The 71,426-nt window shown below is 40.6% G+C and overlaps 6 protein-coding genes across 16 annotated transcripts in view; 2 read left to right on the forward strand and 4 right to left on the reverse strand.

The window, feature by feature from the left end:
* LOC306924035 (patatin-like phospholipase domain-containing protein 2) overlaps positions 1–9,260 on the reverse strand; it is a gene marked incomplete at both ends in the record, with an annotated part of 128,566 nt that extends 119,306 nt beyond the window's left edge. Inside the window, 2 exons of the mRNA XM_079502378.1 lie at positions 2,688–2,920; positions 9,074–9,260. Coding sequence (XP_079358504.1) covers positions 2,688–2,920; positions 9,074–9,260 — 420 coding nt within the window. The remainder of the gene's footprint in view (positions 1–2,687; positions 2,921–9,073) is intronic.
* A 1,566-nt stretch (positions 9,261–10,826) lies between these two features.
* LOC306923411 (patatin-like phospholipase domain-containing protein 2) lies at positions 10,827–50,454 on the reverse strand. Of its 5 annotated transcripts, none has more exons than XM_079501481.1 (9): positions 21,423–21,570; positions 19,400–19,632; positions 18,496–18,561; positions 17,640–17,849; positions 16,668–16,728; positions 15,885–16,064; positions 12,697–12,817; positions 11,768–11,875; positions 10,827–11,370 (listed from the first exon to the last, which is right to left on the reverse strand). In XM_079501481.1, the coding sequence occupies exons 1-9, from the start codon at positions 21,424–21,426 to the stop codon at positions 11,082–11,084; spliced, it is 1,272 nt and encodes a 423-aa protein (XP_079357607.1). In that variant the 5' UTR covers positions 21,427–21,570; the 3' UTR covers positions 10,827–11,081. The 5 variants fall into 5 exon arrangements, with proteins under 5 accessions (XP_079357607.1, XP_079357606.1, XP_079357609.1 ...); XM_079501480.1 differs by lacking the exon at positions 21,423–21,570 and adding an exon at positions 20,941–21,160; XM_079501483.1 differs by lacking the exon at positions 21,423–21,570 and adding an exon at positions 50,376–50,454 and having other exon boundaries at positions 10,828–11,370.
* LOC306923414 (uncharacterized protein) lies at positions 29,467–36,700 on the forward strand. Of its 2 annotated transcripts, none has more exons than XM_079501490.1 (7): positions 29,467–29,598; positions 32,702–32,826; positions 33,203–33,269; positions 33,579–33,723; positions 34,215–34,360; positions 34,931–35,041; positions 36,055–36,700. In XM_079501490.1, the coding sequence occupies exons 2-7, from the start codon at positions 32,714–32,716 to the stop codon at positions 36,232–36,234; spliced, it is 762 nt and encodes a 253-aa protein (XP_079357616.1). In that variant the 5' UTR covers positions 29,467–29,598; positions 32,702–32,713; the 3' UTR covers positions 36,235–36,700. The 2 variants fall into 2 exon arrangements, with proteins under 2 accessions (XP_079357616.1, XP_079357615.1); XM_079501489.1 differs by lacking the exon at positions 29,467–29,598 and adding an exon at positions 30,180–30,453.
* Positions 38,118–49,962, reverse strand: LOC306923412 (patatin-like phospholipase domain-containing protein 2). Of its 2 annotated transcripts, XM_079501486.1 has the most exons (10): positions 49,566–49,962; positions 46,976–47,208; positions 45,526–45,591; positions 44,648–44,857; positions 43,691–43,751; positions 42,618–42,797; positions 40,867–40,978; positions 39,943–40,050; positions 38,452–38,754; positions 38,118–38,368 (listed from the first exon to the last, which is right to left on the reverse strand). In XM_079501486.1, the coding sequence occupies exons 1-9, from the start codon at positions 49,750–49,752 to the stop codon at positions 38,466–38,468; spliced, it is 1,446 nt and encodes a 481-aa protein (XP_079357612.1). In that variant the 5' UTR covers positions 49,753–49,962; the 3' UTR covers positions 38,118–38,368; positions 38,452–38,465. The 2 variants fall into 2 exon arrangements, with proteins under 2 accessions (XP_079357612.1, XP_079357611.1); XM_079501485.1 differs by having other exon boundaries at positions 38,118–38,754.
* LOC306923413 (uncharacterized protein) lies at positions 50,386–60,198 on the forward strand. Of its 2 annotated transcripts, XM_079501487.1 has the most exons (7): positions 50,386–50,655; positions 55,661–55,785; positions 56,140–56,206; positions 56,665–56,809; positions 57,249–57,394; positions 58,100–58,210; positions 59,797–60,195. In XM_079501487.1, the coding sequence occupies exons 1-7, from the start codon at positions 50,503–50,505 to the stop codon at positions 59,974–59,976; spliced, it is 927 nt and encodes a 308-aa protein (XP_079357613.1). In that variant the 5' UTR covers positions 50,386–50,502; the 3' UTR covers positions 59,977–60,195. The 2 variants fall into 2 exon arrangements, with proteins under 2 accessions (XP_079357613.1, XP_079357614.1); XM_079501488.1 differs by lacking the exon at positions 58,100–58,210 and having other exon boundaries at positions 59,797–60,198.
* A 6,898-nt stretch (positions 60,199–67,096) lies between these two features.
* Positions 67,097–71,426, reverse strand: part of LOC306923720 (nucleobindin-2-like) — a 25,437-nt gene continuing 21,107 nt past the window's right edge. For all 4 annotated transcript variants that reach the window (XM_079501990.1, XM_079501992.1, XM_079501991.1 and 1 more), the window contains 2 exons: positions 70,082–70,130; positions 67,097–69,243 (listed from right to left, as the gene is read on the reverse strand). In XM_079501990.1, the coding sequence (XP_079358116.1) occupies positions 69,140–69,243; positions 70,082–70,130 (153 nt within the window). In that variant the 3' untranslated portion in view covers positions 67,097–69,139. The remainder of the gene's footprint in view (positions 69,244–70,081; positions 70,131–71,426) is intronic.

Consider the following 71,426-nt stretch of genomic DNA (forward strand, 5'->3'; position numbering starts at 1 on the left):
TTTCTGTGGAGACACATGCTGGAACTTTTTACTTTGAAATGTTTTGTAGTTTCTGAGTTATTTAAGTTAAACGCCCAATGCATTCCCAATGGCAATAGCACAAACTTTGGCATGCTACTAGTCCTACATACTTACACCTAGAAACCCCATTCAAACCTATTTAGGTTCATCTTACAGTGGACATGTTTGCCTGAAAAGGAATCTTTGAAATGTTTCATCGTTTTAGAAATATAGTGCTTTCAAATTTGAGACATTTACAATGGGGCTCAATGGCAGATATTGGCACGTCAAAAAAGCACTTTCACCTAGAAACTCCATTCACACTTTTTATAATTCAGCTTTCTGTGGAGACACATGCTGGAACTTTTTACTTTGAAATGTTTTGTAGTTTCTGAGTTATTTAAGTTAAACGCCCAATGCATTCCCAATGGCAATAGCACAAACTTTGGCATGCTACTAGTCCTACATACTTACACCTAGAAACCCCATTCAAACCTATTTAGGTTCATCTTACGGTGGACATGTTTGCCTGAAAAGGAATCTTTGAAATGTTTCATAGTTTTAGAAATATAGTGCTTTTAAATTTGAGAAATTCAGAATGGGGGTCAATGGCAGATTTTGGCAAGTAAAGATTTGAGTGGGGTTTGAACCCACAATCTCCAGATCATGAAGCCAGTGTGCTAAGTCACTGATGTACTTGCTACCTGCCACAATGCAGTCTGCTGTTCCCTTTGAGTACAACATTGATACAAAAATAAAATAAAAAAAATAAAATAACAGGAGATTTGTCTATTGTTTATTTTGCTGTTGTTTATCTCTAGACGTTCGAATGTTTATGAACCACAATGGAAACCTTGAGGTTCATATCTATATCTATCTATTCTGTCATTATCTATTCGGCCTTTTAAGAACCGCATGCACAGTGGTTCACTGGGTACAGACCCTGCCTGGGAATCAGGAGGCAGCAGGTTCATGTCCTGGCTCTGACATAGTGTCCCGCAAATATTACATAATATATTATGCCATCACAAACCATGGACTATAGTATGTCGTTTTTTCATGATTTTCATATTTTTTTCAGATCCTCAAAAATCACGAAAAACGACATGCTATAGTATGCCGTCCGACTTTTTTTTTAAACTTTGGCATGCTACTAGTCCTCCATACTTACACCTAGAATCCCCATTCAAACCTATTTAGGTTCATCTTACGGTGGACATGTTTGCCTGAAAAGGAATCTTTGAAATGTTTCATAGTTTTAGAAATATAGTGCTTTAAATTTGAGAAATGTATAATGGCAGATAGTGGCACGTCAAAAAAATCACTTTCACCTAGAAACTCCATGCACACTTTTTATAATTCAGCGTACTGTGGAGACACATGCTGGAACGTTTTACTTTGAAATGTTTTGTAGTTTCTGAATTATTTAACTTAAACGCCCAATGCATTTAGGTTCATCTTACGGTGGACATGTTTGCCTGAAAATAAATCTTTGAAATTTTTCAGTTTTAGAAATATAGTACTTTCAAATTCATAATGGGGGTCAATGACAGATTTTGGCACATCAAATAATCACACTAATAATGTTCATACATCGATGTTTTTTTTACAAACCCAACACATTGTTTGAACCGTCAAGGTTCGCCATTGGTACCAGTCAATTCATGCTGCTTTTTTTTTTTTGTTCTTCTAGAAATTGGTATTGAAAGTAAAGGCATGAGTAGGGTTTGAACACACAACCTCCAGATCATGTAGCCAATGACCTAACTCACTGAGCTATGTGCTACCTCCAATAGTACAGTCTTCCTTTGCCTTTGAGAAACAACATTGGTAGTAATTAAACAAAGTAACAGCTTTGTCTATCGATTGTTGTGCTGTTGTTTACCTAGACGTTCAAATGTTTATGAATCACAATGGAAACAAGCCTCTGGCTTTTCTGTCATTATCTATTTGGCTTTTTGTACACAAACAGCACATTGCCTCACTGGGTAAAGAGCCTGCCTGGGAATCTGGAGGCCACAGGTTCAAGTCCCATCTTTGATGATGGAACTTTTTACTTTGAAATGTTTTTTAGTTTCTGAGTTATTTAACTTAAACACCCAAGGCATTCTCAATGGCAATAGCACAAACTTTGGCATGCTACTAGTCCTACATACTTACACCTAGAAACCCCATTCAAACCGATTTAGGTTCATCTTACAATGGACATGTTTGCATGAAAAGGAATATTTGAAATGCTTCATATAGTTTTAGAAATATAGTGCTTTCAAATTTGAGAAATCTATAATGGGGCTCATTGGCAGATTTTGGCACATCAAAAAAGCACTTTCACCTAGAAACTCCATTCACACTTTTTATAATTCAGCTTACTGTGGACACACATGCTGGAACTTTGAAATGTTGAAATGTTTTGTAGTTTCCTGAGTTAGTTAACTTAAACGCCCAATGCATTCTCAATGGCAATAGCACAAACTTTGGCGTGCTACTTTTGTAGTTTCTGAGTTGTTTACAGTAGCAAGTGTGATTTTTAGGTACAGTAGGTATAGCTCTACGTGGCAGGGATGGGTGGAAGAGTTATACATTTTCCCTTTGGCAGATATCCCAGCATTCTACCCTAACCGTATCGAAGACATTGAGCAAATATAACTCAAAGTATAATTTAAGACCATAATATACAAGGACAGTACCTGGATTAGTTCCTCTCTGGTGTCAAACTGTGACACTAGAACATTCTCCCCATTAGACATTCTGGTCAGAGACACACACAGCCTCCCAGAGGCTCGCACATGGCCGTCATCCGGAAGGTTCTCCTCCAAGAAGTCCCGAGCGCTCTTCAGGAGGTTAAAGGTCGGGTGGAAAACCCCCAGGGTGTGTCTTCTGGCCTCAATAGCTGTAGACATGACATCAGCGATGCATTTCTCTGCACGGAGGACAGCAATGTCGATTGATTACTTTATTAGTCAGATTAGACAGTATAGGTACAGTAGGGGTGTCGCGATTCCCGTTATGAACGATTCAAAATCGATTCATAATTTCCAAAAATCGAACTAGTTACAGTTATAGGAGTTTTCACTACATGGTGTTTGTGATATGAAATGTAAGCTTACCCTAATCACAGTAAACATCATGTCTTCAGTCATTCTCAAGTTACTGTAGTCACTTCAGTTCAAGACTGGAGTAGATTGTGATGAAATCCTTGAATCAAGAATCATTTTGAATAGAGAATCATTTGAATCTGGAAAAAAATGCTTTTGAATTGAAAAATCGTTTTTGGATTGAGAATAGAGTTGAATCGAAAATCGATTTTGAATCGAATCGTGACCCCAAGAATCGGAATCGAATCGAATCGTGGGACACCCAAAGATTCACAGCCCTAACAGTAAGACATTCAGGTTAAAAGGATAACACAAAAAGGTCCTGGGGACTTTTTTCCATTGTGGTCCTATATGTTCAATTATATTAATCAACATAGCATATTAACACATTAATGTCATCAACAAATAACTATACGCACAAAGGAGAAAAGGGAAAAACAGTGGCAGTGAATGACTCCTCAAGTTTTATGTTTATTAAATGGATAAATAAATGACCACTTTTCAACCTATCTTCATATAATAGGTCCTATAATAATCATGATAAAATGGCACCATTTTTTTCTACTCAGTCTGCTTCTCATAGGAGGGCTGTGGGCAGTTCAGAAACCCGTCCACCAGTAACATCATCGATGGGGAATCCAAGCTAATAGAAACTGCAGGCTTTCTAGTCCTGAAAAGTTGCAATGCGAATCGTTCTCACGATGATAAAAATCTAAACATTTTTGTAAATAAATCTTGTTTAAAAGAAATCTGCCTAACGACGATGTCACTGGTGGACGGGTTTCTGAACTGCCCACAGCCCTCCTATGAGAAGCAGACTGAGTAGAAAAGAATGGTGCCATTGTATCATGATTATTAGTGATGACCTATTATATGAAGATAGGTTGAAAAGTGGTGAAGTGGTCCTTTAAGTAAAGTGAATAGTCTTCAGGGAGTGCAGTAAGAAGGCAACTGCCGAAACATTGGTTTTATGTGTTCTTGCTCATATTCAGATGGAGGCTTTGCCTAGGCTTTACCTATAGAAATCTCTTTCTATATACAGAAGATAAACTCTCCGGAGTCCAGGGGGAGGGACATCCAAACACACACCTCCTCCTGTTATTTACACTCATAGTGATCTGTTTGCTCTGTAGATCAAAAGTCATGGCACCCAACAGAGTCCAGGAACACTGGGCCAGCTCTGCTGCCCATTTCTTACGAGGAGAGAGAGTGCCTATTGGAGCTGGTGGTAGTGGGTGGTGTTTGTGATACCCCATGGTAAATTGTTATGATTCATCATTCATGTTGCCAACAGGAGTGTGCAAGAGAGATATACTAGATGTTTTTCTCATTCATGTTGTTGCTCTGGTTTGAACTCTGTGACGGATGGAATTTGCTCCTACTGCTGTGTAGAGGTACCGTAGGTGTGTCAATGAACTTGAAAGTTATTGTTGCCCTCGTGCTACCACAGGTTAAACCAATCACGTCATATTATGTCATGTTCATTTTAGTAGTCTGTTTTAGTGGCAGCTTCATTGCCATTAAAGCATTGGATTGAATGATTGCATATGCAGCACTAACATCATTTACTACTGATTGTTGGGTCTCAAAGGTATCAAGGGGGTGATATAAACTAAAGGATGAACATTTTGTCTTTTTATGTGAGAAAAGAACATCAGCGGTTTGCTGTAGTAACATAGTTTACTTGTGAAGTGGCAATATTCGGTCCCTTCAACAAATTTGCATTCTTCGGGCAGTACTTTAAAAAATACTTTTCTAAAATAAATAAAAATGTGTTTCTTATACAATGTGGTCAGGAAAAAGACTACAGCAATCAAATACAAAGCATTACATTGGCTCATTCTTAATACAGCTATTGCACACTGCACATGGAATTCTTAAAGGGATTGTGACGTTAAAAAAAAGTTTTTGTAATTTTCCTTAATTCTTTTTAGGTTTTCTGAGCTCAGTTGCACCCAGAAAACCTGAACTTTAAACATTCAGTAGATCTTTTGTGGTCTAGGGTTTTCTCAGATTTTCCTGCTGTTTGTGATGTCACAGCCTGCAAATCCCAAATATGCCAATGGGATTTGCCAGCAGATGTCACTGTTTTGCCTGTTTTCATTGCAGCTCAAAAGGCTTCCAAACCCCAGAGAAAACTCCAGACCACAGAAAATTCACTGAATGTTTAAAGTTCAGGTTTTTTGGGTGTAATTGAGGTCATTAACTTTATGAAAAAAATAAAAAATAAATGAAAAGTAATGTCATGAAACCTTTAATAAGGCTCTTACAACTTGTCACTTAGTTACTTCTTCAATCTTCTTCAATCAAACCCAGGCCAATACACATGATCCAGGATGACAGCAATGTTTTTTGAGTTTGTAGACAATCGAGCTATACTATTGGCTGTAAAAGATCTAGCCTGTGGCCTTTACACCAGCCCAGAGGTCGTCCTGCCCCGCATGCATGCACTTCCAAGATCGCCAAGGACAGATAAGGTAAGATAAGATAAGATAAGGTGGCAGCTAGATTCCCCACTATTTGCTTTGGAAGCAGTCAATTAGGCTACTACGCATAGCCTACAGTAACAGGGTCGTCCAAAATAAACATAGGCGTTGTGGTTTGAGTGTCGATCTGCTTACAGAGTGAGACGTCAGGTCTAGGTCCAGTCATACCAAAGATAATTTTAAAAATGGTGGTAACCAATGCATGCCAATCTCTTATGGGTTTGGATTGTGTAAAGGCCAGTCCACACCAATGCAACTCCTTGCAACATTGCAACTACTTGCAAACGTTATCCCAAATGGCAGTTGCAAGGAGTTGCGTTGGCACACTGGTTTTAAAACAGTTTTATTGATTGCGACTAGTTGCATTGGTGCGGTCTGGACTTAAAGGCCTGACCGCAACTGAGTCGCAGCTTCTTTCAACAAATGCGTTTTAAGGCCAGTGATTCCACACCAATGCAACTCCTTGCAACATGCAACTACTTGCAACCATTATCCCCAATGGCAGTTGCAAGGAGTTGCTGTGGACTGGCCTTGCAGGGTCCCTATGACATACTATATCACAGCCAGGCGGTGTATTCATTGTACTTGGACATTAAGCTGCCTCACACTAAAACAGGATTTGGCTTTATGACCTTATGGCACAGGAACCATTAAGCCAAATTCCACTACCCAAAATCTCTGCCACTCGCTCAAATTGGTGACCTTCTGAAATGTGACAATCGTATAGACCATTGGTCCCAAAAAGGTTTTTGGCCGTGCACCGAAAATATATTTTTTTAATGATTATGGCAAATCACAGAATTTCACTGCACTAAGAGACATGCAGCTGCTGTATACTTTTGCCGTTTGTGCTAAACGCACCCTATTTTAATCTCTGCCCGGGGCAGCTGCATAGCACCTAGCTTTGGTAGTGTATCCTGCCGCAGTGCCGCGGCGCGGCAGCACTATGGTGTTCTATGCGGCGCAGTGATACTGAACACAAAGAAAATAGTACCATGTGACAGAGGGGTCAAAGTTGAACGAAGGTTGGTCTATAATGGTAGATATAGGTCAACAATACGAATGACGCTAGTTTTGTAGATTGGTTTATTTATAATGCGTGGCCCCCAGTGACCCTGGGAACTACTTGATATTCCTCCAAACAGGAGCAGCACTCCCAGCACAGGACTCGGCCAGTCAATTAATACCTTTGCAACCGCGATATTTATGGTAAGCATTTCATACAGCTTTATGTCCAAAAATCCGAACCAACCCTTTAATGTGCTATTACACTATTACACTTATTGCACTTATTACACTATTACACTTATTACACTATTACACATATTCCACTATTCCACTATTCCACGTATTACACTATTACACTATTACACTATTACACTATTACCTTATTACACTATTACACTATTACCTTATTACACTATTACCTTATTACCTTATTACACTATTACCTTATTACCTTATTAAACTATTACATTATTACACTATTACCTTATTACACGATTACCTTATTACACTATTTCTTTTTTCACACCCCTTTCTTTTTTTTTACCACCTAAAACAAATCTACCCACATGTCCCCTTAGGGGCACTATTTCAAAGTCGACGCAGAGACAGTGACGCAGAGACAGTGGCGCAGAGACAGTGATGCAGAGACAGTGACGCAGAGACAGTGACGCAGAGACAGTGACGCAGAGAGAGTGACGCAGAGACAGTGACGCAGAGAGAGTGACGCAGAGACAGTGACGCAGAGAGAGTGACGCAGAGAGAGTGACGCAGAGAGAGTGACGCAGAGAGAGTGACGCAGAGACAGTGACGCAGAGAGAGTGACGCAGAGACAGTGACGCAGAGAGAGTGACGCAGAGAGAGTGACGCAGAGACAGTGATGCAGAGAGAGTGACGCAGAGAGAGTGACGCAGAGAAAGAGAGAGAGAGAGACGGCATACTATAGCATGCCGTTTTTTCATCATTTTTGTATGACTGTACTGTACTGTACTGTACTGTACTGTACTGTACTGTACTGTACTGTACTGTACTGTACTGCACTGTGCCCCACTGTACTGTACTCCACTGTACTGTACTGTACTCCACTGTACTGTACTGTACTCCACTGTACTGTACTCCACTGTACTGTACTGTACTGTACTGTACTGTGCCCCACTGTACTGTACTGTACTCCACTGTACTGTACTGTACTGTACTCCACTGTACTGTACTGTACTGTACTGTACTGTACTGTACCGTACTGTACTGTGCTTTACTCCACTGTACTGTACTGTACTGTACTGTACTGTACTGTACTGTACTGTACTGTACTGTACTGTACTGTACTGTACTGTACCGTACTCCACTGTATTGTGCTGTACTCCACTGTACTGTACTGTACTGTATTCCACTGTACACAATAACCGCCATTACCCTTTTCATGTCACGCACCCCAGGTTTAGAGAGTGTTTGCGCACCACAAGGGGTGCACGCGCACCTACTTGCTTACTATACATAACATGGGGTCACTGGGGTGACCTCTATAATGGGGGTGACCCCGTAGCTGAGTGCTTAGGGCATGTATCACATGGCTGACAGCGAGGCCTCTCCAAACTGACAGCGAGGCCCTTTGCTGCATGTCACTTGCATAATATTTTCTCCATGTTTCCCATCTCTCTATTGAACATATTGAATAAAGGGCCAGAAAAGCCAGCTCCATTAGCCACTCTCTCTCCTCGTAAAATAAACAAACTTGGGAAAAACTGCTTTAAAGTGTTGTGCTCCCCATACTATAGGCTCTTACAATTTACAGGGTCTGCTTGTATAACTCCCTTTTTCCTCTGGGACATTTTCAATCTCACATATCAACTTTGGTTAATTTGAATTGCACCTGTTTTAATTGATGTAGCCTACTGATGTTGATGATTAGGACCTAATGATTAGGTGATGATATTTCTTTTAAAAAGGTAGGGTAAGCGATTCTTTTTTTGGTTAGAACAAAACGTTTTTTGTTTAAAAGCTTAAAGTATATGTTGATGACAGTACCGGTAATCATTGCTATAGTGTTTGTTCATTAACAGGAGTCTTCCTGTCTCTCCAGCTCTTTGATAAGCATTTTTATCAATTCAATTTTATCAGCTTACATGTTTGTGTTCCAGTTCCAATTTTGTCTGCTCATTTATTTGTCATCACTTCCAATTTCACTTGTTTAATCTGTATCCTGACTGAGTTCTCTATCCTGATTGGATAAAATTCCTGACCTGAAAATGAACATTACTGAACAAACACTCTAGCAATGAGTATAGTGATCAGAATAGAGCTGTTTTTAAATGGTAGACAATGATACACAACATAGTGCCCATGAGCTGCATTCAATGCATGACTATTATTTATATAAAAAAAACTATTATTAGTATAGGTCTATTATAAGTACGAGGCTTCTTTTGACATACTGAACAGAGATCATCAACATAATTGAAAACATTGTTGATCCATTTACCTACATACCTAAGGGGATTCCAGTGACTAGGCTTGCTGCCACTAGGCACCCCGATGACGCTCCACTGATCTTAGATGCTCCTTGGACCAAACGTGGGACACGTTCAAGAATACAACTCAATGCTCCCATGTAATAAACACTTCTAAATCCACAACCGGCAAAGGCGATATTCCATTCTTCCCCTACGCAAAACATTGTCCCTGGCATTCCAGTTGGTCACACTAAATTCACAGTCAAACCATCAAAAAAAAAAGACTGTAGACCATACATATCAGCCTTTAAATGTTTTAATTGTCTTTGATTTTTGAAGCTTGCCCTAACCCACAAGAACACTGTCCTTATCTCCATTACAGAGATAAACAATAAAGTGACCATAATATAGGCTACTTGAGTTGGCCAGAATGTTGAATAACTTACTAGGCTCAAACGTCATATGGAAGGGGAGTGGTTGGCTCATTCACTGAAAGAAAACAAGCCAAAAGGTCAACCATGTGCTTCTTTCCTAACTGTAGCAATGAAATTCCAGAACAAGAGACACAGTCGTTTGAACAGTTTTGTTGTATCATGATGAGTAATTCATGACATTTGTTTTCAAGTCAAGTCACATTTATTTATATGAAGCACATTTGACCAAAGTGCTGCACAAAGCAGGGCGAGAGGCTTCCTAATTGTAACATTTTGCGCTCTTTTCTTCAATGATCTTTTTACCCACATACTGTACTGTATGACATGACGACATCGTGATGGCATTGACCAATCAAGAGACAGCGTGCACGTTACAACCTCTTTACAAATAGGACGGCTCTCCCCTATCAATATTACAAATACAGAAATCATCAATGTGGACGACTGGACATTATGCCATGTATTTCTACTGTATGAGGTACATAATTTGTATTTTATACGTTTGACATATATAAAACAAAATCACACTCGTATGAACTTATGTAAGGGGCACTCTTATCATACATCACATTCCGTGCTCAGCCAATCAAATCATCACATTCCGTGGTACAAACACACACAAAGCTGTGCATAGGGAATAAAGGCCCTCAAAAATCATGAAAAACATACTATAAAAAATATCACACTTGTGTAAAATGAGGCACCCTCTTATCATCATACATCATCCTACATCAAATTCCGTGCTCAGCCAATCAAATCATCATAAATGTCATTCCGGCCAATCACTTTTGGTGTCTTCACTTTTCTGCCCTCACTTCTATCCTCATGTACTTTGCTCAGCCAATCAAATCATCACTATGGGGTGATCAGCCAATCATCAGCCAATGTTTGTGCTCACCCAAACCCTCAAAGCTGGGCATAGGAGGGGCTCAAAAACGATGAAAACCATACATACGACATGCAACATATATTGCATGTCGTTTTTATTATGGTTTTGATCATTTCTCTCATCTTGAGCATCGCTCTTATGCACAGCTTTGTGTGTCTGTATGAGCACGGAATGCTGATTGGCTGAGCACAGAATGTTAGGTATGATTTATGATGTATGATGATTTTTTTTATCATTGATGACCATGAAAAACTACATAAAAAAAATCGTGTTAGGTATCATCTCAAACAACATACTATGTCGTTTGTCATGGTTTATCATTTAAAAAAATTTTTATCGTCAAAAACCATGAAAACCGATATACTATAGAATGTAATTTTATATGATTTCAAGCATAATTTTGTATCGTCGAAAACCATGAATAACGACATACTATAGTATTTGATTTCATTAAATAAAACAGACAATGCATTTCATATTATTTTATTTCATAAAATTATGAACAATGCAAAAAACATTTATATGATTATCGTTTTTTTTATCGTCGAAATCCATGAAAAACGACATACTATAGTATGTCATGGTTCATCATTTCTCTAATCATTTTTTTTATCGTCAAACAATAAAAACCGACATACTATATGATATAAATATGATGGATGGTATGATGTTTTTCATGATTTTTTATCATCGAATACCTTGATTATGTCGTACATTATGAATTAATTCATAGATGCCAGCAGGTAAGTAGGCTCAGGGCCCGAAGCTTGACATTTCACATCCTCCACACACCCAAACTCTGGATTGGTGGTAGGTGTTGGGGGCGGTGTCAGTGGTAGGAAATCAGGGTTCGTATTAGTATCCAAGTAGAAGCTGTCGCTCGAGGTCGGTGGGGGTGTCAAGCTCAGGGGTGGTATTTGTACCTGCTCTGTTTCTTCTCTTGCGCTACACACATCCAAGTGTGAGGGCAGGCTTGCACATCTGCGCAGTGGGGTGTAGCCGGGTGATGACCTGGGTGTTACAGAAAAGGGGGGAAAAAGAAAAAAGTCAAAGGCCTATATATAGTTTGAGGGAGGTAACAATGTCTGTTCAACATTGCCACCTAGTGTTAAGAACTGCACAGCAGACAGTGTGTTCAGCAGAGTTGATAACTAATGTAGGCAGGCTGTATGGTGTTGCCTTGCTGCCCTCTATCCAGCCTGACTGATAATGTACGCTCCTTGTAAATACCAGAAGCAGGGTTCACCTCCCGGCCGGTGCTACATTGGTGGCAGCGGTTATGAAGGGAATGAAGGCGCTATAGGTCTCTGTGAGCACCTGCCTGGTCATGGAGGTCCTTCCCAGTTGATCTTGGTCTGCTCCATTGTGGTTTCTGTATTTTATAAATGTATTTATATATTTATTTTACCCTTCGTGTGCCAATGGCTCGTCCGTCCAGGCTTGTTTGTAGAGCTCTCCGGCCTTGCGGTACAGCCAGGTCACATCCGGGGTTACACCAGGCAGCCAGCCCACCAGTCTAAAAAGTCAGTTTATTTATATAGCACACATTTCACACGACAAGCGAGGACTCAATGTGCTTCAATGAAATACAATACATAAGAATAAGAAAATACAAAAAACAATAATTATACAAAAATGAAGACGACGACATATGATTAAAATAGTTATTTAAAAATGAAAATAACTACAATTCAATTCAACATCGATTGGTAGAGAATTCGACAAAGTAGGACCATAATGACCAGTGGTGGCAAAAGTACTCAGTTGTTTTACTTAAGTAAAAGTACCAATACTGCAATTTAGAACTACTTCGTTACAAGTAAAAGTACGTAATTGAAAATGTACTTGAGTAAAAGTACAAAAGTATCGGCATCAAAATGTACTTAAAGTACTAAAAGTAAAAAGTACTCATATTGCAGTCCCATTTCACAAGTTCAAAATGTGTGCAAAATCTTTTGAAAATAGCCGATCTACAAGCTCACAATGCGTCACGTTGCGAGGCATTGTGAGCTTGTAGATCGGCTATTTTCAAATGGCCAAAATGTATAGGGTTGAAGTGGTTAATGTATGTTTTCTAATGAAAATCACTAAAGTAACTAGTAACTAAAGTTTTAAAATAATTGTAGTGAAGTAAAAGTACACATTTTGGCTCTGAGATGTAGTGGAGTAGAAGTAAAAGTACTGGAAATTGGAAATACTCAAGTAAAGTACAAATACCTCAAAATTGTACTCTTAGTTACTTTCCACCACTGATGATGACTAAAAGCACCATGACCTGATTTAGACATTGATGTCAAAGGTTGTGATTGGCTCATAATAGTAATGCCGAGTCCTCACCTCCGGCCCAGAGACCAGATTGAGCCCACAGGCAGGAGGTAGGAGGCGGCCACTATCACTGTAGAGGCCTTGGTCAATGCACTGCCTCCTTCATGTTCCTCCCTGCATGCCTCACACAACACTGTGCACAAACATAAACACACATTTATGGTTAGCATGGAGCAAAAGTAATCACATTACCACCTGCTGAATTGAATAACTCAGCAGGTGTATTAAATAGAGCTGGGACTCGATTACAAATTTTAATCTAATTAATTAGAAGCTTTGTGATTAATTAATCTTGATTAATCACATTTTAATCGCATATCAATATTCAACCCGAGAACAGTGATAAACCTTTTTTTCAAATGTTTTTGGTATCCCAGTGAATCAATGAATAGTGACTACAGGATACCACTCATTTTCAAAATTTTCATTAATATACCTTAGAGCTGTTAATAATAATAAATAATAAAAAAGTCACCCCATTCTGTGTTGCCTAGAACTGGAGGTCTGAAAAAAAATCAGTGACAGTAACAAGTACATCTCAGTGACATCACAAAGCTGTACTTCATATTGTTACTGTTTTTTGTCAGACCTCCAGTTCTAGGCAACACAAAATGAGGTGACTTTTTATTATTTCCAGTTTTCCACACAACTCCATAGATTTTTTTTGAAAATGAGTGGTATTCCCCTTTAAGCAATACAACTTTTTTTTCAACAGATAAACAAGTGCAGCAAGTGCCTATATAAAGTGTCTATGAATACTCAAATGTGCTTTGCATGGTGGGGCATTATTAGGGGGGAAACACTTAAGGAATAAAATAAAAAACGGTGGAATGAACTAGCTGGGGAGTGCATTTCACATGGGGTTGGGGCAGACCATTGTCTGACCACGGACTTTCACACTTGCTGCTTCAGTATGTTTCGCATCGAGGACAGCTTGACAGCTTCGTGCTGTGGTGAAATCTCCGCGAGCCTCTGCAAGCCTCTACTCAGTGCGAGACATGCTAAGCTGAAGCAGCTAGCATGGAGCTAACATTGGTCATATGGCTTATGGATCCTTTCCCTCTGATATTGCACACAACCATGCTGCTATCCACGCGTCCATCCGATAGCTTTTAAATCTAAATGCCCCATCCACGGAGCAAAAGCGATATAAGCGGCTTCATTCGATTCGTTTCTCGTTTGGGTGGTGTTGTTGTCTGACGGAGCTGTAGTGTAGAGTGGACTGCTGCTGCTGGAAGGGGGGGGGGGGGGGGGCTGCTCCTCCCCCCCCCTGCAAGCAGTGCAAGGCATGCAGAGCCTATTCAGTAGGCTACTAGAAATGCGGCCAGTGAGAAACGTTCCGCCGTGGAAAGAAAAGGTGCGATTAAATGCGTTAATTTTTTTAACCGTTACATTTTCTGTAGTTAATTAATCTCAATTAACGCGTTAAAGTCCCGGCCCTAGTATTAAATTAATTGGATGTAATGCACACTGCACAGTACTGTACATATTGTACAATTACAGTATGTCACCTCCATTTCCAGTACTATTGGAAACCAGCGTTTCATATTATTGACAGTAATAGACAGTATTTAAGAGCACTTGAGTGACGACACAATAAAGCAGGGTACTGTAGTTCGATCTTCACCCGTTGTGCTTAATGTCATAAAAGTTATTTATCTATGGAGAAATTAATAGTTTCAAACATGAATGTAACCAGCAGATGGTGTAAGTTTGCAATTTTCCCTTAACTCAGACCACATGATACTTGAGAATGGTCACCATGATGACAGGTTTGGACAATAGGCATCATGAGTTGTTTTTCACCATTTTCCACAAAACACAAAAAAATCATTGTCTTTGTCAGTGTTCATAACACAGCACAATGCTGCAATAGTCTCACATAGCGAAACAAACGGAGATCTCCGCCCACTGATACGTCTTGTGACATCTAAATTCAATGTAAGGTCATGAACTGGGCAGAAACAATATTTAAAAACAAACTACATTGCTGAACCAATGCAAAGACTTTAGGGCGGTCCTTCATATTGAGACGTATCAGTATTGTTGTCTCCACCAGGCCGAAGGCATGGGGAGAGAGTATGTTTTGCACTCCGTCCGTGTGTCCGTCCATCTGTGTACAGCTAATCTCCGGGAACGTTAACCCGGTCGATGCCAAACTTTGCACACACACACTCCCTAGATGCCAACGATGAACCTCTGTCCCAAATTTTTCAGAACGGCCTGTTATAGCGCCACCAGGATGCCGACTTTTGTAAAACACATTTGATATTATTCCTCTATATTTTGTTTCAAACATCCCGCAAATCGTTACACAGTATCTCTATAGTCATGTGTTCAAGACGGATCTGTCCGATATTTCATATTCCATCCTGATTGGCTAACATTGGCTTTCAAAATTTGCAGGATTGGCCCGTTTTGAACAAAAAGCCTCAAATCATGAACACAGCGTCCAATTATCTTAGCGTACGTGAAATCTTTCACAGATGTTCCTACTAGGCTGAGGAATATATCCCCCCCTTTTCACATTGGCCTGTTATAGCGCCACCAACAGGTGGATTTTTGTAAAACACATTTTTGGAACAAAATGCCTCAAATCATCCAATTGCCATCCAAGGCATAAGAAGAAATGGCACCCTTTTCACATTGGCTTATTATAGCACCACCCGGAGGCCACAACCTGACCTGCCCTGGTGGAGACCTGTGCCCAGAGGGGCACTTTTTCTATTTATTTATTTTTAAACAGTGGGCGTAGGTATTAGTGTTGGTTTGCTACGCTGTTCAAGGCAGGCACTAGCTTTGAATTTAGATCTTCCCAGGTGATTGTTGTTGGTAGGCAGAGATCTCAGATCGGCCATGCAATCGACCATACGTCTGCACTGACATTCATGTCAAACTTGAGCTGACATAAGCCTTGCGTAGTGATACTAATATCACTGTGTGGATATTAGTCTCGTCCCTCTCAGTGTTAGTTTTTTCCCCCGCAATGTCCCGCCCCATATTTGAATGCTGGGCCCTGGTTGGTTATAGCCTGCTTCCAGACGCATTCTTTACGCCAACTTTGGGGTCCTCTATGTCATTTATACATATAGATTCAATGTAGCAATGTGAATAATACATACAGTACCATGCTTTTCTACTTTTTAAAAACAACTCTAGATATTCATGGTGCCCTCCTGGTAACATTGCATTGTTCTTACCCTTTTTAATACCGACAGGGAGGTTGTGTATGTCTGTATGGTCCAGCCACCAGTGTGCATTTTTAGGAGGCTTCTCTTTGGTCTGCTCTGCTACCAGCTCAGAGCAGGGAGGCGTGGGCTCTGCTACCAGCTCACAGCAGGGAGGTGTGGGCTCAAGGGGAAACTCAACATCGATGAGGCCTGTGGTAGATATTTTTTAACATAGACAGAATTAAGCATGGCAATCTAAAGTGTAGATTGTTTTTTGTTTTGTGACATTTTGCAGTTTTGATCCTAAATTGAATTATGGACAAAAATAAAAGTGAACTACTATTGCAAATAATGATGGATATCATGTACAGTGGTACTTTCAATTGTATTTCACACAATCCAGGTCATAATGACTGTTTTACATGTGAAATATACAGTAGGTAAGGATTTCCCCCAATGTATACATTTCTTAGTTTTTAGGCTTTTTCTGCTTTTATTGATAGTTTGAAAGTAATTTGACAGGAAATTGGGAGAGAGATGGGGGGGGGAGACACACGGCAAAGGCCGTCGGGATCGGGAGTCGAACCCGCGGCACACCAGCTTTGTGGGTGTTCGCAGTTTCCCTTTCCGTGATGCGATGGACCGATTACACAGCGCCCACAGCCCCACACAACCTGCCCAGCACGGAAAATGCACGGTTTGTGTGTGTGTCTCACTCAGATCGCACTGCCACGACGCGGCGTTAGGCGTGAGTGCGCAAGCTTCTAGTATTATACAATTAGGAATAAGTCCCATTAGCAGAGAAGAGCTTACAGTTCTCTTGAAGGAAGCGAAGAGCATCCATATAGCCATTATGGCAGATTCCACCAACAATCTGTAACAAAACAAATGCATTTGATTTAATGATGCCCACTGCTGAACACGGAGTCAGTGTTATTCTGCAGCCCCCAGCAGGTTTATTTACTGAGGGTTAATTTTTATGATTCAAAGTTTTATTGCTTTTTCAGTTTAGGCGCACAGGAATGACTGAGAATGTACATAAAAGAATCATACAAACAATTAAGACAACAAATGAAACAAAACTAGACAAGAAAAAAAAATACAATACACTACACTACAGGAAATAAAGCGTCTGGGTTTCCGAGGCTATACACTACCAAACCTTTACAGAAAAGATAATACAATACAGACAATACAATACAATAAAATACAGTACAATATAATAAAAAAAGAAAGAGAAAAATGAATTGAAGACAATGCCATTGAACCTGGGTAATATTAATTTACACTGTATCCAAGGAAAAAGAAAAGACAGAAAAAAAGGATGTTGCGCTCACACCATAATGGGATCTCTGACAGCAACATGCATCCTCCCCATTTACGAATATATTTATCCAGTCTGTCGGACCTCCTATATGCCATTTCTTCGTATGCTGCAACCCTGCCTATTACTGAGGTTTTTTAACTGCTGGTCCGTGTGGTCGCTGACCATGCATTCAGTAATGTAGGAAAGTGATATATTGTGTGTGTGTGTGTGTGTGTGTGTGTGTGTGTGTGTGTGTGTGTTAATATATAGCCATTGTAATGCGTGAGGGGCTATGATTTTTATTTATTTTTTAAATAAAAAAACATTTCCCCCTAAAATAATACATGAAATTTTAAACCCCCTCATGCATTAGATTAGAAGGACAATATCATTCACCAGAACAAGGACGGGTGTTTTCGATGAATCCATCATGGTTAAAATGGAGTTTGAGGTTACTTACAATGTCTCGATGGTCTCACCTTAGGCTCAGGAGGGAAGAAGGTGCTGGCGACTCGGTACGCGTTTTCTGAGTTGACCTGGATGCTGACGTTATTAAAGTTGAACGCATGGAAGTAGCGGGTTCCGTCACGTGGGCATATGTCGCTTTTCCCGGCATAGGCTGAGATGGTGAGCGTGTTCCTCAGCTGGCAAAGGGGCAGGTTATTGCTGATGGCACCATCCATGTAGTGCTTTGAAAGACACATGGACATACTGTAGATCAGGTGGTCTGTGGACCACTGGTGGTCCCTGGAAGTATTGCATGTGGTCCCTGACCATTCATTCAGTAATGTAGGATTTGTTAATTTTGAAAAATGTCATTCCACTAGTTGAGAAACAGTGAACTGAATGACCAGGTGACCTATGATGACTGTCCATGTAGTTATTTACCGACAAATTGGGGGAAGTGCAGCGGATTGTCTGGTTGAGTCATTATTATTAGGAGATTATTAGTAGTCAGTGGACAATTGGTTGAGAAACAGTGGAATGTATACACATGGGATGCATAGCAAGTGCATAACAAAAGCATTAATCTTAGCCCATATCCCCACCCAACGCAACAGTGGTCCCCAGGTTGATTCTAAGTCAGGGTGGTGGTCCTTGGTTCACAATCAGTTGAAACCCCCTGCTGTAGATGGGTCTAAGATTAGTTAAAAGGTTTAATTGTGCAGATGAGCACATACAGTATAAAAAAGGTTATTATTGGTGAATAAATATGTACATTATAAGTGGTTTAAAATAACTGAGACTTGGTGACAGCTTGGGAGGACAATCCTGTGAGACGTCCTAAACCCTGACAACCTGTGAATTATGGTCAATGTGTAATGGTCCACTCACCACTCCTCGATAGGTTGGTGGAATCACACCACAGTATATAGGGATGAAACAGCTGCATAAGAGAGCCTGGGGAATTACAACAGTAGACAACTCACTGCACAGAATCATGAACATCTTGTATATTTTATGCTTGTACTTTCATAATATATTTTCATAGTCTGTAGTATTTTGTAACCCGACTCCGCCAGATGGGGCAGCAGAGAGTACACTGGGTTCCCCCTCCTGCTCCCATCTGGGAACTCTCAGGCAGACTTGATGCCCGGCCACAAAACGGCCTGGCCAATCAGCGGCAGCTAGAGGCGGGATCAAGGCATACACAGTGCTGCCTTGATCCCGCCTCTAGCCGCTGCTGATTGGGGGAACCCAGTGTACTCTCTGCTGCCCCATCTGGCGGAGTCAGGTTAAGTATTTTGTGTTAATGCTGCGATTACGTACTACCCCACCGGGATAGATCAAGTTTCTATGTAATTTAGAATAGCTAAGCAGACACAGTATACAGCACACAATGTACTACTAACACTATGCACTCACATGCAGGAGACTGCAAAAACACACACCTCCATCATCATACCCTGTCACAGTGTAAACACACACCTCCATCATCATACCCTGTCACAGTGTAAACACACACCTCCATCATCATACCCTGTCACAGTGTAAACACACACCTCCATCATCATACCCTGTCACAGTGTAAACACACACCTCCATCATCATACCCTGTCACAGTGTAAACACACACCTCCATCATCATACCCTGTCACAGTGTAAACACACACCTCCATCATCATACCTTGTCACAGTGTAAACACACACCTCCATCATCATACCCTGTCACAGTGTAAACACACACCTCCATCATCATACCCTGTCACAGTGTCACATAATATACATAGCTCAGTACCTGGACGAGTTCCTCTCTGGTGTCAAACTCAGACACCAGAAAGTTCTTTCCATCACGTACTCTGGAAACTGAAATACTGAGTTTCCCGGAGGCTCGGACATGGGCGTCTTCTGGAAGGACCCTCAGCACGCATTCCTTCACGATCTGCAGCAGGTTGAATGCAGGGCTCAGTGGTCCTAGTTTGTGCTTCCTCGCCTGTTTGCTCATGGACATCAAATCAGCGCAGATTTCTTCTACATGGACATGAGCACAAACGTTTTAAGCACTTAAGACACTTTTCACCAGGGCAGTTTAATAATGAGTGAACCAGAAGTGATTCAGATAATATGTTTATAATGCATTAAAGATATGGGCTTCATAGAGTGTTACCATTCCATTATGTTCAATATTAAACTTACATAATTGGAAAGACCACAAATAGCAGCCGACAATGCCACCCCATTGTCCATCTGTCTAATTCATCACCTATGGGGATTCTGATTGCTGCCATAAGAGCACCTATGGTGCAAGAGTTATACAGTAGGTCAAAGCAAAATGGCCTGGTATAGCGCCACCATGAGGCTGATTTGAAAAATGCGGAGTAGTGTTTTCCTTGGCCTATTGAGTGTCCAAAACACACTGACTGACTGACTGAGTGACTAACTGACGGGCAGTCGGACGGACGGACGCACGCATAGAGGCAAAAACAAAATAATTATGCTAAATGATTTGTATTTGTGTTACTTTGTATAGCCTACTCAAAATGTTGTCATATAGTCCTCTGCAATCTAACTTTTGAGTCCAGTTTAATCCGAAGTCCTTTGAAGCAATGTACTTTGAATTGTGAGGCATGGAACAAAGTTCAGCAGACCTGCACCTGATTGATGTAATAAATAAAAGTTCAACAAGGCTACCTAATCAAGTGTCACACTCACACCTATCTGCTGTTTTTGTGCACTTTATTCCTTGTGTACATATTTCAGTGTATAGATTTCAGGAGCATTGGCCCAGCATGGCTGCCTCTTCTAACTTATCCTGGACACCATCCCAGACCAACTGGTCTGTCTAAACATTTTAGCTATTTAATTTGTCCTGGCAGTGGTAGCCCACAAACAATACCCTCACTGAATGACTGTCTGATGACTGTCTGCTCTCTCTCTCTCTCTCTCTCTCCTCAATAAACAAGTGCAATAAAGAATAGATTACAGTATTTATTGTAGGGTACATCTCAAGTACCATAAGTACAAATTGAATATTCATATTTATGCCATTTTACAACCTCCAGATTTCAATCCAATCTAATTACTTATTTTGTATATGTAGGCTTATAAGGCTATATTTCGAGGGACAAGTGAAATTCCCTGTATGCAAATAGGCCTATCAATAGCCTACTGTACTTAATTATGTCACACGTACAGTTGGCTATAGCCTACCTGATTCTGGTCATACAGAAATGAATGCAAAACGTGAATTTGGGAAAACATAACTTTGATAACTAAATAAATTCCACACAAAATCCCACATACTCAAATGCTCAAATCTCTTTTTATATTTATTCTCACCCATGGGGATTCCGACTGTGAGTGCAGCTGCGATTAGAGCACCTGCCGAGGCGCCGTATATTTTAGAGGCTTTTTCGATGAGCACAGGAAAACGCTCCAGGACGCAACTTGCGGCTCCGATATAATAAATCCCCATGAACCCACAACCAGCAAAAGAAACACTCCATTCCTTTTCCAGGTCAAACATCCTGCACAGGTGTGATAATTTGACAGATTGCCTGGCCCAGGCCCACGCTGAATACAGTCAGTAACAATATGTCGATCAATGCATCTCCTGATTTCATGCACAATTCACATCAGATCTAAAGGTCAAGCAGTTATGTAATGGCAATACATGGTTGCGTTTAGCCCTAGAATGGCTCTGTTGTTACATACAGTACATACAGTATTTCACATACAGAGCCATAGAACGGTCGCGGTTACTTTCATGTCGGACGTTAACTGGGCGGCCTTAATGTGATAAATGCTCTGTTTGTACTCACCCATTAAATAATTCCAAAGACGTGGAATGAAATATGGTCCTCTAGTTTTATATCCATGTGAAAGTTCTGGTACAAAACGTGTATTTAGTCAATTATCTCCACTTTTTCAAGAGATGCACACGGACGTCTTTCTCTCCGGCGAGACCGAACCGGAATGATCGATGAACTGATTGTAGATACTTCCTGTTGTTTACCAAAGACGTCATCACAAATTGACAGGTGCGCTGACATTTGCTCCCACCAACCAGGACGCGCGTCTGTGCATGCCGAGTTAATAAAACAAGCACCTCCATTCTCTGACAGCCTCTCAGAGTCACACCCCAAACTGACGGCGTCTTTGAGAACGAGAAGGTTTGATCGAGTGAACAGATTAGAAACTTACTATATTAGATTGAAAGAACGAACAATATACATATATTATTATTATTATTATTACCCTTATTATTATTATTATATTTTCTGTGTGCTTTAGGCCAATTGGGCTACTTTTCACCTCCAGTATTGGAGGTGTAGCCTACACCTGTGTTATACACAAGGTGTATACACAGTATAGCTTTATTTAAAATGAATTGGAATGCACCTGCCTGTTGCAATTGCAACCAACCATTTCCAAAGAAAAGCAAGGGTTACAAAAGGACTGATATAGAATTGCTTGCCAGTCCAAGGACTGTAGGGCTCACATTCCCAGACTTGGAACCAGAGAGCCACACCTTTATTTGTAATTCTTGTGTGTGTGTGCTGAGGAGCAAAACGGTTCCAAGTGGGAAAAAAAGAACTTTTCCATCCTCTGAGACCTCTGCCAGTGCCCTTAGGAGAGCGACAAAGTTGAGGACAATAAAAACATCTCCCATTGACCAAGCAATAAAACATTTAAAGAATTGTCAATATATGAAAGCTGTGAGGATTCTTTTTAGCACAGACAAGGCCAGGAAGCCCATGTTGGAGGTTGTTTGCAAGGCACTCACCCAAGAGGTAACTAACCCTATATTTCCTTTTTTTTAACCAATAAATCTGTTTTGGGTCACATGATTATCTCGCTCATATATTAATAAATGGACACACACACATATATATATATATCAGTGGTGTATTCTTATTTTCTATTTTGTTTGGTTTTCAGAGAAAAGCAATGGTCCAGGACAAGAATAGTCCCCTGCAAAAAAAACCCACTTTGGAGAACATTCAAATGTTTTCCTGGGGAGAGACGATGAAATGGCTTGCCATAAAGGCACCTGTCACAGACTGTTGCCTAAAGTCTATGTTTCCTTCCCCGGAAAGCATCAGGACCCACAGATCTGTTGGACGTCTTAGATGTAGACGGTATACAACATATTATACATGTAGCCACATAGTAATTAAAATCAAAATCTAATTACTACCATAAAATGAATATTTCCAAAATGTAGAACCCCTGTGCTATTTCCGACTTTTCCACTGATGTTGGGAATGTGCTTTAGGGTGAAACAAAATCTGAAGCATCCCTTTAATTCTAGACATTTCAATTCTTTCAGTATTCAAACAGAGGAAGAAGCTGAGGAACATGTGAATAAAAGAAAAGGCATGACAATTGCAATCATGCAAAACACTGCATCCACAGCCAAAGTGAATTTTATTCAGGGTTGCATAGCCATCTCCATGTGGAAACAAGGGTGCCCAGGCAACATTTTCCAAACACTCAACTCCCTGGGTGTCTGTCAGTCGAAAGTAACATCCAGGCGCCTCATTGATGGGATGAGAAAGGGACTTGTAAAAACATTGAATATCTGGAAGGACAAAATAGAGGTGAGAGGCTTACTCTGAAGTTGAATATGGCACTGATAATGGGGTAGTAACCATAGTATTAATAGCAAACTGTACTTATATTATTAACTTATTCCATAGTGCTTCTATATTATGAAGATCAATAGCAGCACAATGTATATTAGTTTCTAACCTGGGGCGAGAGAGATGATTGTACCATGTTCAGGTTTGGAATTATATTTCCACTTTCAGACACAAGAACCATCGCCTGGAAAGGAGATGACATTTTCTTTGACTTGGGACAATGTTCAGGTGAATTATAGTTTTGTCGGTCATATGAGATTGTAAATTAAATTATGAGTTTGATGGTTGGTGTCAAACTTCCTGCCCCAATATGCAGAGTTACACTATGACTACCAACAATTTCATCCTGTTCTCATGAAAAGCATTATTCTTCATTAGGTATAGTGCTGCATCATAAGACAATATAAATATCCACCAAGAAATTACTATAATAATAGAATTCATTTCAGATATATGTGCAAGAAAATCATCATGCAAGGAACAGCCCAGGCAATCAAGTTCTGCTATGGGCACTTTCATTCGCCCACCTCAACAAGGTGTCCTTCAGCCACCTCACTGGATCTGGAATGAAGGCAATGGAAGTGTCCCCTTACCACATCTTACCATCCACAGAGGTAGATAGCCTGTTACAGTTCTAGGAATAAGTAATATATTTGAACAGGAACATATGTTGAATACAAATCTAAATCATTCCATTGTTACTATCTCATGTGAATTTGAGTCTGCTGATATGCTGTTGCTTGTAGGATTACAGTGCCATCAAGCATCGGATGACCATTTTGGTCATGCGGGTGCTGGCAGACAACTTGACAGCCTTGCAACCTGTCAAAAACACCGTTATCCGTCATATTGACCATCTGTATCATGATGAGATGTCCCAAAAAAGTGAACTAGTAAGCAACGTAACTCACATTATTCACTATAATTTGGAAGGTAAAAGACCATTCTTTGAATAATATTTGTTGAAATGTTGTTCCATAAATTCCACCTAGGTGAACTTGGGTGTCATTGACACAAACCCCAGTTCTCTTTCTGGTGTCATTGAAATTATGGATGCCTTACACAAGCATGTCCCCATTGTGGATGGCAAGCCATTCCCTGTGTTGTGTTGTGGGGATGGCTTGAGCATTGAGAGAATGACAGACGCCCACCACACAAGGGTCACCCATGACACCCCAGAAGAGAGACTTGAGGGGCTTGTTGAAGCTCCTCAAGACTTTCATAAAGAGATGCTCCTTCTGCAGGTATACCAAATGCAATTTGGCATACAATTTGTATACAATCCATGTTATCACATCTGGTTTGCATCACATGTATACTATGCTTCTATGTTCTACACTACAGGATGACTTTAATCTTCTCTACCATGAGAAAAGCATGGCAGCACGTGGCACTCTTGGCCAGATGAAGATCGCGTTTGGCCACAGGTCCCTGAAAAAGGAGGTGAAGAAGAACTTCCAACATGCTGCAGACATGATGGTGGTAAGATGACAGATCTTTATACAAAATAACAAACTTTATACTGTATTATTATATCAGCTGGTTTTAGTAATTCATAACTCTTTAATTTTCAGTTTAGTTGTTCAGCATACATCACTGCCTGTGCAGCCAACTTCTTGGGCATTGCTAGGGCAGATGATGATGTCACCGATTTCAACCTGGCTGCTGACAAACTGCAGTGGCTCTATGACCTTGCAGAGAGAGTCGTTGAATTCTCTTGGTTGGCTCCTAAACGAGAGGAAATTGACATGGTGGCCACAATTGCCCAACAAGATGATGGCAGCCAAAAGAAATATCCTTTCTGTCATTGCAAGGAAGGTAAAGAAATGTTAACACCAAAAGTGCAATTGTGGGTGGTCAAATCATTGTTCAATAAACTGCACAGTGTACCATTTGGAGACTATTTTACATTGTTGTTGAAGCAGTAGTTGCACTTTGTTGTACATTTACATAGCTCACACATGGTGAAGATAAAGGCTAATACTAAATAGTATACTAAAGACGCAACTTCAGATGGGAGACAAGTTGTTTGTGATTCACCAAGCCTGTTATGTTTCCTCAACAGAAAAAGGTGGAGAAATGCTATTGTGCTCAAACTACGACTGTCCTCAGATGTGGACCCACTTGGCCTGTACCGAGCTTCCATCTGCGCCAAAAGGGGATTGGTACTGTAGTCCCATCTGTGAGGACAGTTGTAGCTACATATATTGCACATGCCATCACAGAAAAGGAGGCAAAATGGTGCAGTGTCATCTTAAAGCTCAATGCCTCCACAATGAGTGGTACCACATCCAATGTTTGAGGCCTGTGGAGCGTAAAAAAACTCGAGGTATAATTTACTGTGCGTCTATTGCTTGACCTCTATAGAAGTTAATAATCAATGAAACCATTTAATGACATTATGATCTTATCAAAAACGCATCATGTCATCATGTCTTACTTAAGAGTAATCTTTTGCATTTCCACTAAAAGGTGAATGGTACTGCTCACCAGAGTGCTCTCAGGATCAGAGTCAGGACAGGGTCCTGAACTATACCAAGGCACTCATGTGGAGAGGCCTTTGTCACATGGCTAGGCAGGACTGTGTCAGAGAGGGTGATGGCCCAGGGTTAATGCAGTTCTGGAAACATGACCTTGTGTCCTTTTGGCAAGGCAACCATCACAAGTACTTCATACTTGGCAACAAAATGCTAATTGGTTGGTATATAGTATGGTGGTAACAATTTGATTACAGTATGATGCCATTTACATCTATAGTGGTTTGTGTCTTTTAGATTTGTTAAGCCTTGGTTTATGTTGTCCATTAGGAATTGAGGGTTATTTGCCCGACCGGCTCAGCATGGAGATGGTGTGGGGTAGAGTGGCCAACATGAGTGGTGGGCCTGGGAACAATATTCCTTTGGATCTGGCCAATGAATTTATGAACAATGAATTCAAAGGTATGCCTTCAATCTATTAACAGGGTAGGAATGATGTTTTTAGCCAGTTAACAGTTGTATTATAAAGTACAAAGCTAACTTTGTGGTGTTTTTTATTTTCTCTCAGAAACTCTCAAGTGGACCCGGGGGCGCTACACACCAGAGCAGGTGGCTAGGTGTGCAGAAATGTCTGGCCCATTTGGGAAACATTTCGAAAAGGTTTTCCTGTCCTCTGGGATAGGCCATTACTCAGGCTCCCAAACAACCCACACTGTGGCTAACCAAGAAGACATTGCTGCCTTTGTAGAGGAGTATCAAACTGATGCCCTGTTCTCCTACAAACCAGGACGACAACACCAAAAGTTTGAAAACTTCACCTATCCACAGTCCATCCCAAAGCCAGACAAGATGGGGAAAACCATCAAACGTCTGGCATTTGAGATGGATCTGTGGGACCGGAAGAATGTCATGTCACGTGAGTATATGATACTTACTTACAGTACACTCTATAAGTAATGTGAAAAACCAACAAACACAAGCAAAATATAGACTATGCAAACAGTTGAATGTCTTAATGGAAAATATTAATAATAGTTAACAGACCAGATAAACAAAAAAAATAACATGTTCTGTAGAACCTTTGAAATTGGTTTAATGAAACATGTGTCACTCGGTTTCCACATTGTCACAGACACTGCAGCAGCCTGGCATGATGTGGTCATGTATAGCTGACTTCTTTGTGCCCTTGACAAAAAGATGGTCAAGGACCCTCTTACGGAGACAGCGCTTTTGTCTGTACTGTTCGACCAGGGACAGCATACAGGGCTTTATGTAAAGCTTATTCACTGACCCTGGGTAGATGTACATTTTGGCCTTTCCAGGCAAACCATCCCGTGCACATCTTCCTACCTCCTGCCAGTATGACAGGAGGTCATTTGATGGGCCCCAATGGACAACATGTCTCACATCCCCTATGTCAATGCCTAAGCCAAATGCCACAGTGGCCAGCACACACCTCAATGGGCTGTTGCATTTGGAAAATGTGGCAAGGATTGAATCCTTTTTTCTGGTTGAGATGTGGCTGTGAAACATGTCCACAAGGAGATGCGTTGTTTGCTCTTGGTCAACGTGACACATGGCACTGCCAAGGCTCTCCTTGATCATTCCAAATGCTCGAGTCAATGTTGTCATTGATCTGTAAGACATAAAGGAAGATACGTTGTTGTCATATAGCTTCTGCAGATTAAAACCAAGCATTTCTTTGGTGCGGTTTCACCAATCTAGACACTAATTCTCAATTCACAATATAAAACCTGAGCCTAAACTAATACATTTCTGTTTAATTGTTTAGTGTTGTATTAATTCACTGAAATAATAACTTTGTTTCACAACCTGAAGTAGATGATGGACTTTCCTGCATCTGTGCCTTTATCCTTCAGATCCTGCACCAGCCATCCAACCTCAGCAGTGATGTCAGTACTGATGGCGTCCTGGACCATTATATGGATGTTTGGCCTGAAAAGGATGGTCATTATGTTGTAGGATGTAGGCTATTATTTAGGGGTGGTGGTTTAATGTTTGTTTTTGTATATATTGTGTGTTGCAGATCAGTGGCCTTGTGTCTGCCCTTCTCCTGGTGTCCCCTAACCCTACTAGGTACCCTCACAAAAAAAGCGGCTTGGACTCCTCCTCATGCATTGAAGGAAGCATGAGGTCAGTCCGTTGCTGTCCCCAGGTTGGCAGAGGGAGTGTAGCACCCAGGATTACACTAAACAATTCAAACAGAAGATAAGTCCCTGACCTATGGGCCACATGGCTCGAAACTGTTGTTTCCCAAGGCTACTTACTTATTGTGAGTTGTAAATTGTACAATCATATTATTACCTATAGGAAACACATTCAACTGAGATAAACTACCTGTTGCAGCTGACAGATACAGTTAACACAGATTCCTTATCAAGATTCATAAGATCGATGATATCATCCACCATCTCCTGGGTGGCAGTGGCGGTAAGCATCAACACAGGGCATTTTAAGATAGCCCTGACTTCTGGCACTCTCAAATATGCCTCTCTAAACGATTCTCCCCTACAAATATAAAAATAACACATGGAATTCAATAGTAAGGAATGTAAGACATTATGTATTGTATTGTGTCTTGAACTGTCAGATAGCCTAAATGATCTGGGCTACAGTATGTGTAAAAATATGCACTCTATATGTCTCAAAGAGGGCATTTCTTTGGAGCAAATACAAATATTGTGTGGCATTTATATGTTTTGTTTACTTATTTCATTACTTAATCAAAATGAATACGCTTATAATAAGTATATAGCCTACTGTACTTTACCATGAAGTGATGCAGTGAACTTCATCAACAGTGACCAGACATATTTGATGTTTTTTGCTGTTCAACCATTCCCACCAAGGGTCCACAAACAGGCTCTCAGGTGAAATGAAGAGCATCTTGATGTTCCCTGCAAGAATCTCTGTCACAAAATGATCGAGTAATATCATTAGAACATCAATCTGTCTGTATTAGAAGAGGTATAAGATTGTATACAAGGTTTACTCACCAAGTTTGATGTCATGTGGGATATCACTATGGATGGCTGCAGCTGGAACCCCAAGCTTTGCCCAATGTGTTACCTGATCTGACATCAGTGCCTTAAGAGGGCTTATAACGATTGTGTAGTGCTCACTACCTGGATGTAGCTGGATGTCGATACAGGTCAAATAGAGACTCACTCGTTGATATATAAATAAAGGTGACTTGACTTGATATAAACCTACCTTGTCCATTAATTGACCAACAAGTCCATAACAGGCACTTTTTCCAAACGCTGTCGGTAAAATACCCAAAACATCCTGACCCTTTAACAGGCCTTTAATAATATTTTTTTGTTCAATTTTTAACTGAAAAGGTACATTTAAACTCAAAAGCAAATGTTCAAATTCTTTATCTGTGAGTGCCATTGCATTCACGACAGAGAAAAAAATAATAGACACTTTTATAGACAGAATAAAAGTGTGAACCAAATCTTAGTCCTATAATTGATTTTGTTATATGATGCACAGTTGCACACACAATAGCCTCTACATGTAATGTGCGTTTGGGGTGTGGGACGAGGCTGTCAGAGAATGAAGGTGCTTGTTTTATTAACTCGGCATGCACAGACGCGCGTCCTGGTTGGTGGGAGCAAATGTCAGCGCACCTGTCAATTTGTGATGACGTCTTTGGTAAACAACAGGAAGTATCTAAAATCAGTTCATCGATCATTCCGGTCCGGGCTCGCCGGAGAGAAAGACGTCCGTGTGCATCTCTTGAAAAAGTGGAGATAATTTACTAAATACACGTTTTGTGCCAGAACTTTCACATGGATATAAAACTAGAGGACCATATTTCCCTCCACGTTTTTGGAATTATTTAATGGGTGAGTACAAACGGAGCATTTATCACATTCAGGCCGCACACAATTGAAATCTACCAGGGACAGTAGCGACCGTTCTATGCCTATGATACATGAAAATTTACGAAGTTAATTAAATGATCACAGGCATTCTAGGTCTAGGTTGCGTTGTGCAATTTTCAGACAACATAAAATTACATACATAAGATTGCAGCATGGGAGGAGAGGGGGGATGAATGAACTGCAGGCAGCCAATGTGCCTTCAAAATAAAATCCAGAACCATGCACAACAGAAATTAATTATTATTATTATATGATTGGGAATTTACTGTGTGGATCCATGGAGCTCCAAAATGTGCTGCCAGTTCTCATCCCATACAACCACTGTATCAAAAATATTAGACACATGTATGTTATGTACTTATGTTAGGGACCGTACCCAAGTTATTGTACTACAGTAGGCCTACTGTATGTCGTTGACATGTATCAACTTTTATTTTGAAGTCCTCCTCTAAAACACGAGTCTGTTGCTTACATCCATGTGACAAAGTTCATCATCAGGCACTGGGGGGCGTCACCACCCTATTGTCACCACTCACCATTTACTCAAACCCCCCGAAGGATCCATGCAGTGAGTTGTTGTTGTTACTGGTCTTTTGGGCTGCATGCCTGCAGTGCAACCTCCCAGGCTAGCTATTTGTGATCTGCACCTATTTGTCTTCCAAGATGAAGATACCAGTGGTGGATTTTGGTTCCTACAGCTTGAGTGAAAAGACCGTTTTAGACGAACAACTCACTCCGTTAAGTAAAGAGCTAAAAACTGCCTTCACAGAAGTAGGATTTGTCTACCTGAAAAACACTGGGATTTCTCAAGAGGAGGTGAGTCTCCTCGAGCTCGAGCTACCTGTAGCTCAGGGGTTTTCAACTGGTGGACGGTGGACCACTGGTGGTCCGTGGAAGTATTGCATGTGGTCCCTGACTCTGGTCCATAGCCTAATGCTATATGATTCTGCCTCATAGAAGCATTGGACCAGAGCAGAGCTAGTCTCTGACCATTCATTTAGGTAGGCTAATGTAGGATTTGTTGATTTTTAAAAATGTCTTTCCACTAGTTGATAAACAGTGAACTGAATGACCTGGTGAGTGGTCGACGTATGATGTAGTCATTTTACTGACGAGGTCAAGAAATTCAACAGAAAAAGGGAGTTAGAATCTCAAGAGGGGGAAGTGCACTGTGCAGCGGATTATTATTATTAGGAAATTATAGTCAATGGAATGGACCATTGATTCTAAGTCAGGGTGGTGGTTGATGCATATAAATTTAGGATAAGGGAAGGATTGAAGACCAATCAATCATCTGGACTCTGGAGGAGTACCGTGGAGGAGAATTTGTAAGAATGTAATAGAGTACAAATACTCAAGAAGTCAGAATTAAGGACTGTAAACCTTTTAAACAAGTGAATATTAACTTTATCTTTACTGTTATAATGTTCAACTGTAACTCTATAGTAATACCTTTTAAGGATAAATACTTTAGAGGAAAACTATAATACCAAAAGGAAAGAATTAGGCAGAGAAGTATCAGAGTATACCAGAATACCTTAGAATGAGTTTGACACCAGACACGGAAGAAAGAAGTCCACACCAGAGCTATGGGGATTTTCCATTTGATATATATTACAAATCACATCGGGAGAGAAATGGCAGGTCCGTACAGCGTTAAAACGATCTCTCACTGACACATCATCAGTGACAACATTTTATACTACATAAGTCATAACATCCTTTGGACATGGGGAAGTAATGTATTTGAGTTCAGAGGGTAACCCAAAAGTGAATTATGGCGACACCTATTGCCGGGAGGCCTACTTGGGATACGTGGCAAATTATACTTCCGGTAAAATCCCGGAAGAGTGACCGAAGGGAATTGTAGTTCTTTAAGTAAATGTAGTTCACAGCCCAAGTTACTGACAACCAGCTAACGTAACTAGGAGACAATTTGTCTGCTCTAGCACCGTACCAAGGCCGAATAACATGTTTTTCACCAGAGGGGCAGATAATGCAAGACGTCCAACAGGAGAAAACAATCTTTTATCTTACTCGCTGACTGGGGGAGAGTGAGATTTAATACTATCTGTTTTACGCTGGGGCAGAAATGATATGTAAACTCAGTGGGATACAGGGCATGAAAAATACATAGTTATTGAGAACATGGAAACTACCATCCACCAAAAATAACAGATCTACAGATCTAATAACTCAAAATTATCCATCAGTGGTCCCTCAGTTGAAAACCCCTGCTGTAGGTGACAATGTTACATACAGACACAGCTCCATCTCAATGAATTAGAATATTGTGTAAAGTTCATTTGATTCTCTGTGGGGTTCAGGTCAGGCCAGTTGGCTGGTCAGTTAAGCACAGTAATAATACCATTGGTAGCCTACACCAGTTACTAGTAGTTTTGGCACTGTGGGCAGGTGCCAAATCGAGCTGGAAAGGAAAATTAGCATCTCCACATGAACATGCACAGTAGATCATTATCAGACTTAATTTTATCCTTGTTTTATGTCTCAAAATGACTGGATAGTGGATATACAGGTTTTGTAGCTATTGTATAAATATTAGACCTTAATAATTGTAGAATGTTTAAGCATGTTCTAATCATGTAAACTTAACTTTAAAACAATACAATAGTTAACATAGCCTATCTACAATGCATCATATTCATATCTCGACACGTTGGGGGACCACCACCGCCGCAAATATAAAAGCAGGCAAGCAGCTGGTAATAATGTCATCATTTCTTGTTTCTTGTTTGTCAATAATATAAATGTTCCTTTCCTTATAGGCCTATTATGCTTTGATTACAATTTAATCATGTTATTGTTGAGGGGCGCAAGCCCCTCCTATATCCAGCTTTTGGTGTCTGTCCACAAACTTTGTTCTATACTACACAAACATTAAATTCCCATCGACAGTCTGAGCAAATAGACATATAGTGTCTATTATACGTCATGATGATAAGAGGCAAGAGCGCCCCTCACTTCACACGGGTGTGATTTATTATTATTATTCTTATTAATTAGGACTAATACCTCTTCTCTGTGTGTCTCTTGTTTTTTCCAGGTGAACAATGTTATGGACATTTCCAAGAAGTTCTTTCTGCAGTCAGATGAATTGAAGTTGCCCTTTAGCAGGGGTAGCTTTTCCAACAACATGAATCATGGCTGGGTTTCATCAGAAACTGAAACGTATGTATTTATGTAACCATGTTTTGGCATCTATTTTGTTGTGTGAATGTCCTCATTATGGCCACACTGTCACTGATATGCTCTAATAGTTTATAAATGTGTATATAGTTTTAATCTTGCAAGTACATCCCATACGCTAGAGGGACAGGATAATTGTAATTGGCTAGTTATAGCCTGGAGGGACAATTGCTTGATTTAAAAAACAAGGAGAGAAAACAAAAATTGGCCGATTTGAAAAAATACGTTTGCACCAGCAATATGGCACTGACAGCTAGACCTTTTTAGGTTTTTAAGAACCTTCAACAAAATGTACTACTTGTCCTCGGTATACTAAACTAGACAATACATTTACAATGAATGACTCTTATGTACACAGGTTGAACCCACGGCGACCAGGGGACCTAAAGGAAGCCTTCAATACTGTGTGTCTGCACCCAGATATAGTGAGTGAGGACTCTTAACGTCTTCTGGCTCAATGCATTTCATGCAGTCAACCTTCTGACTTTGCTTTTAATACCCATTAAGTTTGTACTGCAATACAAGATATGAGCACTCTTGATCTGTAAAGGTATTTGTTGTCTCTTTAGTCTTTACGATTAACAGCTCTTGTGATAGACATTGCCTGCTTTGAATGACAGTAATTTACAGCCTAGGCTCAGGGTTTAAATGATAAACTTGATCTATTCTATTCTGAATTAGACCACGATATTCGAATTATATATTGTAAACGTCAACTTTCCATTCCTTTGTAGAAGTGGCCGTCGTCAGGGTTTCGAGAGGTGCAGACAGCGTTCTTCCTGCGCTGTAAGGACCTGTGTCTCAGGGTGCTCAGAGTGATGGCTCTGAGTCTGGGGCTGCAGCCAGCCATCTTCCTCAACGCTCACTCGTTAATCGGGAGTAGGTAATCTATTGTGGTGGTTCTCAAAGTGGGGTCCTTATGAGGGGGTTTCAGTGGGTCCCCAGTTAAATGATTGGTAACTCTTGAGTCCGAGAGTGTACAAATCCCTTACGGGTCCCTTTGGTTCCATTTGTACTCTCTCAGAGTGTTAGTTCATGTACTAGGCGAGTTCTTCAGACTCCACCTTAGCCCGTATCACTTGCCGTAGTAGCCTCGACGACCTTGCAGGCTTATGCAAAGGCTAAAAATGTAATTTAGATAGCATGATATATAGACACGGATGGCAGATCGTCATTGAGCTGGCAATCCTATAGTGTTTTTAGTTTCAATGTATGTACTGTTAGACTGATGATAGGTTCTTGGTTTACTTATGATCCTAGATGACAATTTATATGATCTTGCTTACTGTAAATCGCTCTGGATTAAGAGTGTCTGCTAAATGCCTAAATTGTATATATTTCACCAATGCCTGTGGTGTGGTCCCCTAAAGGTGATGAGAATGGCACAACTCTCAGATCCCTCTACTATCCCCCGGTGGACAGTGGGACGGTGAAGGAGGGACAGCTACGATGCGGAGAACATTCTGACTATGGGAGCATCACAATGGTGTTCCAGAGCCAGGAGGGAGGACTGCAGGTAGTAACAAACACACACACTCACAACCATAGGCTTGAATAACACTTCTCCGCTATACTTTTTACGGTGTGCCTATGAAAGAAATACACACACACACACACACAAACTATAAAATTGCAAGCACTGACTGCAGCACTACAGTATTTTCTACGTAACCATCCCCTGGTTCATGGAAGTTTTTCACTATATTTCATGTAGTCTGTTTCTAGCGAAAATGTAACTACATCAGCAGCAGTAACAATAGCGTTTTCTCTCAGTCAGTTGATTCTTCATATCCATATGAGTGAAACGGCCCGGGATGAATTGTTTATTTTTCAAACACAGTTCTTATATGAGGCGATCTAAAATCCCGCTATGGGGATTACAATGCAAATAAAGTTGTATGAACCAGTGGATTTAGCGCCCTCTACCGATATTGACGTGACGACGTCAGACTTCGGTGCTCTATTCTATTGTGTGTGCTTCCAGGCTGGCCCCAGCTTCACTGCAAGACAAAGTGTAAATTCACGCTGCTAAACTGGACATTATATTCAGGGACGTGATCTCTTGGATGTCCATTGCCTCACATAGGTCCTCGGTCGGTCGGGGGACTACATATCCGCTCCCAGCATTCCCGGCACCGTGCTCATTAACATTGCAGACCTGATGCAGCGATGGACAAGCGACACATTCATTTCTGCTGTGAGTTTACATGTTTGTATGAATGTAATGATCGGACCGTCAAATGTCCTACAAACATATATGTATATTATTTCCTCTGGTATATGAAACTGTAATCTGAGAGATGATTTTCTTTAAGCTTTAGTCAGATTCCATTCATTAAGGGACCAAGCAGTCCCTTATTGTTTTTGTCTGTTTTTTCTAATCCTTCTTCTTCCGCCAAAAATAGCACTTCTGGCTGAACCGTTTTCGCGAAACTCTGCAACATGGTAGAGGGCCATGCCAAACGGTGACGATGCGAAGCCCACAACCATTGGCCTAAGGGTGTCGCTATAGAACTCAATTGAAAATGCAAACTTTGAATGCGCATAGCTCATGAACCGCTTGACCATCGGCAATGAAACTTCGACACACTGTATGCGTCTCCTCATGCCGAACAAGTATTGTGCTGTTACTTTTGACCTCTGACCTTTAGATCACCCACCATTTTGAATTATATGAAAACCAGTTTATCTCCTCCCAGAATCTTTGATCAAAATGCACAAACATGTCTACATGTGAACTTTGGACCTATACGGACAAAAAAAAATCGGACGTACATTTTTTAAGTGAAAAAACGAATGAAATGAAAATGGCTGTTTTGTGAAAATTAATCTTCTGCCCCTAATACCTACATGCAGCATCATATGCTTATGTCATGCCAAATAGCACTGAAACCAGTCTTACTCCAATTGGCTAAAGGGGGGGCGCTATAGCAATTTTTTTTAAATGAAACCTTTGAACAGGCATAACTCATGCCTCGTTTGACCAGAAGTCATGGCACCTGTTTCCACATGTTCCTTGACTCATGGGGAACACATCTGTCACTTTGACCAGTAATCTCCGCCCGCAGATATTCCGCCATTTTGAGCAGTTTTGAGCTTATACCTGATTTTCTTGCTGGATTTTTGAGCAATTTGCATTAAACATTCTACACACAATCTATGGACCATTATCTGAAATCTTAAGACTGTTGTTTTTCGTCCGCTCTACAGGTCCATAAGGTTTTGATGCCACCACCTGGGGACTCCAGCACGCGTCGGTCTCTGGCGTTCTTTGCCCAACCAGATGACGAGGCTCTGATCACATGCTGCGATGGCTCTGATAAGTATCCTCCGGTTAAGTCAGGCACCTATCTCATCGAACGCTTCCAAGACTCTTACGGACGCAAATGAAATGTCTTCCCTAAATACTGTACATACTACATAGCATGAAGTGTTTATTTTCATAAAATTATTTAGTTTGTGTGGCATGTACATTGTATACTACTGAAAATATAAGGAACTTCATCTAGTTTTTTTTCCTATGTACAGGTTTAATGTTTGTTTTTAGTTCAATGTTTCTTTTAAAAACACCATTGACAATGGACAGTTTAATGTTTGTAACAAAGAGAATTTAATGTTTGTTTTGTCATCATTACATCACCTAATCATAGCAACATGAGTTAGAATTCCCTCCTCGATGTTGTAAGATAAGAGCGCCCCTCACTTCACACGGGTGTGATTTTTAATCATTTAACAAATGATAATTTCATTTGATTATTTTTAAAACTGTTAGCCTTAAATATTTGATATGAAGTTACAAATCACTGTGTTAAAGGTTTTTGTTTTAATTAAGATTAAATATGACTTTTTATCACTGCTTGCAGAGTGTGTCCAGTTCATCTCTGCACAAACTACTGTACTATAGACTGTAGGGCTGCAACAGTTAGTTGAACTAATCAGTTTAAAGTCAAATAAGTTCATTTTGAAATAATCAAACAATCATTAAGTTATACTTCTGTAGAAGCTTCTGTAGAAACTTTTCAGTTGCTCGTCACTTCCGTTTGTAAGGGGGAGGGACCTTCCATTGTTAAACATAACAATGTAACATAACAGTATTAACTAGAAAAAGTGCCCTTCTGGGCACAGGTCTCCACCAGGAGGATAGGAGTGTGAGTGACTGAGTGTGATGTTTGGCAAAATGTTTAGGAGCAATATGTGTGTGTGTGTGTGTGTGTGAGAGAGACGTGGCTTGGCCTGTTGTAGCGCCACCATGATGCTGATTTGAAACCTGTCAAGTGGCATTTCTTCCAAAGCCTAGTGGGAAAAGCTGGTTGTTGGAGTGGTTTGCACCACTCAAAAACTATTATTAGTATAGGTCTATTATAAGTACGAGGCTTCTTTTGACATACTGAACAGAGATCATCAACATCATTGAAAACATTGTTGATCCATTTACCTACATACCTAAGGGGATTCCAGTGACTAGGCTTGCTGCCACTAGGCACCCCCGATGACGCTCCACTGATCTTAGAGATGCTCCTTGGACCAAACGTGGGACACGTTCAAGAATACAACTCAATGCTCCCATGTAATAAACACTTCTAAATCCACAACCGGAGATATTCCATTCTTCCCCTGCGCAAAACATTGTCCCTGGCATTCCAGTTGGTCACACTAAATTCACAGTCAAACCATCAAAAGGGCATGTCTAAGACTGTAGACCATACATATCAGCCTTTCTTAAATGTATTAATTGTCTTTGATTTTTGAAGCTTGCCCTAACCCACAAGAACACTGTCCTTATCTCCATTACAGAGATAAACAATAAAGTGACCATAATATAGGCTACTTGAGTTGGCCAGAATGTTGAATAACTTACTAGGCTCAAACGTCATATGGAAGGGGAGTGGTTGGCAATGAGCCAACCACTCCCCTTCCATATGACTTTATCACTGAAAGAAAACAAGCCAAAAGGTCAACCATGTGCTTCTTGAAATTCCAGAACAAGAGACACAGTCGTTTGAACAGTTTTGTTGTATCATGATGAGTAATTCATGACATTTGTTTTCAAGTCAAGTCACATTTAGTTTATATGAAGCACATTTGACCAAACATACTATATGTCGTTTGTCATGGTTTATCATTTAAGATTTTTTTTTATCGTCAAAAACCATGAAAACCGATATACTATAGAATGTAATTTTATATGATTTCAAGCATAATTTTGTATCGTCGAAAACCATGAATAACGACATACTATAGTATTTGATTTAATTAAATAAAACAGACAATGCATTTCATATTATTTTATTTCATAAAATTAACAATGCAAAAAACATTTATATGATTATCGGTTTTTTTATCGTCAATCCATGAAAAACGACATACTATAGTATGTCATGGTTCATCATTTCTCTAATCATTTTTTTTATACACAATTGTTTATACACAAACAATAAAAACCGACATACTATATGATATGAATATGATGGATGGTATGATGTTTTTCATGATTTTTTATCATCGAATACCTTGAAAAACGACATACTGTAGTATGTAGTTGTATGTTGATGTTATACGGTGATTATATTTATACATATAAATATACAATCATCGAGTATGTAACAGTCGTACATTATGAATTAATTCATAGATGCCAGCAGGTAAGTAGGCTCAGGGCCCGAAGCTTGACATTTCACATCCTCCACACACCCAAACTCTGGATTGGTGGTAGGTGTTGGGGGCGGTGTCAGTGGTAGGAAATCAGGGTTCGTATTAGTATCCAAGTAGAAGCTGTCGCTCGAGGTCGGTGGGGGTGTCAAGGTCAGGGGTGGCATTTCTACCTGCTCTGTTTCTTCTCTCGCGCTACACACATCCAAGTGTGAGGGCAGGCTTGAACATCTGCGCAGTGGGGTGTAGCCGGGTGATGACCTGGGGAAAAAAGAAAAAAGTCAAAGGCCTATATATAGTTTGAGGGAGGTAACAATGATTATCTTCAGTTTATCGATGATAATTGATGAACAGAAGCGGCAAGCGCAGTCTGTTCACGTTAATATCGACCAATCAGAATCGGGGCGGGGCTAATTAACATCAATGAAGGACAAGGACTCTCAACCGAATCAAGTCTGTACGACAAACCGTGGAAAGGTTATAGCAAAAAAATAGGAACTATCAAATATCGACCAATCAGAAGAGGGGGTGGATCTACATAAGACTGAAGAATGAAGGACTCTTAACCAAATCAAGTAACGTGACTCACAAGTCTGTATCAAAAGTTATGGCAAAGTCGTTATGAAAACTCACGGTTATTATAACATTTCCTGTCAATAATAACCAGTGTAAAATGGGAGGTAAATGGAAGAAATGGAATGCCCTTCACGGAAAGTGGTTTGTGAAGCAAGCTTCTTCAATCTGGTGGAGTCAGGTTACTTTACGGCACCCACCGGAAAGAGGATGTTGCTCAGAGCCTTACATCACTTCGGTAGAGTGTTGCTGTTCCACAACAGATGCCTCAGACGTATATGCCAGATATTTTGGCCAAATACAATCTCGAACAATGAACTGTACAAACAAGCCGGAGATCACACACAGACGCCTGAGATAGCTAGGAGGACATATACTGAGGATGGAGCAGGACCGCTCCATCCCATTGCCATCCAAGGCATAAGAAGAAATGTCACCCTTTTCACATTGGCCTATTATAGCGCTGCCAGGAGGCCACAACCTGACCTGCCCCGAGGGGCACTTTTTCTAGTTTCTATTATAGCCCTCAGCACTGCACACAGCAGACAGTCTGTTCAACATTGCCACCTAGTGTTAAGAACTGCACAGCAGACAGTGTGTTCAGCAGAGTTGATAACTAATGTAGGCAGGCTGTATGGTGTTGCCTTGCTGCCCTCTATCCAGCCTGACTGATAATGTACGCTCCTTGTAAATACCAGAACCAGGGTTCACCTCCCGGCCGGTGCTACATTGGTGGCAGCGGTTATGAAGGGAATGAAGGCGCTATAGGTCTCTGTGAGCAGCACCTGCCTGGTCATGGAGGTCCTTCCCAGTTGATCTTGGTCTGCTCCATTGTGGTTTCTGTATTTTATAAATGTATTTATATATTTATTTTACCCTTCGTGTTCCAATGGCGCGTCCGTCCAGGCTTGTAAGTAGAGCTCTCCGGCCTTGCGGTACAGCCAGGTCACATCCGGGGTTGCACCAGGCAGCCAGCCCACCAGTCTAAAAAGTCAGTTTATTTATAGCACATTTCACACGACAAGCGAGGACTCAATGTGCTTCAATGAAATACAATACATAAGAATAAGAAATTACAAAAACAATAATTATACAAAAATGAAGACGACGACATATGATTAAAATAGTTATTTAAAAATGAAAATAACTACAATTCAATTCAACATCAATTGGTAGAGAATTCCACAGAGTAGGACCATAATGACCAGTGGTGGAAAAAGTACTCAGTTGTTTTACTTAAGTAAAAGTACCAATACTGCAATTTAGAACTACTTCGTTACAAGTAAAAGTACGTAATTGAAAATGTACTTGAGTAAAAGTACAAAAGTATCAGCATCAAAATGTACTTAAAGTACTAAAAGTAAAAAGTACTCGTATTGCAGTCCCATTTCACAAGTTCAAAATGTGTGCAAAATCTTTTGAAAATAGCCGATCTACAAGCTCACAATGCGTCGCGTTGCGAGGCATTGTGAGCTTGTAGATCGGCTATTTTCAAATGGCCAAAATGTATAGGGTTGAAGTGGTTAATGTATGTTTTCTAATCAAAATCACTAAAGTAACTAGTAACTAAAGTTTCCAAATAATTGTAGTGAAGTAAAAGTACACATTTTGGCTCTGAGATGTAGTGGAGTAGAAGTAAAAGTACTGGAAATTGGAAATACTCAAGTAAAGTACAAATACCTCAAAATTGTACTCTTAGTTACTTTCCACCACTGATGATGACTAAAAGCACCATGGCCTGATTTAGACATTGATGCCAAAGGTTGTGATTGGCTCATAATAGTAATGCCGAGTCCTCACCTCCGGCCCAGAGACCAGATTGAGCCCACAGGCAGGAGGTAGGAGGCGGCCACTAATACTGTAGAGGCCTTGGTCAGTGGTTCATGTTCCTCCCTGCATGCCTCACACAACGCTGTGCACAAACATAATCACACATTTATGGTTAGCATCGGAGCAAAAGTAATCACATTACCACCTGCTGAATTGAATAACTCAGCAGGTGTATTAAATTAATTGGATGTAATGCACACTGCACAGTACTGTACATATTGTACAACTTACAGTATGTCACCTCCATTTCCAGTACTATTGGAAACCAGCGTTTCATATTATTGACAGTAATAGACAGCATTTAAGAGCACTTGAGTGACGACACAATAAAGCAGGGCACTGTAGTTCGATCTTCACCCGTTGTGCTTAAAGGGGCATTCCACTCATTTTCAACATTTTACTATGTCATTAATGTACCTTAGAGCTGTTGTGTGGAAATAATAAAAAAGTTCCCCCATTCTGTGTTTCCTAGAACTAGAGGTCTGAAAAAAAATCATTAACATGGTGAAACACATCTTGATGATGTCATCAAGATGTGTTTCACCATGTTAATGATTTTTTTCATAATTACAGTTCTAGGAAACACAAAATGGGGGGACTTTATTATTTCCACACAACAGCTCTAAAGTACATTAATGACATAGTAAAATGTTGAAAATGGGTGGTTTTCCCCTTTAAACCCGGTCGATGCCAAACTTTGCACACACACTCCCTAGATGCCAACGATGAACCTCTGTCCCAAATTTTCCAGAACGGCCTGTCACCAGGAGGCCGACCTTTGTAAAACACATTCTTTGATATTAATTCCTCTATATTTTGTTTCAAACATCCCGCAAATCGTTACAGAGTATCTCTATAGTCATGTGTTCAAGACGGATCTGTCCGACATTTCATATTCCATCCTGATTGGCTAACATTGGCTTTCAAAATTTGCAGGATTGGCCCGTTTTGAACAAAAAGCCTCAAATCATGAACACGGCGTGCAATTTAAGTGAAATCTTTCACAGATGTTCCTACTAGGCTGAGGAATATATCCCACCGTTTTCACATTGGCCTGTTATAGCGCCACCAACAGGTGGATTTTTGTAAAACAAATTTTTGGAACAAAATGCCTCAAATCATCCAATTGCCATCCAAGGCGTAAGAAGAAATGGCACCCTTTTCACATTGGCTTATTATAGCACCACCCGGAGGCCACAACCTGACCTGTCCTGGTGGAGACCTGTGCCCAGAGGGGCACTTTTTCTATTTTTATTTTTTAAAACAGTGGGCGTAGGTATTAGTGTTGGTTTGCTACGCTGTTCAAGGCAGGCACTAGCTTTGAATTTAGATCTTCCCAGGTGATTGTTGTTGGTAGGCAGAGATCTCAGATCGGCCATGCAATCGACCATACGTCTGCACTGACATTCATGTCAAACTTGGGCTGACATAAGCCTTGCGTAGCGATACTAATATCACTGTGTGGATATTAGTCTCGTCCCTCTCAGTGTTCGTTTTTTTCCCCGCAATGTCCCGCCCCATATTTGAATGCTGGGCCCTGGTTGGTTATAGCCTGGTTCCAGACGCATTCTTTACTCCAACTTTGGGGTCCTCTATGTCATTTATACATATAGATTCAATGTAGCAATGTGAATAATACATACAGTACCATGCTTTTCTACTTTTTAAAAACAACTCTAGATATTCATGGTGCCCTCTTGGTAACATTGCATTGTTCTTACCCTTTTTAATACTGACAGGGAGGTTGTGTATGTCTGTATGGTCCAGCCACCAGTGTGCATTTTTAGGAGGCTTCTCTTTGGTCTGCTCTGCTACCAGCTCAGAGCAGGGAGGCGTGGGCTCTGCTACCAGCTCACAGCAGGGAGGTGTGGGCTCCAGGGGAGACTCAACATGGATGAGGCCTGTGGTAGATATTTTTTAACATAGACAGAATTAAGCATGGCAATCTAAAGTGTAGATTGTTTTTTGTTTTGTGACATTTTGCAGTTTTGATCCTAAATTGAATTATGGACAAAATAAAAGTGAACTACTATTGCAAATAATGATGGATATCATGTACAGTGGTACTTTCAAATTGTATTTCACACAATCCAGGTCATAATGACTGTTTTACATATGAAATATACAGTAGGTAAGGATTTCCCCCAATGTACAAATATAGTTTTAAGAAATTAATAATCATATCTATACAATTGAGAAGAGCACACTTTGTGGGTGGTTCAGTTGGCCAAGTCATTGACCATTGTATGCGGAAGTGCAGTTTACGTCTTTGCTTTGCCGTGATATGTCACAGTGATGTAAATAGGTTTCCAATGTAATGGGTCCCAGGACCCAGGGTGGTCTTTTAGATGGGTCCCATGGACATGACTTTACCTCTGCGTTCTTTTTTTCTTTTTAGATATTTGAGGCTTTTTCTGCTTTTGATAGTTTGAAAGTAATTTGACAGGAAATTGGGAGAGAGATGGGGGGGAGACACACGGCAAAGGCCGTCGGGATCGGGAGTCGAACCCGCTTTGGCACACCAGCTTTGTGGGTGTTCGCAGTTTCCCTTTCCGTGATGCGATGGACCGATTACACAGCGCCCACAGCCCCACACAACCTGCCCAGCACGGAAAATGCACCGTCAGTGGCCAAAGATAAATCGTTGTCTGCCTTCCTTCAAATTGTACGGTTTGTGTGTGTGTGTGTGTCTCACTCAGATCGCACTGCCACGACGCGTGGCGTTAGACGTGAGTGCGCAAGCTTCTAGTATTACACAATTAGGAATAAGTCCCATTAGCAGAGAAGAGCTTACAGTTCTCTTGAAGGAAGCGAAGAGCATCCATATAGCCATTATTGCAGATTCCAGCAAGAATCTGTAACAAAACAAATGCATTTGATTTAATGATGCCCACTGCTGAACACGGAGTCAGTGTTATTCTGCAGCCCCCAGCAGGTTTATTTACTGAGGGTTATTTTTTATGATTCAAAGTTTTATTGCTTTTTCAGTTTAGGCGCACAGGAATGACTGAGAATGTACATAAAATAATCATACAAACAATTAAGACAACAAATGAAACAAACGACAAGAAAAAATACAATACACTACACTACACTACCAAACCTTTACAGAAAAAACAATACAGACAATACAATAAAATACAGTACAATACAATAAAAAAAAAAGAAAGAGAAAAATAAATTAAGACAATGCCTTTGAACCTGGGTAATATTAATTTACACTGTATCCAAGGAAAAAGAAAAGACAGAAAAAAAGGATGTTGCGCTCACACCACAATGGGATCTCTGACAGCAACAGGCATTATGTATCCATTCCTCCCCATTTACGGATATATTTATCCAGTCTGTCGGACCTCCTATATGCCATTTCTTCGTATGCTGCAACCCTGCCTATTACTGAGGTTTTTTAACTGCTGGTCCGTGTGGTCGGTGGTCGCTGACCATGCATTCAGTAATGTAGGAAAGTGAGATATTGTGCGTGTGTGTGTGTGTGTGTGTGTGTGTGTGTGTGTGTGTGTGTGTGTGTGTGTAAATATATAGCCATTGTAATGCGTGAGGGGCTATGATTTTTATTTCATTTTTAAATAAAAAAAAACATTTTGACCTAAAATAATACATGACATTTTAAACCCCCTCATGCATTAGATTAGAAGGACAATATCAGTCACCAGAACAAGGACGGGTGTTTTCGATGAATCCATCATGGTTAAAATGGAGTTTGAGGTTACTTACAATGTCTCGATGGTCTCACCTTAGGCTCAGGAGGGAAGAAGGTGCTGACGACTCGGTACACGTTTTCTGAGTTGATCTGGATGTTGACGTTATTAAAGTTGAACGCATGGAAGTAGCGGGTTCCGTCACGTGGGCATAAGTTGCTTTTCCCGGCATAGGCTGAGACGGTGAGCGTGTTCCTCAGCTGGCAAAGGGGCAGGTTATTGCTCATGGCACCATCCATGTAGCGCTTTGAAAGACACATGGACATACTGTAGATCAGGTGGTCTGTGGACCACTGGTGGTCCCTGGAAGTATTGCATGTGGTCCCTGACCATTCATTTAGTAATGTAGGATTTGTTGATTTTTAAACATGTCATTCCACTAGTTGAGAAACAGTGAACTGAATCACCCGGTGACCTATGATGACTGTCCATGTAGTTATTTACCGACAAATTGGAGGTCAAGAATTTCAACAGAGGGGGAAGTGCAGCGGATTGTCTGGTTGAGTCATTATTATTAGGAGATTATTAGTAGTCAGTGGACAATTGGTTGAGAAACAGTGGAATGTATACACATGGGATGCATAGCAAGTGCATAACAAAAGCATTAATCTTAGCCCATATCCCCACCCAACGCAACAGTGGTCCCCAGGTTGATTCTAAGTCAGGGTGGTGGTCCCTGGTTCACAATCAGTTGAAAACCCTTGCTGTAGACGGGTCTAAGATTAGTTAAAAGCTTTAATTGTGCAGATGAGCGCATACAGTATAAAAATAGTAATTATTGGTGAATAAATATGTACATTATAAGCGGTTTAAAATAACTGCGACTTGGTGACAGCTTGGGAGGACAATCCTGTGAGACGTCCTACACCCTGACAACCTGTGAATTATGGTCAATGTGTAATGGTCCACTCACCACTCCTCGATAGGTTGGTGGAGTCACACCACAGTATATTGGGATGAAACAGCTGCATAAGAGAGCCTGGGGAACAGTAGACAACTCACTGCACAGAATCATGAACATCTTGTATATTTTATGCTTGTACTTTCATAATATATTTTCATAGTCTGTAGTATTTTGTAACCTGACTCCGCCAGATGGGGCAGCAGAGAGTACACTGGGTTCCCCCCTCCTGCTCCCATCCAAGGACTGTCTAAGAAGGACGAGACGCGAAGACCGTACGGGCGACGCCATGTTGCTCACATGGTGCTCCATGGAAGGAAAGAAACATGCGCAGTTGAGACCAGGAAGTTGGACATGACAAATCATAGATATGGCGCAAATGGCCCAGCAGATGGCGTGATGCCACTGACAGGAGATATGCTGTACATATCATGTGACGTCATTGCATTTTACCTTTTATATTAACGTTTTAACAGCAAATGGATAAGTAAGTCCCAGCATGGATCATCACACAGACAGTAATGTTGGTCGGACGTGACATATGTACAAGCATCTCTCCTTTCATTGGCATCACGCCATCTGCTGGGCCATTTGCGCCATATCTATGATTTGTCATGTCCAACTTCCTGGTCTCAACTGCGCATGTTTCTTTCCTTCCATGGAGCACCATGTGAGCAACATGGCGTCGCCCGTACGGTCTTCGCGTCTCGTCCTTCTTAGACAGTCCTTGCTCCCATCTGGGAACTCTCAGGCAGACTTGATGCCCGGCCACAAAACGGCCTGGCCAATCAGCGGCAGCTAGAGGCGGGATCAAGGCATACACAGTGCTGCCTTGATCCCACCTCTAGCCGCTGCTGATTGGGGGAACCCAGTGTACTCTCTGCTGCCCCATCTGGCGGAGTATTTTGTGTTAATGCTGCGATTACGTACTACCCCACCGGGATAGATCAAGTTTCTATGTCATTTAGAATAGCTAAGCAGACATACAGTATACAGCACACAATGTACTACTAACACTATGCACTCACATGCAAAAACACACACCTCCATCATCATACCCTGTCACAGTAACACACACCTCCATCATCATACCCTGTCACAGTGTAAACACACACCTCCATCATCATACCCTGTCACAGTGTAAACACACACCTCCATCATCATACCCTGTCACAGTGTAAACACACACCTCCATCATCATACCCTGTCACAGTGTAAACACACACCTCCATCATCATACCCTGTCACAGTGTAAACACACACCTCCATCATCATACCCTGTCACAGTGTAAACACACACCTCCATCATCATACCCTGTCACAGTGTAAACACACACCTCCATCATCATACCCTGTCACAGTGTAAACACACACCTCCATCATCATACCCTGTCACAGTGTAAACACACACCTCCATCATCATACCCTGTCACAGTGTCACATAATATACATAGCTCAGTACCTGGATGAGTTCCTCTCTGGAGTCAAACTCAGACACCAGAAAGTTCTTTCCATCACGTAATCTGGAAACCGAAATACTGAGTTTCCCGTTTGCTCGGACATGGGCGTCTTCTGGAAGGACCCTCAGCAAGCATTCCTTCACGATCTGCAGCATGTTGAATGCAGGGCTCAGTGGTCCTAGTTTGTGCTTCCTCGCCAGTTTGGTCATGACCATCAAATCAGCGCAGATGTCTTCTACATGGACATGAGCACAAACGTTTTAAGCACTTAAGACACTTTTCACCAGGGCAGTTTAATAATGAGTGAACCAGAAGTGATTCAGATAATATGTTTATAATGCATTAAAGATATGGGCTTCATAGAGTGTTACCATTCCATTATGTTCAATATTAAACTTACAGAATTGGAAAGACCACAAATAGCAGCCGACAATGCCACCCCATTGTCCATCTGTCTAATTCATCACCTATGGGGATTCTGATTGCTGCCATAAGAGCACCTATGGTTCAAGAGTTATACAGTAGGTCAAAGCAAAATGGCCTGGTATAGCGCCACCATGAGGCTGATTTGAAAAATGCGGAGTATAGTGTTTTCCTGTGGCCTATTGAGTGTGCATGCAAAGTTTCAGATCGGTGGTGTCCAAAACACACAGACTGACTGACTGAGTGACTGACGGACAAAACAAAATAATTATGCTAAATGATTTGTATTTGTGTTACTTTGTATAGCCTACTCAAAATGTTGTCATGTAGTCCTCTACAATCTAACTTTTGAGTCCAGTTTAATCAGAAGTCCTTTGAAGCAATGTACTTTGAAATGTGAGGCATGGAACAAAGTCCAGCAGACCTGCACCTGAAGTTCAACAAGGCTACCTACTCAAGTGTCACACTCACACCTGTCTGCTGTTTTTGTGCACTGTTTATTCCTTGTGTACATATTTCAGTGTATAGATTTCAGGAGCATTGGCCCAGCATGGCTGCCTCTTCTAACTTATCCTGGACACCATCCCAGACCAACTGGTCTGTCTAAACATTTTAGCTATATAATTTGTCCTGGCAGTGGTAGCCCACAAACAATAGAGCGTCGCAGTCCCGCCTCCTACCCTGGACCAGGAAATGAAACCCAATGCATTATTCTCATAGACATTTCTTAAAGTATTTATTTAAAGACGGTTACGCCGCGGACAAAGCCAACTCGAGTCGTGACAACTCATGACAACACAAACAATATTTTGGACCAAACAAATAATTACAAAGAAGAAAAACAACAAAAAAAGTGTTTTTTCTTCTTTCTAATTATTTGTTTGGTCCAAAATATTGTTTGTGTTGTCATGAGTTGTCACGACTCGAGTTGGCTTTGTCCGCGGCGTAACCGTCTTTAAATAAATACTTTAAGAAATGTCTATGAGAATAATGCATTGGGTTTAATTTCCTGGTCCAGGGTAGGAGGCGGGACTGCGACGCTCTATACCCTCACTGAATGACTGTCTGATGACTGTCTGCTCTCTCTCTCTCTCTCTCTCTCTCTCTCTCTCTCTCCTCAATAAACAAGTGCAATAAAGAATAGATTACAGTATTTATTGTAGGGTACATCTCAAGTACCATAAGTACAAATTGAATATTCATATTTATGCCATTTTACAACCTCCAGATTTCAATCCAATCTAATTACTTATTTTGGATATGTAGGCTTATAAGGCTATATTTCGAGGGACAAGTGAAATTCCCTGTATGCAAATAGGCCTATCAATAGCCTACTGTACTTAATTATGTCACACGTACAGTTGGCTATAGCCTACCTGATTCTGGTCATACAGAAATGAATGCAAAACGTGAATTTGGGAAAACATAACTTTGATAACTAAATAAATTCCACACAAAATCCTAGCCGCAATTTGCAACTCTAGATTTGTTTACAATGGGATGAATCTAGAGTTGCAATACCCTCCATTGACTCCCCACTCGTCCAATTTGGTTTGTGATCTGCTTGTCTTAAACAACGTTAAACTCACCAACATTGCAGCTGTAGTCCAAGCTTGAATTATCCTCTTTCAATCTGCCGAGCTTGTTTTTCATAAAAATCCCCCGTAGACATGTTATGAGCTACTTTCTGTCAAGACATCCTCTGCAGGTGATTCTTTTTCTAATGTTGCAGTTTGGAAGCACTCGTTTTTGTTAACGGGTCACGCTGCTGCCTCCTGCATTATGTGCAAATTCGAAACAGGTGGTACGCTGGGCCGTTCAGTGACTTATGACGAGTGCTTCCAAACTCCAGCACTTAGAAAAAGAATCACCTGCACAGAATTTCTTGACAGAAAGTAGCTCATAACATGTCTACGGGGGATTTTTATGAAAAACAAGATCAGCAGATTGAAAGATGATAATTCAAGCTTGGACTACAGCTGCAATGTTGGTGAGTTTAACGTTGTTTAAGACAAGCAGATCACAAACCAAATTGGATGAGTGGGGAGTCAATGGAGGGTATTGCAACTCTAGATTCATCCCATTGTAAACAAATCTAGAGTTGCAAATTGCGGCTAACAAAATCCCACATACTCAAATGCTCAAATCTCTTTTTATATTTATTCTCACCCATGGGGATTCCGACTGTGAGTGCAGCTGCGATTAGAGCACCTGCCGAGGCGCCGTATATTTTAGAGGCTTTTTCGATGAGCACAGGAAAACGCTCCAGGACGCAACTTGCGGCTCCGATATAATAAATCCCCATGAACCCACAACCAGCAAAAGAAACACTCCATTCCTTTTCCAGGTCAAACATCCTGCACAGGTGTGATAATTTGACAGATTGCCTGGCCCAGGCCCACGCTGAATACAGTCAGTAACAATATGTCGATCAATGAATCTCCTGATTTCATGCACAATTCACATCAGATCTAAAGGTTAAGCAGTTATGTAATGGCAATACATGGTTGCGTTGTGCAATTTTCCCCAATCAACAGACAACATAAAACTACAACATAAGATTGCAGCATGGGAGGATGAATGAACTGCAGGCAGCCAATGTGCCTTCAAAATAAAATCCAGGACCATGCACACCAGAAAAATAATGAACCTTAAGAAAGAATTATATTATTCTATATTATTATTATTATTATTATATGATTGGGAATTTACTGTGTGGATCCATGCAGCTCCAAAATGTGCTGCCAGTTCTCATCCCATACAACCACTGTATCAAAAATATTAGACACATGTATGTTATGTACTTATGTTAGGGACCGTACCCAAGTTATTGTACTACAGTAGGCCTACTGTATGTCAAAACGTTGACATGTATCAACTTTTATTTTGAAGTCCTCCTCTAAAACACGAGTCTGTTGCTTACATCCATGTACAAAGTTCATCATCAGGCACTGGGGGGCGTCACCACCCTATTGCCACCATTTACTCAAACCCCCCGAAGGACCCATGCAGTGAGTTGTTGTTGTTACTGGTCATTTGGGCTGCATGCCTGCAGTGCAACCTCCCAGGCTAGCTATTTGTGATCTGCACCTATTTGTCTTCCAAGATGAAGATACCAGTGGTGGATTTTGGTTCCTACAGCTTGAGTGAAAAGACCGTTTTAGACGAACAACTCACTCCGTTAAGTAAAGAGCTAAAAACTGCCTTCACAGAAGTAGGATTTGTCTACCTGAAAAACACTGGGATTTCTCAAGAGGAGGTGAGTCTCCTCGAGCTCGAGCTACCTGTAGCTCAGGGGTTTTCAACTGGTGGACGGTGGACCACTGGTGGTCCGTGGAAGTATTGCATGTGGTCCCTGACTATCGCTCTGGTCCATAGCCGCCCTAATGCATCTATGATTCTGCCTCATAGAAGGCAGAAAACATGCTGTTTTTGTGCACTGTTTATTCCTTGTGTACATATTTCAGTGTATAGATTTCAGTAGCCCCATATGTGCCCTCTCCCTACGCTCATTCTGTAGCTCCGAGATGAGGTCACAGACAGGGCCCCTCCCACCCCGTTCAGAGACGGAGCATGTTTCCACAATTCCCCATTTCTTACCCTTTTCTAAACAATATATCAAAAACGTGAAGTGGCTTTCAGGGTTTACACTAATTCAACGTCAACAACGCCAAAGAAAATCCAACTTTAAACGGTTACGAGCGTTACAGCGGTTGGTTTAGTCAGCCGCTTCCATGTTTATCAAGGGATTGGTGCGTGTGCGCGGGCATGTCGAGTGAACTGAAGTCAGTTGGACATTTTCGACCAGGGGAGGCGCTAAAGCTTTTCAACTTCCTTGAAAAACATGCTAAACAACCGCTAGACGCTCGTGTAACCGTTTAAAGTTGGATTTTCTTTGCCGTTGTTGACGTTGAATTAGTGTAAACCCTGAAAGCCACTTCACGTTTTTGATATATGGTTTAGAAAAGGGTAAGAAATGGGGAATTGTGGAAACATGCGCCGTCTCTGAACGGGGTGGGACCTCATCTTGGAGCTACAGAATGAGCGTAGGGAGAGGGCACATATGGGGCTAAGATTTCAGGAGCATTGGCCCAGCATGGCTGCCTCTTCTAACTTATCCTGGACACCATCCCAGACCAACTGGTCTGTCTAAACATTTTAGCTATATAATTTGTCCTGGCAGTGGTAGCCCACAAACAATACCCTCACTGAATGACTGTCTGATGACTGTCTTTTCTCTCTCTCTCTCTCTCTCTCTCTCTCTCGCTCTCTCTCTCTCTCTCTCTCTCTCTCTCTCTCTCTCCTCAATAAACAAGTGCAATAAAGAATAGATTACAGTATTTATTGTAGGGTACATCTCAAGTACCATAAGTACAAATTGAATATTCATATTTATGCCATTTTACAACCTCCAGATTTCAATCCAATCTAATTACTTCTTTTGGATATGTAGGCTTATAAGGCTATATTTCGAGGGACAAGTGAAATTCCCTGAATGCAAATAGGCCTATCAATAGCCTACTGTACTTAATTATGTCACACGTACAGTTGGCTATAGCCTACCTGATTCTGGTCATACAGAAATTAATGCAAAACGTGAATTTGGGAAAACATAACTTTGATAACTAAATAAATTCCACACAAAATCCCACATACTCAAATGCTCAAATCTCTTTTTATATTTATTCTCACCCATGGGGATTCCGACTGTGAGTGCAGCTGCGAGTAGAGCACCTCCAGAGACGCCGTGTATTTTAGAGGCTTTTTCGATGAGCACAGGAAAACGCTCCAGGACGCAACTTGCGGCTCCGACATAATAACTCCCCATGAACCCACAACCAGCAAAAGAAACACTCCATTCCTTTTCCAGGTCAAACATCCTGCACAGGTGTGATAATTTGACAGATTGCCTGGCCCAGGCCCACGCTGAATACAGTCAGTAACAATATGTCGATCAATGAATCTCCTGATTTCATGCACAATTCACATCAGATCTAAAGTTGAAGCAGTTTTTGTAATGGCAATACATGGTTGCGTTGTGCAATTTTCCCCAAATCAACAGACAACATAAAATTACAACATAAGATTGCAGCATGGGAGGAGAGGGGACTCAGGGGAGGATGAATGAACTGCAAGCAGCCAATGTGCCTTCAAAATAAAATCCAGAACCATGCACACCAGAAAAATAATGAACCTTAAGAAAGAATTATATTATTCTATATTATTATTATTATTATTATATGATTGGGAATTTACTGTGTGGATCCATGCAGCTCCAACATGTGCTGCCAGTTCTCATCCCATACAACCACTGTATCAAAAATATTAGACACGTGTATGTTATGTACTTATGTAGTCGGGTGCAATTATGGTTTGACCCTAAACAAATTGCACAGTACAGTACCGTATGGTCCAATACAGTGTGTTGCAGTACAGTACAGTACAGTTAGTCCCCACTCTTCCCCCCCCCCCCCCTCTCCACAGTATATTTGCACTTACGTGAAATTTGTCCTCTGCATATATACCGGTATAACTACTAGGAGCAGTGAGCCCATAGAGTAATTAAGTCTTGCTCAGGGTCATACATTGACAAATTGCCGGAATCGAATTTGGGACAACCAAGCAGCATCAGTATTGAGATTTACTCAGTGAGGCATAGCTGATGATCTCATATTGATTGCGGTTATGCTTTAAGTTAAAAATCTTAACCCAGTTAATTCTGATAGTATAGCACCATCAACTTTTACCATAGAACGGATGAAAGTATACTGTCCTGATGGCACTGAAATGCAATTGCATCTTTTCTAATATCATATGATCCTCCACATTCAAATACCTTATCTGATCTACAATCAGATGTAAAATTGGAACAAAAATATAGTAGTTAGTATAAATACTCACGTATGTTGGAGATGTTGTACGGTACCACTACTTATTACACAGGATATCCAAGTATGATCCCTAACTGTGTATGACTAGAAACTCTTAAGGGACAGGAAACCAGCAGACACTTGCTCACAGTTTTGCTGGTTTCCTGTCTGAATGTCAGTCAGCCCAAAATGTATTTTTGCATGCGGATATACACCACCACAGTGAGAAACATTTTAGATTTCTCTAGGACTATTAGAACAAATAGAAATATTTGTATTTATAAAACAGGTATAATATACTGTTATTAAACAACTTTAAGAAAAATAAGTTTGACATAGAAAAACACGAATTCAGAACAAAAAAGATAGCATATAAGCATAGCAATTCAAAATACCCCAAAAGAGTCTTACATCATTTGTTGGTCTTTACTTTCAGGAAAGCCATTAGATGATTATGAAATGATTTCGATATTGTATTGTTAAAAGGAGCTTTTGTTGTGGCAGAAGTTTGGGAGAAGACAAAACACTGCGACAAAAAAACTGCGACAGGACATTACGGTACAGTACAGTACAGTACAGTACAGTACAGTACAGTACAGTACAGTACAGTCTGCAACAGTACAGTCTGCAATAGTACAGTCTGCAACAGTACAGTACAATATGGAACAATACAGTACAGTATGGAACAATACAGTACAGTACAGTATGGAACAATACAGTACAGTATGGAACAATACAGTACTGTATGGAACAGTACAGTACAGTATGGAACAATACAGTACAGTACGGTATAGTACAGTACAGTATGGTACAGAACACTAATTATCTAAATGTATCTCTGCAATTTGGACAAGTTCAATGGATTCCTAGACCCCAAAAACATAGGGTTAGACACAAAAAATACTTGTCTAGGGTGAATAATGAAGGAGTTAGGCTATTTTAATGAGTCCGGACGCCATCTTGGACGCCACCTTGAAAATAACACCTTTTGCATGGTCAAACTTTGGTAAACTTTTAGTATGTTATTAAGGACACCTACTACTACAAAAAACAGTTGAGAAACCTAGGGTAAGGTGCCTTTTTTTCATATATGCACTCGTCTATTAGGCTATGGGCCAGAGCAGAGCTAGTCCCTGACCATTCATTTAGGTAGGCTAATGTAGGATTTGTTGATTTTTAAAAATGTCTTTCCAATACTAGTTGATAAACAGTGAACTGAATGACCTGGTGAGTGGTCGACGTATGATGATGACCGTCCATGTAGTCATTTTACTGACGAGGTCAAGAAATTCAACAGAAAAAGGGAGTTAGAATCTCAAGAGGGGGAAGTGCACTGTGCAGCGGATTATTATTATTAGGAAATTATAGTCAATGGAATGGACCATTGATTCTAAGTCAGGGTGGTGGTCCCTCAGTTGAAAACCCTGCTGTAGGTGACAACGTTACATACGTTACATTACAGACACAGCTCCATCTCAATGAATTAGAATATTGTGTAAAGTTCATTTGATTCTCTGTGGGGTTCAGGTCAGGCCAGTTGGCTGGTCAGTTAAGCACAGTAATAATACCATGATCAGTACACCAGTTACTAGTTTTGGCACTGTGGGCAGGTGCCAAATCGAGCTGGAAAGGAAAATTAGCATCTCCACATGAACATGCACAGTAGATCATTATCAGACTTAATTTTATCCTTGTTTTATGTCTCAAAATGACATACAGGTTTTGTAGCTATTGTAGAAATATTAGACCTTATATAATTTTATTGTCGAATGTTTAAGCATGTTCTAATCATGTAAACTTTACTTTAAAACAATACAATAGTTAAAATAGCCTATCTACAATGCATCATATTAATATCTCGACACGTTGGGGGACCACCACCGCCGCAAATATAAAAGCAGGCAAAAGCAGCTGGTAATAATGTCATAATTTCTTGTTTGTCAATAATATAAATGTTCCTTTCCTTATATTATGCTTTGATTACAATTGAATCATGTTATTGTTGAGGGGCGCAAGCCCCTCCTATATCCATCTTTTGGTGTCTGTCCACAAACTTTGTCCTAAACATCGACAGTCTGAGCAAATAGACATATGGGGCAGTATTATGCGTGTCTTAAGTACCAGGTCTTATGACTTAACTTAAGACCTGGAGGCGTGGTCAATGCTGTTTGGCCACTCAGAATAGCCAAATGGCATTGATCACGCCTCCAGGTCTTAAGTTAAGTAATAAGACCTGGTACTTAAGACACGCATAATACTGCCCACAGTGTCTATTATACGTCATGATGATAAGAGGCAAGAGCGCCCCTCACTTCACACAGGTGTGATTTATTATTCTTTTTCTTATTAATTAGGACTAATATCTCTTCTCTATGTGTCTCTTGTTTTTTCCAGGTGAACAATGTTATGGACATTTCCAAGAAGTTCTTTCTGCAGTCAGATGAATTGAAGTTGCCCTTTAGCAGGGGTAGCTTTTCCAACAACATGAATCATGGCTGGGTTTCATCAGAAACTGAAAGGTTTTAAATTTGATTCATTTTCTTTAAACTTGTGTATTTATGTAACCATGTTTTGGCATCTATTTTGTTGTTTGAATGTCTCATTATGGCCACACTGATATGCTATAATAGTTTATAAATGTGTATATAGTGTTAAGTACATCCCATACGCTAGGGACAGGAGCATTGTAATTGGCTAGTTATAGCCTGGAGGGACAATTGCTTGATTTAAAAACAAGGAGAGAAAACAAAAAATTACCGATTTGAAAAAATACGTTTGCACCAGCAATATGGCACTGACAGCTAGACCTTAGTAGGTTTTTAAGAACCTTCAACAAAATGTACTACTACAATGAATGACTCTTATGTACACAGGTTGAACCCACGGCGACCAGGGGACCTAAAGGAAGCCTTCAATACTGTGTGTCTGCACCCAGATATAGTGAGTGAGGACTCTTAGGGCAGTATTATGCGTGTCTTAAGTACCAGGTCTTATTACTTAGCTTAAGACCTGGAGGCGTGGTCAATGCTGTTTGAACACTCAGAATAGCCAAATGGCATTGATCACGCCTTAAGTTAAGTAATAAGACCTGGTACTTAAGACACGCATAATACTGTCCATCACGTCTTCTGTCTCAATGCATTTCATGCAGTCAACCTTCTGACTTTGCTTTTAATACCCATAAAGTTTGTACTGCAATACAAGATATGAGCACTCTTGATCTGTAAAGGTATTTGTTGTTGTCTCTTTACGATGAACAGCTCTTGTGATAGACATTGCCTGCTTTGAATGACAGTAATTTACAGCCTAGGCTCAGGGTTTAAATGATAAACTTGATCTATTCACGGTATTCAAATTATATATTGTAAACGTCAACTTTCCTTTCCATTCCTTTGTAGAAGTGGCCGTCGTCAGGGTTTCGAGAGGTGCAGACAGCGTTCTTCCTGCGCTGTAAGGACCTGTGTCTCAGGGTGCTCAGAGTCATGGCTCTGAGTCTGGGGCTGCAGCCAGCCGTCTTCCTCAACGCTCACTCGTTAATCGGGAGTAGGTAATCTATTGTGGTGGTTCTCAAAGTGGGGTCCTTATGAAGGGGTTTCAGTGGGTCCCCAGTTAAATGATTGGTAACTCTGAGTCCGAGACCCTTACGGGTCCCTTTGGTTCCATTTGTACTCTCTCAGAGTGTTAGTTTATGTACTAGGCAAGTTCTTCAGACTCCACCTTAGCCCGTATCACTTGCTGTAGCCTCGACGACCTTGCAGGCTTATGCAAAGGCTAAAAAAATAATTTAGATAGCATGTTATGTAGACACGGATGCCAGATCATCATTGAGTTGGCAATCCTATAGTGTTTTTAGTTTATATGGATATTCTCCTGTTAGACTGATGATAGGTTCTTGGTTTACTTATGATCCTAGATGACAATTTATATGATCTTGCTTACTGTAAATCGCTCTGGATTATGCCTGTGGTGTGGTCCCCTAAAGGTGATGAGAATGGCACAACTCTCAGATCCCTCTACTATCCCCCGGTGGACAGTGGGACGGTGAAGGAGGGACAGCTACGATGCGGAGAACATTCTGACTATGGGAGCATCACAATGGTGTTCCAGAGCCAGGAGGGAGGACTGCAGGTAGTAACAAACACACACTCACAACCATAGGCTTGAATAACACTTCTCCTCTATACTTTTTACGGTGTGCCTATGAAAGAAATACACACACACACACACACACACACACACACACACACACACACACACACACACTGACCATAGTCAAATTATCTCTATAGACTGCAGCACGACAGTATTTTCTACGTAGCCTAGCTTGGTCATCCCCTGGTTCATGGAAGTTTTCTCCATGGAGAATAACATGGGGTCCGCTTAAAATCGTCTCATATAAGAATTGTGATCCAAAAATAAACAAACTGTCTTTGCGAAATTGTCGGGGAGGTGTCTCTGTATCGTTTACGACTGTCAGTCATGTAGTCTGTTTCTAGCGAAAATGTAACTAATTCAGCAGCAGTAACAATAGCGTTTTCTCTCAGTCAGTTGATGATTCTTCATATCCATATGAGTGAAACGGCCCGGGATGAATTGTTTATTTTTCAAACACAGTTCTTATATGAGGCGATCTAAAATCCCGCTATGGGGATTACAAAGTTGTATGAACCAGCGCCCTCTACCGATATTGACGTCAGACTTCGGTGCTCTATTGTGTGTGTGCTTCCAGGCTGGCTCCAGCCTCACTGCAAGACAAAGTGTAAATTCACGCTGCTAAACTGGACATTATATTCAGGGATGTGATCTCTTGGATGTCCATTCCCTCACACATAGGTCCTCGGTCGGTCGGGGGACTACATATCCGCTCCCAGCATTCCCGGCACCGTGCTCATTAACATTGCAGACCTGATGCAGCGATGGACAAGCGACACATTCATTTCTGCTGTGAGTTTACATGTTTGTATGAACATAATGATCGGACCGTCAAATGTCCTACAAACATATATGTATATTATTTCCTCTGGTATATGAAACTGTAATCTGAGAGATGATTTTCTTTAAGCTTTGGTCAGATTCCATTCATTAAGGGACCAAGCAGTCCCTTATTGTTGTCTCCACCAGGCCGAAGGCATGGGGAGAGAGTATGTTTTGCACTCCGTCCGTGTGTGTGTGTCCGTGTGTGTGTCCGTCCGTCCGTCCTTCCTTCCGTCCGTCCGTTACCAGCTAATCTCCGGCACCGTTAACCCGGTCGATGCCAAACTTTGCACACACACTCCCTGGATGCCAACGATGAACCTCTGCCCCACATTATCCAGAACGGCCTGTTATAGCGCCACCATGAGGCAGCTTTTCACATTTGTTACCTAAAACTGCACCGATCTGCGTGAAACGTTGCATGCACACTCCCTAGAGGCCAAGGACAAACCTTTGACCTGCATTTTCCGCATCTGCCTTTTTTTATATTACTCCTCCAGATTCTGTCCAAAAATCTCACAAATCGTTACACAGTATCTCTATGGTCATGTGCTCAAGTCGGATCTGTCCGATATATCATATTCCATCATAATTGGCTATAATTGGCTTTCACAGTTTGCAAGATTGCCCCGTTTTGAACAAAAGCCTCAAATCATGAACGCAGCATGCAATTTACGTGAAATCTTTCACACATTTTCTTACTAGGCTGAGGAATATATCCCACCCTTTTCACATTGGCCTGTTATAGCGCCACCAAGAGCTTGATTTGTGTTCCTCAACAAAATGAAGAAAACTGTTGCAAAAAACAAACATGTTTATATTACTCCTAAACATTTTGTCAAACATCTCACACACTCCTATCCTCCTGGTGGAGACCTGTGCCCAGAAGGGCACCTTTTCTAGTTTTTGTCTGTTTTTCTTCTCCTTCTTCCGCCAAAAATAGCAGTTCTTTCTTTCTTTAGCAGTTCTGGCTGAACCGTCCAGTTGGTTTTCGCGAAACTCTGCAACATGGTAGAGGGCCATGCCAAACGGTGACGATGCGAAGCCCACAACCATTGGCCAAAGGGTGGCGCTATAGAACTCAATTGAAAATGCAAACTTTGAACGCGCATAGCTCATGAACACACTGTATGCGCCTCCTCATGCCGAACAAGTATTGTGCTGTTACTTTTGACCTCTGACCTTTAGATCACCCACCATTTTGAATTATATGAAAACCAGTTTATCTCCTCCCAGAATCTTTGATCAAAATGCACAAAAATGTCTAAATGTGAAATTTGGATCTATACGGACAAAAAAATCGGAAGTAAATTTTTTAAGTGAAAAAACCTACCTAGCTAAAGTATAACATAATGCTTAGTTAAAACACCCAGAATGGGTTAATTAAAGTTAGTTATGTTCCTTCTTTCTCTGCTAGTAACTACAGGTGAAGCATTCCTCCTGATATTTTTGATTGAACTTGATTTTAATTCTCTTCTTTATATCTTTAATCGTGTTTTTTAAAATTAATAGAAATAAATCCATCTTAAGACTGTTGTTTTTCGTCCGCTCTACAGGTCCATAAGGTTTTGATGCCGCCACCTGGGGACTCCAGCACGCGTCAGTCTCTGGCGTTCTTTGTCCAACCAGATGACGAGGCTCTGATCACATGCTGCGATGGCTCTGATAAGTATCCTCCGGTTAAGTCAGGCACCTATCTCATCGAACGCTTCCAAGACTCGTACGGACGAAATTAAATGTCTTCCCTAAATACTGTACATAGCATGAAGTGTTTCTTTTCATAAAATGATTTAGTTTGTGTGGCATGTACATTGTATACTACTGAAAATGTAAGGAAGTTCATCTAGTTTTTTTTCCTATGTACAGGTTTAATGTTTGTTTTTAGTTCAATGTTTCTTTTAAAAACACCATTGACAATGGACAGTTTAATGTTTGTAACAATTTTGTCCGTTTGTTTTACATCATCATTACATCACCTAATCAGAGCAACATGAGTTAGAATTCCCTCCTCGATGTTGTAAGACAAGAGCGCCCCTCACTTCACACGGGTGTGATTTTTAATCATTTAACAAATGATAATTTAATTTGATAATTCTTAAAACCGTTAGCCTTAAATATTTGATATGAAGTTACAAATCACTGTGTTAAAGGTTTTTGTTAAAGGACCAAGCAGTCCTGAAAGGACTTGGTCCTTTTTTGGAATTGCTATTTATTTTCTTCCGCCAAAAATAGCAGTTCTGGCTGAACCGTGCAGTCGGTTTTCGCGAAATTTGGAGATATGGTAGAGGGCCATGCCAAACGGTGAGGATGCGAAGCCCACAACCATTGGCCAAAGGGTGGCGCTATATTGAAAATGCAAACTTTGACCAGGCATAGCTCATGAACCGTTTGACCATCGGCAATGAAACCTCGACACACACATGCGTCTCCTCATGCCGAACAAGTTCCGTGCTGGTACTTTTGACCTCTGACCTCTAGATCACCCGCCATTTTGAAATATATGAAAATCAATTAAAATGCATCTCCTCCCAGGATCTTTGATCAAAATGCACGAAATCTTCTACACGTGAACTTTGGACCTATACGGACATGGGAAAGTATAGTACGTTTTTTTAAGTGAAAAAATGAAGGTTTTATGAGCCAATGAAAATTGCCGTTTTGTGAAATTTTGTCTTTACTTTGTTCTGTTGTAGTGCCTGTGGCTTTGCTGACCTCTGCTGGTCTAAAGTGCCTCACCTGTCAATCACCTGAGAGTTCTGGCTACCACACCCTTAGTCAGCTGTTCTTGATTAGTTGCAGGCTATATAAGTGGACCTGTGGCCAGCAGCTCATTGTCTCCCAAACACCCAAACTGAACAGTTGTGTTCCCTTTTTGTTGCTGTTATTAGTTAAGTTTCAGATGGGCTGGTCGTAAGTATTCTTATCCATCAGTCCCTGTTTTGCAATGCAGGATTTTAAATAAATGTGTAATATCTTTGTAAACTTTTGATCTGACTTTGTGTCCTTTTATGTTAGCCCTTGGTTGAGCCAAGTTTAAATAGTGGGGCAGATTAAGTCAATATATCATAAGAATCGTTCACTTGATCATACAAGCACCAAAATTGGCACACAAGTGCTTCGGAACCTACTCTCTCAGAAAAGTACGTTGTCCACTTGAAAAAACAAAATGGACACCATTTTTCAAGATGGCCGCCATTCGAGGTGGTTTTAAACAGTGTTTGAGTTATATTGAGCTATAAAATCCTATTTTGATGGCCTATACATCAAAATATATGTTTCTGAGTATGAGAAATCCAATTCTGCATTTAGAACATCAAAAAAAAATAATATTATGATGATACAATGGGAATTAAACGATAAAGTGGGGCAGATTAAGTCCATATTCCATAATAATCCTTCATGTGGTGGTACAAGCACCAGATTTGGCACAATTGATGTCCAGGATGTACTTTCTAGGAAAAGTATGTTTTCCATCTGAAAATCCAAGATGGCCGACCAGTTTTCAAGATGGCCACCTCGTCAAATTAATAAGTAGAACTTTAGTGAACAGAAATGTGTGATCCACACATTGATCCAAACATCAAAATGAATGTATTCTGATGGTGTCAATTTAATTCCAATATGGCCGCCAGTTTTCAAGATGGGGGCTATTACGCAACTCAAAATTTGCGTTTTCGGAAGCTGTCACCATTCATTGAAATGCTGTGATCAAGCTCTATTGGTTTGTAATTTTGTATATAAGAGTGATGTCAAAGCACAACCAGGACACACTGGTGACATCACTGCTGTGAGACTCCGCATGGGGTTCAGTGTCGGCTTGTAACGTAGCTGTAGTTGTGGTTTACTAACTGTTGTAGTTGTGTACTCACTGTAGTTTGTAGTATACTTTAGTGTCCTAAATGCTATCTAATAAGCCCCTGTATACTGTATATCTCAAATAGAAGTTTAGTTAGTTGTAGCATTGTAGTTGATAGCCGCACCTGAATTGACAGGATGTGTCAGCGTGGGAGAGCTGAGACAAGGGTAACAGGGATTCAGTTACCTGGATGGTGTACAGATTGCACAGGACTTGCACTGGATGAATGGTCGGGCTAGGTGTAGGGCACCAGATGCTTGAACCTAGATGCATCCCATATTTCAATGTGCTTTGATGTTTTGTACGGTTGGGTGGTAAAAGGATATAGCCCTCGGCCTTTAACCGTATAACACAAGATGTTCACTACTAAAACTGATTGGAGGAAGTGTCAAACAGATACGAAAGAGGAGTTGAAGTCTCCCCGTATTTCAGGCAATACACCTGTTGCCCATCATGTTAGACTCATCCAGATTGGATGATGGAGGTGGCAGTGAGGATACATTGAGGCAAAACAGTACAAAGTATCACCAAAATTGTCGGGCAAATGTTTAGCAACTGAAACTCCAGCGTTCCACTAAGAGAGCAGCTGAAATTCAGAATGATCCTGGTGAAGGACACGCAAAAATTCAAAGAGTGCAGTGCAGCGGATGTGATATCCCCCCCATCGAAGCCCTGTATGACGATCGTTGTGTCAGCAAAGCTCGTCGTGGAATTATGAGGGACCCAAGCCATCCCAACCGCAGACTGTTTGAGATGCTGCCACATGGAAAACGTTTTCGCAGTCTCGAAGCCACTGGAAATAGACTGCAAATAAGCTTCTTTCCCCAAACAATCAGATACATGAACGAACTGATAAGAACCAGGGCAAGTTTACCTAACTTTGCTACTACAGGGAAACATGTACAGTACATATGTTACTATTTTTCTAGCACTCTTTATTCTATCCCTTTGTTTTGCTGTGCTTGCTGTGTTTTTTGTTGTTTGAATATTATGCTATCTATGCCACTGCATTGTCTGTAAGGAAGCCAAACAAATTGTTTTACTCTTATATACCTGTACATAAGATGTAACAATAACACATGTCACCAGTGTGTCCTGGTTGTGCTTTGACATCACTCTTATATACAAAATTACAAACTAATAGGGCTTGATCACAGCATTTCAATGCATGATCAACGTATGATGTTGCCCTTCAACAATATTTATGATCATACAGCTTCCGAAAACGCTAATTTTGAGTCACGTAATAACTGCATCTTGCAAACTGGCGGCCATATTGGAATTAAATTCCAACACCATTAAGTTCTTAGTCAGAATACTTTCATTTTGATGTTTGGATCATTAACACATTTGAATTCTACTTCGAAAACCTTTTTGTTGTTTTGTTTTCTTGCATTTGACGAGGCGGCCATCTTGAATACTGGCAGCCATCTTGGATTTTCAGCTGGATAAGGTGCTTTTCATAGAAATACATCCTGGACATCATGTGTGCCAAATTTGGTGCTTGTACCACCAAGTGAAAGATTCTTATGGAATATTGACTTAATCTGCCCCAGCTTTTCGTTTAATTCCCATTGTATCATAATATTCAATAATTTTGATTTGCTAAATGCAGAATTGGATTTCTCATACTCAGAAACATACATTTTGATGTATAGGCCATCACAATAAGATTATTCAATCAAACTATAGTTCAAACACTGTTTAAAACCATTTTGAAAGGCGGCCATCTTGAAAAATGGTGGCCATTTTGTTTTTTCAAGTGGACAACATACTTTTCTGAGAGAGTAGGTTCTGAAGCACTTGTGTGACAAATTTGGTGCTTGTATGATCAAGTGAACGATCGTTTCAGTAATCTGCTCCACTAAAAGGGCCGTAACAATGCTAGAAACTGATTTGTTTAGTGAGAAACATGTATAAAGAACTTGATCCTGATCAAATCAGGTTATTTACTCATGAATTGATAGATTATTTGATTTTGAAACAGACTGATTTGGACACCTGGCCTTTCAGTTCAGGTTTTTTGTGTCCTGAAAGGATTCCCTTGCATGGATGGTTCTGGTACCGGATGGTACCCAGACCTGGCGAGCCGACCCGGAACTCTGAACCCCCCTTCACCCACAAATGTGGTAATCTGGTTCTCCAAATTGGAGAAAGAGACTGCTTTCCCTGAACTGAATTATCTTTATTCAGACCGCAGCCATCTTGCCAGCAAGGTGATACCCAGGTGACACTTCCCATAGACAGCCCATTCATCCAAACAGAAAAGTCCTATATTAAACAACATCAAAATCACCAACATTGCAGCTGTAGGGAAAGCTTGAATTATCCTCTTTCAATCTGTAAAGTGTTTGTTTCATAAAAATCCACCATAGACATTTTATGAGCTACTTCCTGTCAATAAATAAAGTGCTGGAGTTTGGAAGTGCTCGTTGACAATCACTCAACGGCCGATGTGTACCACCTGTTTTGTATGTGCACATAATGCAGGAAGCAGCAGGAGGTTGCTTTACTGATAACGAGCGCTTCCATACTCTGATACTTAGAAAATAATCATCTGCAAGGAATTTCTTGACAGGAAGTAGCTCATACAATGTCTGGTGGATTTTTATTAAGCAAAACTTTCAGATTGAAAGAGGATAATTCAACCTTTCCGTACAGCTGCAATGTTGGTGATTTTGACGGTGTTTAATATAATTAGAGAGGACTTTTCTGTTTGGATGAATGGGCTCCCTATGGGAAGTGTCACCTAGGTATCACCTTGCTGGCAAGATGGCAGCCGTGTGAATATCATCAATAGGAACTGAACTGGGACTTTTCAAGTCAACAACTTAAAGTGGGCCCCATTTGTTTGTTTTTCATGATTGTTCAAAGCTGTTTATTTTCTCTGAAGTTTAATAATAATTTTTCAGTTAACCTTAATCCCTGTTTCAGACTCATTTCATTGGTTTTCACTCATTGAGCTCCTCATCCGAATCTGGTATATTTTCTGGTTTATACGCAGTCAATTCATAAACCTTTATACCCACCTTTAGTTATCCTTGTGCAACTTGCTACAAAAACACTGAATGATTTTGCTTGTTAGTTCAGTAGGTAGAGCTCTTGCCTTTGCAACACAAGGTCATGGGTTCAAATCTGGGCACCGCCAACTCTGTGTATCAAGAACCCTTACCTGCCCCCCACTATAAAAAACCGACCCTGTCACAATTCCATGGTCTCTTTCTCAAGTTTAGTCTTCCATGTTTCTTGTGCATATTATTCTTATTGCCTTCCTGCTTGGTCCTGCCTTATCGCTGCTTGCAGCGATCCTTTTCTAGTTTTAATTAACATTAAATATGACTTTTTGTACAGTACAAACTACTGTACTATAGACTGTAGGGCTGCAACAGTTAGTTGAACTAATCAGTTTAAAGTCAAATAAGTTAATTTTGAAATAATCAAACAATCATTAAGTTATACTATGCATGGGCTTCTGTAGAAACTAAACATTTCAGTTGCTCGTCACTTCCGTTTGTAAGGGGGAGGGACCTTCCATTGTTAAACATAACAATGTAACATAACAGTATTAATAATTATTTCAGGCGTGAATACTTAGACTAATTGATTTAGTCGATTATACAATGAATTAGAATCTTTGTCATGTCGATTCATTGATATAATAAAACATACGTCATCATAGCCTAGTAAACTTGTACAGTAGATGTGCTATTTTCACAAGGTTTGCATTGTGTGATGAAGTATAAAATAACTGGTTAACTCTCTTTCGGCATCCACATTTTGTTTTAAAATACTCAATTACTTTTTTGTCAGGGTTGGCAATTTGGCATGGTAGACTTCAATGATTCAATGATAACAAAAAACATTGCATGGATGCACCTGGGACGTATCCTCAGTGATGTATCCCAAGGTCATCGGGGTTTCGGGTCTCTTGAACATCATACCCCTCACTCAGGCGACCCAGCCGGGGTGATCAAGTCCTGACTTACGTCCCTACCCTCAATCAGTCCCACTAGGGCGAAACCAGGGCCACACAATCCGTTGGAACTCTGCCAGGGTATATATACCGGTAAACTGTTAAACTCTTCTCGGTTATTCCATTAATCAAAACGGTAATCGATAGAATAATCAATACCACAATATTGGATAGTTGCAGCCCTACACATTATCTTGCGAACTTGACACTTTGTTTTGATTGATTATTAAGTTTGCAGAATGGGTCCATTTCACATGAAAGCACAACTCAATAAAGACTGTGGACGACACACTGATAAAAGCATTACACTTGTTTACAACAGGGTCCACCATGTTCAATTCATCAGAACATAAAGAGACATACAAATATACACTTCTAGGTAGTGACTGTAGTCAGTGTAGTGTCGATTGGATGAGCGGTTCTCCAGAACCAAAAGCGTAGTGTAGTGTCGATTGGATGAGCGGTTCTCCAGAACCGGCACGCTCTGAATGCACACACTGGCCAGGCCCCTAACGCACACTGCACTAAACCCATTTAGGCCTGACGTCGAAATAAAAAACAAGTCTTCTGAAAGAATATATATTCAAAGATTTGTGCCACATTTTCACGATTTTTCAAAAATAGCAGACCCTACAATAGCAGACCCTACAAGCTCATAGCGCGGCGCGCTATGAGCTTGTAGATCTGCTATTTTTCAATAGCTAAATTATAACAATGCTAACACCAAAAGGGGTTCCCGCCCAAAATGGGTTAAAAGCAAAACACGTGATTATTTATGTAGCATAATAATAAATGTATGAGCCTGTATACCCTGCTGTAGCTTACGTGTATGTATAATAAAAGACAGAATCCATTATGCTGTCTCATTGTCATCTTTTAATGGCCTCTCATGATTCAAACCATATACAGCATTATGGATTTGTTGCACAGCAAGTTGTGGGGGGGGGGGGGGGGGGGGGTGTAGAAGATGAACTGCTCCACAAGAACAATGTCATATCGGAGCTTTAAATAAATAAATCACAAAGTATTGAATATTGCAAATGAATTTTATCAAGACAAAAAAAAAATGCTGTGAATATGCTTTGGTGTGTCTGTAATCTAGAGAGGATCCAAGGGGTTCCTGCTGGGGAACTCGCAGGGGGGCCCCCTGATAATAATGTGACTATATGTGGGCCCTCCACCACCCACATAAATTAATGACTTCATATTATGTCAATTTGTCTCTGAAGGAACTCCCTTCAGTTTCCAAATGAGCATACTGAACATACTTTAATGAACACACATAGCTTCTGAAACCATACACTCATTAAATAAATCGTTTTCAGATTTGGATCTGACTGTAAACCCACATATTGTATCTTTATCACTCCACTTCCAAAGAAATGCTCAAATGCTGAAGGTAAGGCTTTAAAAAAATCTACAAGGACACAATGCAACACATCACGACCTGTTGCGAGCTTGTAGTTAGACCTGACAAACCAGGCTGAAAGTTGTAAACTGGCACAATAAACACATGAATTGAATTTAAATAAAATAAAATAAAATTGTTTTCTGCTGGCGGCTGCTGCTGGTTTCCCACTCCACACCCCCGGCTGCCGGACTATGCTTAGTTGGGACTTGGAAGTAATTGAATGTACTGTCAGTATCAATATATGAAGATACAGAAATGACCATGATGAAATGTAAGACAATGGCTTCAGAAAATTACATTTAGTGGTCAAAATATCTTTTCATTTTATGAATAGGCCTACAGTGTTTCTTGTTTTATGAATAGGTGCCAAACTTATGTAACGACATGAAAACTCATGAGTATAGTTCATTCATAACCAAGCTGCAGTGCATTATCTCGCAGTCACGTGGCTGACACACATTGTGTTCACTTGTATTGTGGGCTATATTTTAATAAATTGCTATACAGTTCGTAGTCCTAAAACAACGCGTTTTTTCCAAAGCTTTTTGCCATAGGGGTGTTTGATTTATGCTAAAAGAAATATGGTCTGTGTTTAACATGAGCCTAAAAACATTCTGTTTGCTGAAGCCTTTATGTACCTTTTTTAAACAAAAATCATAAAAATGCATCCGAATGCAAAACTTCCAGTGGAATCTGCATCATCATCACCATTTTGGTCTGAAGCCTGAACTCTTGCCTGATTGGTCTGAAGCCTGAACTCTTGCCTGATTGGTCTGAAGCCTGAACTCTTGCCTGATTGAATATCTTGTGAGTTGTGACTGAAACGTGGCTATTAAAGTATAGCCTACAGTACAAGTCAATTGCATGCAGGATTCTGTTATTTTTTTAAATATTGACCTTTTTAGGGGTTTTTTTTCCCGACATACCCATTAACAAGACACTTCAGGTGAGAAAAAAACATAAATTCTATACATTCACAAACAAAAGCACCAATCACTCCAATGGCGAATAGATGCTCTAGGCTAGGGCATGTTAAAACACAACATTGATTTACTGGATGAAATGTCAGGGTTCCCCAATTAATTTTCCTCAAGGGCCATATTTTGACTAGGGTACCAGGCTGGGGGCCGAGTCCGCACGCACGAGGTCGAGGTCTTGCCCTGAAAATTCATTTTCAGGAAAAGACCCCATTTGAAAAGGATGCCCAGTTTGACATGCATAGGCTACTGACCCCCATTTAATGCCATTTATATCTGGGAGTGGGACCCCCTAAAAAAAAAAAAAAAAAAACATGTTCTTAATTCTTCCAGGGGCCACAAGGGGGCGCTCCGCGGGCCGCAAATGGCCCTCGGGCCGCCTATTGGGGAACCCAAATCCATTCCCACTGCAGAACAGACACCCTGTTGGGGACGAAAAAGGAATAATAAAGGAACCAAACTAACGAAATAGCTATTGGAGGAGGGGGGGAATGGACCGGTGATAATTTCAACTCTTGATTGTGTAACTGCATTGGTGAGATTGGCACAGATTGGCACAGTACGAAGAGGAACGTGGTAATGTACCGTTACTGTATACCCTCTGAAACAACAAACTCATGCCCTGTAAACACACACACACACACACACACACACACATCCATCCATCCACAAACAGGACCTGCTAAGAGTGCACGGACACCGGTGGTTGATGGTGATCAGGAGACATAGGCAGACTGCTTTCCGCTATAGCTGGGGCTTTATCGCCTGCGGGAGGTGCTCCTGGCTCTACACAGACAGAACACAGAAGAGGAAGATGCCAACATTATCCTGAATGCACGTAAAGAAATAGAATATCATATCAGACTGTCTACATTTCCCAAAAGGAAATGCATGCATTTAAATTCATCGCCACCAGGGGGCGCCAAAAGGCCCAGACCGCCACCATATATCTTTTATTTTATATATTTTAATTTTTTTCAAAAAAAAAGTTTTTTACCATGTTATAAAACACGAAAAACACGTCCTTGGCGCTCCAGGACATCATGAAAAAGAAGTTAAATAAGTCCTTGGCGACCATTGAGTTAATTCAGTCTGACCAGACGCAGACATAAAACGACATAAGACATAAAACGACGATAAAAATGAATGACCAGAGGGGATATCAAAAGCAGAGGAGCGTAGATTTGTCAATATACAACATGTGACTGGATGCCAGACGTGTCATTGTCGTCCTGAATGCCAGTGAATAAATGTTAAGTGGTGGAGAAAGTCACACACTGTTGAACAAGAAAGACGCGTGAGCGCGGGAAGCGAACGCAGCTCGTAAATTGCAATAACAACAATTATAGAATGAATTACGTACTTTAAGGTTTTTTTTAAGTTCTTTTTTTTTTCTTTTTTTAAGGTGTTTTTTTAAGGTTTTTTTAAGTTAAGTTTTTGTGTGTGTGTGTGTGTTTTGTGTGTGTGTGTGTGTTTTGTGCGTGATACAGCTGCGCCCTCTGGTGGCGGGCGGGTGGTGTTACAGCGTGACACACAGACAGACATGTTCTGCTAGGTCTCATAGTTAGTGCTCACTGCGTTCGCAATCATATCCTCCTCATTAGCAACAACAACCCATACTGACCTTTGACCTCAGGTGGACCTGCTTTCTTCTTCTCCATTTCTTGTACTGCCTGAGGGAATGAATGACAATATAAAGCCTAACCTATCCTCCATAGCACTATCAAAACGCCTGTGGTTTCCGAGGCTACCATATAGCACATGTCGCTTGCTGACAAGAACAGATCAAGCTAAATATAGTCGTGTGTCCCCCCCCCCCCCCCCCCTCCTCCTACAAGATGCCAAGGTTAATGGAATTTATTAAGCTTTAATTCCAAAAGTCAACATCATCCAAATGCATCACTTCATAATTTTATAAAACCAGCCAGGATTCATGAGCTCTGAATGCTGACTCGTTGAATGGTTACGTGACAAAATGGACATATAATTACCAGCCGCAATGTACCAGCTTTCCGACAGGTGGCTAGACCTGAGTTGGTTTCCCCAACTGCTGACCTGCTCATTAATTGCCATTAATATTAACAGAAAGCTGGATATCCAATCCCACTGTAAAATAACCTTTTTATAGTTCTGATTTTTTTTTAACTTAAAAAATAGTTTACTAAAAAATAGTTCCATGTGATAGGGGTGTCAAAGTTGAACGAAAGTTGCGCTAATATTTTAGAAATAGGTCAACAATACAAATGACGTTAGTTTTGTGAATTCATTTACTTTTACTGCGTGGCCCCAGTGCCCCCCACAACATTACCGGAACTACTTAATATTGACCAGAACCAGAGCAGAACTCCCACCACGGGACTCAGGCAATCAAATAATAGAGTTGCAACCACTATATTAATGGCAAGTATTTCATACAGCTTAAGTTAAAACAAATTAAAACCCTTTAAACCCAATCTACTTGGTTGACTGATGTCCTCCAGGGATCTATACTTTATCCTTCACAAAGCTTCATTGCTACATTTTGTGAGCTTGTAGATCTGCTATTTAATGATTATTACATGCCCAGAATAGGGACGCTACGGTTCATGTGGCTAACAAGCTACACATTCTCCTCTAACCATATATTTTTATTTTGTCTTTAACAGGCATGTATATGCAGTGCCTACGTTCCTGTGTACTGTGGCTTCATTCCCCCTATGCTACAAGGTGTGGTAAGTGGATCAAGTATTGTGTTGTTACACATGTGAATGCATCGCCTTTATCAGCCATTATCTCATTTATATGAAATTAGTTAATCATTCAAAATAAACATAAATGTGTAACTGGCAAACACACCCTTTCTTTACTTGAATTTGATTGGACAAAATTATTGACCTTTGATCTTATACTTGAATTGGGATCTGTTCTTGCTGTTTTTTATTTTTCCACAAACATCCTGACGCCCTTTTGACAAAATGTGTTTGTTCTGA

Source organism: Electrona antarctica, assembly GCF_951216825.1.
Source record: "Electrona antarctica genome assembly, chromosome: 5".
Lineage (NCBI taxonomy): Eukaryota > Metazoa > Chordata > Actinopteri > Myctophiformes > Myctophidae > Electrona > Electrona antarctica.

Excerpts from the sequence above, each read along its gene's own strand:
- LOC306923413 (XM_079501487.1), top strand. The coding sequence starts at position 50,503 with ATGAAGATACCAGTGGTGGATTTTGGTTCCTACAGCTTGAGTGAAAAG. Across the intron at positions 56,810-57,248 it reads CGCTCACTCGTTAATCGGGA|GTGATGAGAATGGCACAACT; the intron begins GTAGGTAATCTA and ends GGTCCCCTAAAG. Across the intron at positions 57,395-58,099 it reads GCCAGGAGGGAGGACTGCAG|GTCCTCGGTCGGTCGGGGGA; the intron begins GTAGTAACAAAC and ends CCTCACACATAG.
- LOC306923414 (XM_079501489.1), top strand. The coding sequence starts at position 30,301 with ATGAAGATACCAGTGGTGGATTTTGGTTCCTACAGCTTGAGTGAAAAG. Across the intron at positions 33,270-33,578 it reads TGTGTCTGCACCCAGATATA|AAGTGGCCGTCGTCAGGGTT; the intron begins GTGAGTGAGGAC and ends ATTCCTTTGTAG. Across the intron at positions 34,361-34,930 it reads GCCAGGAGGGAGGACTGCAG|GTCCTCGGTCGGTCGGGGGA; the intron begins GTAGTAACAAAC and ends TGCCTCACATAG.
- LOC306923412 (XM_079501486.1), bottom strand. The coding sequence starts at position 49,752 with ATGTTTGACCTGGAAAAGGAATGGAGTGTTTCTTTTGCTGGTTGTGGG. Across the intron at positions 40,979-42,617 it reads CCCTGTCAGTATTAAAAAGG|CGTTGTGTGAGGCATGCAGG; the intron begins GTAAGAACAATG and ends GTTTGTGCACAG. Across the intron at positions 38,755-39,942 it reads GCGCCATTGGAACACGAAGG|GTCATCACCCGGCTACACCC; the intron begins GTAAAATAAATA and ends TTTTTTCCCCAG.
- LOC306923411 (XM_079501480.1), bottom strand. The coding sequence starts at position 21,127 with ATGTTTGACCTGGAAAAGGAATGGAGTGTTTCTTTTGCTGGTTGTGGG. Across the intron at positions 19,633-20,940 it reads CACAGTCGGAATCCCCATGG|AAGAAATCTGCGCTGATTTG; the intron begins GTGAGAATAAAT and ends ATGTCCATGTAG. Across the intron at positions 12,818-15,884 it reads CCCTGTCGGTATTAAAAAGG|TGTTGTGTGAGGCATGCAGG; the intron begins GTAAGAACAATG and ends GTTTGTGCACAG.